Source organism: Schistocerca cancellata, chromosome 8 (genome assembly GCF_023864275.1).
Source record: "Schistocerca cancellata isolate TAMUIC-IGC-003103 chromosome 8, iqSchCanc2.1, whole genome shotgun sequence".
NCBI classification, from domain to species: Eukaryota; Metazoa; Arthropoda; class Insecta; order Orthoptera; family Acrididae; genus Schistocerca; species Schistocerca cancellata.
The window spans coordinates 507,372,110-507,444,198 of record NC_064633.1 but is presented as its reverse complement, the minus strand read 5'-3'; the positions used below and the strand labels follow the sequence as shown (position 1 = coordinate 507,444,198).

At 42.4% G+C, this 72,089-nt stretch overlaps 1 protein-coding gene across 1 annotated transcript; it reads right to left on the bottom strand.

Moving 5' to 3' along the window:
• Nucleotides 1-15,652: 15,652 nt before the first annotated feature.
• On the bottom strand, nucleotides 15,653-69,208 carry LOC126094796 (uncharacterized). The gene is made up of 6 exons (XM_049909363.1): nucleotides 69,097-69,208; nucleotides 42,719-42,826; nucleotides 25,057-25,193; nucleotides 22,744-22,808; nucleotides 21,747-21,830; nucleotides 15,653-17,697 (listed from the first exon to the last, which is right to left on the bottom strand). Exons 2-6 carry the CDS (start codon nucleotides 42,824-42,826, stop codon nucleotides 17,576-17,578), a joined length of 516 nt encoding a protein of 171 aa, XP_049765320.1. The 5' UTR covers nucleotides 69,097-69,208; the 3' UTR covers nucleotides 15,653-17,575.
• Between the last annotated feature and the right edge of the window lie 2,881 nt (nucleotides 69,209-72,089).

Below are 72,089 nucleotides of genomic sequence, written 5' to 3'. Positions count from 1 at the left end.
GAGGGTGACCATGAACAGAAGAAAGGAAAAGAGTACATAGGGAGAAGAAAATTAGTCATGAAAAAATAGGAAAAACACAACAAGAAAACCACAGGAATCGAAGTTGTTACGTGATTCTAGCTGGCCAAGATAAAATTTTTTTAAAAAAATAGTAGTATAATGCAATTTAGTACCATTGCACAGTTATTTTTGTGCTCTCAGTCTGTTTCTTTGTTGTTGCGAGGAGAATAATTATGCAGTTTCTGGCATACTGGGGCCACTAAGTACAACTTACAGATGGTATTTCCATGATGTATCAAAGCGTATGTGACGTATATGTCTCAATTTACTGTCATTGATGCATCGTACAAAGTATGTGTGTTGTGGATGGACTACATGAGCAAAAAGGCAACTTCTGTAATTAGTTCAATAGCCCTAGGACATAGTGACAATTGTTATGATATTCTAAAAATAATTTAGCTTGAAATAGAGTTAAATAGTTTTTCGTTATACTTCTCCACAAATTTAATTTTATCCTTCAGAGCGTAATTACACCGCTCCCAATTTGAGAACCACTGGTTTAGAGGATGGCTGTTACAGAATTCCAGGAAACACTTGTCACCGATAACTCCAGAAATATTAAAGCTTATAGTAAAATCTCGGAGACCAATATTTTGCAAGAGTTCGTCTCATATGTCCACACAAGAAACGAAACCAAACTTTGAATCTAGTGAAATTATAGTGATTGAATACGGTATGCCTTCGGCAACGAACTTAAATGCATGTATTTGACTCATACGCATCTAAGTTTGTAACCTTGTACGCTCAGGGCAAGTTTGAACAAAATTCTTTTAGTTATTTATGAGCTTCATCGTAAAACACTAAACCAACGCCGAGGCATCGATCGACTTGGGAGCGGTCCTTGTCAGTCTCCCTAACACCTGCGACCTAATATCGAAGACATTTTATTTTCATACAAATTCATGTGACATTGTCTTCGAAATAGCTGTCAAATAACATCTACAAGGAATAATACTTACTGTTAGCGATTCACGGTTTCTGGTCCACCTCTGGCTGTCAGGAGGCGTCGCCACCAATTTATATGCCATTAGCAGGTAGAGGGGAGGCCGTTATCCCCTGCGTGAGACCCAATCGTACGAGGAGAACACTAAACTATCTGTTAATACCACGGCAACAAAAGCGCTATAGGCTTCGAACAAGTGATAGGTGTACCTCACATATATATTTTATATAACGAATAGAAAAGTAAACACTCATCATTCTAAAGAAAATATCTGTATTAGTACGCAGTTTTACGTCTTATGTGAAGCAATTGACGAAAATAACCAGACGTCACTATAAAGAAAATATCTGTACTTATCTGTAGTTTTTCGTCTTCATTGATGCAACAGACCAAAATACTAATTGATCACAACTGAATATATTACATTCGTACTGATACAGAAGTACCATTACTTCGCTGTTGAATTAAAAGTTATATGAATTTTGCAGTCAGTATTACAATTTTAATTACAATATTCATCCTCTGCTGTTTCATGGCTGCCCATCCGCTCTTCCCTTGGGGTAAACAGAAAAACACGTAATCAATAAATATCTAAAAGTTACTAGCGGGAAATGGCTTGGCGGGCGAAGTTAAATTAGTTAAAGGTTTCAAATTTCATTACACACTTTTTCAAATGCAAAATACATCAGCCTGAAAACATGCTACAATATTTTTTTTCCTCTGTCAGCCACAATTAAAATCAGTAGCCAAACAGCTATTAGACACAAGTACATGTATATACAACATGAACTAAGAGTTAATAGTTTGGATCCTTAACGCTAAAATCTGAAAACATGTAGTTATATAAAATAATTAAAGTCTTTAAAAATTGTAGGCCATGAAACCAGTCTGAAAATGCCAGATATGCTCCGTTGTCTTGACTGTGGTCTCCACATAAAAAAAAAATTAAAAAGATGGCTACTGTCCAAACACTGTCCTGCCTTCAGTGACATTTAGTCTCCTTAATGATCCTTACGTAGGATACGCATTTGAACATTTAGACGGAAGTTCGAAAATGAACTAATGTTAATACAATGCATTAACATGTAGACCACAAAGAATTTATCAGTTAAACCCCTGTAACATGACTGTTTACAACTACAATGACCAGTGCGTCCACACTCCTTCAAAAACAACTGACATCGTGCTCAACGGCAAACGTATTCAGCAAACACGGCGGGCGCGACGAAGATCTACACATAACAACCATGCGGATGAAACTTCCTGGCAGATTAAAACTGTGTGCCGACCGAGACTCGAACTCGGGACCTTTGCCTTTCGCGGGCAAGTGCTCTACCAACTGAGCTTCCCAAGCACGACTCACGCCCCGTCCTCACAGCTTTACTTCTGCCAGTACCTCGTTTCCTACCTTCCAAACTTTACAGAAGCTCTCCTGCGAGGCTGTGGCTAAGCCATGTCTCCGCAATACCCTTTCTTTCAGGAGTGCTAGTTCTGCAAGGTTCGCAGGAGAGCTTCTGTAAGGTTTGGAAGGTAGGAGACGAGGTACTGGCAGAAGTAAAGCTGTGAGGACGGGACGTGAGTCGTGCTTGGGTAGCTCCGTTGGAAGAGCAATTGACGCGAAAGGCAAAGGTCCCGAGTTCGAGTCTCGGTCCGGCACACAGTTTTAATCTGCCAGGAAGTTTCATATCAGCGCACACCCCGCTGCAGAGTGAAAATCTCATTCTGGAACCATGCAGATATCACTACTGTGTCATACGATAGGTCCAGAAAGGAAACCAAATCTGTGAATGACCGGTAGCAGCGAACTCCAAGACCATAATACAAGATTATCGATATCAAGGACACATCAAACTTCCAACGACAGTTGCCAATCTCCATTGTTCGGAACGGAGTTCGCGAGACAGACCTCAGTTAAAGAGACGAACGTACAGTCTCAGCTCAGTACCTTGTAATTTGTAGCCAGAGAACATACTACATGCTACACAGTCCTCAAGGAACAAGCCACAACCCCCTTTCTATTTTGTCAGCAGGTAGAAATTTTTCCACTATGTGCAAAAAGCCTTCGAGATAAGATACAAGTGAGGAAGGAATATATAGGACTGGAAGTCGGTATAGAGCCTGTTAAATGTAGACGCTAGTGTTGTCTTAAAAAGCGAAGAACCGACTCGGAAAACCATGTTTATGTCTTATCTATTGAATAGCTCCTGCACTGTTCGTTGATAAATAAGTAGAGAGATAAGAACATTTTGTAGCAGGCAATAGTGGAAATCGTCACATAACTGACTCATGTAGGGATGATGCTGTTTTAAACCGACAAGACAACGTTATGTAACCTTGACGGGAGGGAATGTGGAAAGCTCCTTCTCTTAATGATGGCAGCTGCTGGTCGTCTGCCTTCCCACCGACGACTATCGTGACAAACATCCAACAGTGCCGATAAGTGAGGAGGTTTCCTACATCCCAAAGACATTCACAGCATTCCTTTGTTCCAGCGGGAACGTCTTCTGACAGCTGGTGATTATAAACAGGCCTTTGTATTCTCTGCATCTGAGGACATCTAAGGAACTGGTCACGCAATGTGTGCAATTCTATGACAGGAAATGTCACAACGAATATCTATTTCTGGGTTACAAGCGTATTAGAGCATACTGATACAATTATAAATTTATCAATGCAATGAGCTTGTTTATCACATGGAACGGAGCACAAAAGAAAGGCTGGCGATAATCTAAATTCCAAAGCAGATGTGTGAAAGTTTTTCTTTTTTTTTTTCTTCTTTCTTTTTTTTTTTTTTTTTTTTTTAATGAAGGTTTATATTCCCGCTAAGTGTTTACATCTACAAGATCTTTCGAGTGAGGTTTGGATAAAACACCGAAGAAGGTGGCGCAGCGGTTGAGATCCTAGACTAGGAGTGTGAAGAAACTGAAATCTCCAAGTAGTCAGTCCTTTGGTTTTGTAACAGCACTGGTCCATCAAAAGACTAGACGCCATAACGATGTTACCTGCTACAAGGATCATTTTGTAGTCCGTAGAGCGACGCCAAGCTGTGCCGAATGAGGAGCGTGTGCGCCAGTAGCTGCTCTAAGTTTGTTGACAGGCACAATAAAGTTTCTACCATACCTCCAAAGCAGTCATTACATACCAGACCGCTACAGTTTCCTTCAAACATCTTCAGACACTACGCCGGCACTATCCACTCATAAGTAATCCGCAATGAAAAAGAGGATCATGGATATGTCCCGTGACATCGAGGTCATCAGTAACAGAGGACAAGCTCTGATTGTTCCAAGAATAGGAACCAAGCCGACATTTGACTAGAGCGATTTAGGGAAACCTAGAGCTGAACCGTTGTCCTCCCGACTACGAGTCCAGCATATTAGCCGCTGGGCCACCTTGCTCGGTATTATGGAAAAGCTTTCAAAAAATAATTCGAGCTCTTATCAGTTTCACACTGCAACGATGTTCCATCCGCAACTACTTCAAATGGCCCTGTTTCCCGATGAAAAGGCTATTTAATCCTAAGGCATTGTCGTTGGTAATTCTTTCTGTTTTAACATCTTTTCTTTCAGCAAATGAGGAGGATATGAAAGTATTTTAATATTTTCGCCGTTGACATGATGTTCCACTAAAGTTATACTCAGTTTTGAGTGTCTGTCTGGCGCTACCATCTAGAGAGATGCATTCGGAACTTGGGAAAAAATACTATCTACCGAGTGGCACTTTTATAGAAGGCTACGAGTGATAGAATGGAGCAGTGTGTGTTTATAGTGAGTGAATCTGTTTCACTAAAATCAAATCAAAACACCATCTTTTGCATTCCAAGAATGTCTGAGGTAACTAAATGTGTCTTCTTGGACATGATAGACGTTGTTTTGAAACATTACTATACACCTCAGTGATTTTACTGGTTGGTACATTATTTGTGTGTAGTGGGACACATATACCCCAGGAAACTTCACAGAATGTACAAAACATTGGGATGTAGTACGTGAAAACCATCTTCAAATTTTATGTCGACAATTGTGTGCGATATGTCATGTTTTTCGTTGTCAGAAAAATGAATGTTTGTTGGCATTGGTTTGTTATACTCTTTTACATAATTGCCATATAGATGAAGTCATTCTAAAATTAAAAATTTAGCCCCGAGAATCCTAGTCTCACATGAAAAAATGAATCTACTTAGGGTTCATGCGACACATGTGTTTCAGTTCACCGATTTTGAAAATCGGTGAGCTTCAATTTTTCTTGTAGTCGAAGTATATTATTTACCACAAAGCAAGACAGGTTCTGACCTTTATTTTTCAAAAATATACTAAATAAATTTTTAACCATGATAAGATTAACACATGCATATACTAAATATATTTAATACTGTAGGAGCGATGTTTGTAGGGAATGTTGCTTATCAGTCTACATGATTCAACAGTAGGAATAGTGATTAAATGATCAGAGGGGACACCTGTCTTGCATAAAGGTGAAATTGTGTCTTTCCTTCAAGAAACGTTATCAGTGTGACCTGTGAATGTTTGCCTGTGAATGTACAGGAGTACTAACTTGGTTCAAATGGCTCTGAGCATTATGGGACTTAACAGCTGAGGTCATCAGTCCCCTAAAACTTAGAACTACTTAAACCTAATTAACCTAAGGACATCACACACATCTATGCCCGAGGCAGGATTCGAACCTGCGACCGTAGTGGTCGCGAGGTTCCTGACTGAAGCGCCTAGAACCCCTCGGCCACAACGGCCGGCAATGGCGAAATAGGTACGAACTTTAACTCAATAGTCGACATTATGTATTGCAGAGACATTAGCATTTCATACTTATTTTGACGACGCACTGTTAAACAAAGGAACGTTGAGACTCTGTACGAGTAATAAAATTAAATCTAAAAACATAATTAATAACGGCGAACTCCGCTTTAACAAACTGTATTGCGTGTCGTCATCGAGCAATAACTGCTCAACCCTGGAGACGTGTGTGGTGAAATTAGAAGTCGGGCATATAAAACAAACTTAAAAATCCATTCAAGCTACAGTGGAGTCGGCACAACACGACGTGGGCAGTTATACTACTAACTTTCTAATCACCTAAGATGTTCCAGATACATCCCGTCAAGTATAGTTCATTGATCCTCACGTCAGCCTACGTGACCAACGCGTGCAACTATGGCCATACCTCTTGATGAGAATAAGATTAAAATTGCGTGACTCAGCTGGGTCACCCATTTTCCATGAGGCTCATAGTTCCACATCATACTCATCAAAAAGAATACACACAGACTCCTTGGATGAAAACTTAAAACTACTCTTATGCGCCCATTCATCCAAACGTCGAAGAGTTAGTTGCCACTGGCATGTTGTCGTTGCAAGGCTTGAAGAAGAGGAAAACACAGAGAGTTAATCCACAAACAAAGAACACTGGACTGGACTTTTCACCAGTGACGTAACGCCATTAATACCTATGGCAAAGACTGCCACTCTTAAAACACTACCTTAAGGGGCACCATACTCCTGCTCAAACTGATAACACAGGGCGTCACCTGGCGAGTGAAAGGACCGAATAAAATTGGGAAGACATCCACGAAAACCTCATTTGTGAAACTGCTCGGGGATAAGATGCCACCAAGTAGTAAAGTAGGCCTTCATGATGTCAAAAACAATACATAGACGGTGACGCCGGTTCAGGAAAGCCTGTTGTATGCCCACCTCCAGGACGGCCAGGTTATCAAAGGTGGAGCCACACTGAAAGTGACTAAGGAGTTGCCTGGATTCCAATATCCTGGCAAGACGATGGTGCCAGGTGGCAACCTATATGAGCTATGCACTGGGACTGCAACGTCCAATCAATCGCCACTTTGCATTTTCAGTAATTAATTAGAGCAGTAATGACAACCAGCAGCATGGATGTGAACAAATTTGCTGTTCATCACGCTATGCTAACAGAGATGAGTAAGGAATGAGTAATGAGAATGTACTGCATTGCGTTAAGTGCAAATAATTTTCGTGGATAGAGTTTCATGCGGAATTGTACTCAGAGAGCAGGTGGCGGAAATCCAGCGGTGCGTCAGCCCAAAGGTCGAATTTTGCAACCTCCAGCACTCCAGGAGGTGGTGGTACCGCCAGGGCAGTCTCCAATGGCAGGGCTTTGATGCCACCCGACAGGCAGGTAGCATTTCCGGAAGAACACTGCGACGCAAGCAGAGTGTCTCCCCAAAGTTAATAACGTAGGTAGACGGTTTTTCCCCCTTGGCTGTGTCGCCTTGTCCTCACAAAAGCGTCGCAGGCGGTATTGCCAGCAAGGAATGTACCTCCGCGAATCCCCCACTCCATATTTTTTGAGCGTGTGACATAGGAGTGGAATTTGTCCATTTAGACATTGGTGCCAAGGAAACATCTGAAAACTTCTTCGGACGAGCGGCGATTCGCATAGGCCACCGCGTTTTCCCAGACGTAAGAGGTGTTTCCCATGCACTCATAGTCGAACGGGAGTAGCAGTCATTGGTGAAAAATTTGTTAAAATGTTACAATTGGAGAGCCACGCCAGCGGAACAGAACACTGCTCTAGGTTTTTTGGTAGAAAGTAGACAATTGCGTGTCAGTGTCTTTTCATGAAGGACTCAGTACTCTGCACCTGGAGGTACAGAGTGACTGCGGAGTAACTGTGTACCTTATCCGGAATTCTGGATAATTTCGCGGGATTGTGTCACGTATGCGTGCTGCTGTTGCTACAGAGACATCACACCTGATTTGCATAACAACAAGAGGAGAACAGCCCGCTGGGGACCCTGTCGTTGAGCAGAAGAGCAGAATATGTAATACACGCAGCTCCGGACGTAATACGACCAGCCTTGCGGTTCATAGAAGTTAAACAATTGGCCATCAACCTACTGAGAATCGCAGCACATTCTTGCATTATTTCTGTGATTAGATACAGATGGAAAGTATGTGACCTAGAATCATGTGCTCTCATTCAGTTAAGAGGAAACGCCAATCCACATCGCTAGGTTTTATAGTTGTAGATTCTTGTTCTTTCTCCTTATTAAGTTATTAAACTGCTCACCTTCAAGAGGTATCACCTCGTTAATGTGATCTATGAGCATAGGTAAATTCTCAAATGAAATACACCTAATTGTCTTTCCCGATATTTCAGACTCCCTACATTAACACACCAATCCTATCCTACAACCTAGTCAAAAATTTTAGTGAGGTTAACTTGATGTTAATAATTTAGATCTGTCACTACTTTCTATGCGGCAAGCGACCCCACCCAGTCCACTTCTTCTTGCACAGGCAGATGTCACAAAGTGCACAAGAATTGGGGTAATTTACAATAGAATTGCGAGTTCAGTAAACAGTTCATTTGCATATCGCCTCACGGTAGCAAAGGAAACTCGGAGGTCGCATCCCAACAGTTGACCATCCCCTCCAGGGTCTTTTCCAGGCTGCTAGTGAAGGCAACACTGCAATAGCTACTCCGGTACGTATGGCCTTCGCCAGGTTTTAAAAGAGGAATTAAAATTGCCTCACACAACGAGTCGGGAAAGTGACCTACCACCCAAACAGCATTAAAATGTATGAGGAGGATATCTTTGTTTCGCCTTCTGAGGTGCCGCATTGTACTGTAATGGTCTTTGTCATGACCAGAGGATGTGTCAAAAACCACAGACAATGCAGAATCAAGCTCTCACTCAGGAAAGGGCTGTTGTAGTCTTCATCAGTGGTGGACTGGAAGTCCAAACTGCTCTTGTCATCAACTGCTTTACGACGAAACCTGGATACTGACTGACAGTTGCAGTAACAGCTACAAAACAAACCGCCATAACCTGGGCAGTGTCTCGCAGATCGATTTGGAGAGTGCCGTTCCCCATTACAGTAACCGTGGGACACCTCCCTCCTATCCAGAAATTCTCATGACGGTTTCCCATACAACAGAACTTTTCGTGGAACGATTAATGGTGTTCTGGTACTGCTGCCACTACCTCCTCTTGGTCTACGATGTTCAAAATGGGCTACGTGACTGTAACGTGTCCACTCTGATCTACTGATCACCCATCGCAGCTGGTTCCTACCGGGTTCCACTCCATCTGGCAGGTGAATCCAGATCAGGAAGTGATCACTTCCGTGCAAGTCATCGGCCACTTCCCATTGAACAGTGTGAACAAGGGCTGGAGAGTAAAGCGAGAGACTGATGGCAGAGGTCGATTTAATTGCAGCGCAGAAGTGTCTGCTCTGTCCCGTACTTAGAAAATAAGCACATGACGATACGAGAAGTCTCTCAATTTCTCTAACCTTGGGGTAGGTAGTTGCAGACCCCAAAGCGCAGTGTGTGCATTAAAATCTCCACAGGGGATGAAGGGGTGGGGGAACTGTTAATAAAGTCGTCGAGAGCCTCTTCGCCAAGCGCATCTTGTGGGGACAGCTAAAGGGAACGTATTGTCAACAGATGACGCATGTGCATTGATATAGCAACCTTGTAAATTCGTTGTAAGGAGAGAGTAGACCCGCTGGAAGTTCGAGTCCTCCCTCGGGCATGGGTATGTGTGTTGTTCTGAGCATAAGTTAGTTTAATTAAGTAGTGTGTAAGTCTAGGGACCGATGACCTAAGCAGTTTGGTCCCTTATAGATTCAAACACATTTGAACATTTGAGAGAGGTGAGGAGTGGTAGTCGGTTCTGACGAAAATACCTACTTCTCCTCGAGCACTCTCTGCACTCACGTTGTCCTTTTTGTGGAGAACAATGAGCTCAGGGATGTACGATTGATGGAAATTAGTCTCCTGGACACAGACGCAGTGGTCTACCTCCAAGTGTGCCCTCAAACCCTGAAAGTTCCACTGAACTATGGGACCCGTGTATTACAGGGGCAGCGCCTTCATCCTGTCTCATTGCCAGTGTGGGGACACTGCAGCAGGTGGATGTCCAGTCTAGGGGCGAGACGATTGGTCCACACATACCTCATTCTCCATCAGCTCTGGGGAAGATTCAGATGAAGCATCAGAGAGAATCATGTCGACATGGTACGACGGTTCACTACCTGATTTCAGCTATTATTGCTACTGGACATTAGCTTTCCTCTGTTTTGCGAGGTTTGCTGGAGCTGGAGTAGAAGCAGTGATGGCCATGCTGGGCTTCTGAAGAGCCTCAGCCGTTGGAAGTGCCTGGGGCTCTCCCATGTTGGCCACTGTACCTTTTTCTGCTGTTGTAGGGGGACTGCAGACTCTGAAGAACTTGCTACCTTGTAAGTCCACTGGCACTTACAGGTGTTAGTGCTCCCATTCGCTACCTCCATTTGTGGAGAGGCACAAGCTTTTGAAGTAAGTTTCTGAAGCAGTGACGCGAAACATGCAGAAAATGCGGGAGGCTGTACCGAAGTACAGATCTTTAGGCCTCACCATAAGGTACACGCTTTGTTGTTTTAATTTCCTGTACTTTGTGTTCCTCTAGAAAGATTCCGTAGTCCTTCCTCGAAACAGCGTGGTTTCCAGAGTAATTGTTACATTTGGCAGGTGACGAGCAACCAACTCCTTCATGAGCGACCTTACCATAGTTGCTGTACGTCGCTTCTCCTTTACGCTCTGCCATGATAGATGGCATTTAAAACAGCTCATTGGGTTTGAGACATGCGGTCATACGTTTAGGTGAAGAAAGCCTACCTTGACGTGCTCTGGAAGTTTGGGCGTATTGAAGGTAAGAATAGAAGAGTCGGGTTTCACCAGGTCTCCATCCACCATTTTCATAACGTTCTGAACATCAATAATTCCCTCTGGAGAGCAGGCGCTCTTCAGTTTTTCGATAGGAATATCAACTAGGTCACTATATCACACAAAATCTTTGGTTAAGTTCAAGGTGCTGTAGGACTCTGCCTCGATGGCATATTTCTCCAGCCACTTAGCACTCTGTAAGTTAATAGCTTGTTGCGAACTGAATGTTTCAACCAACAGCGGGCCATTTCGCAAAATCTGTACAGATTTTAGAGTCCTGGCAAAACTTCCTAAGCCTTTCTGGATGTAGAAAGGGAAGACTTTATCTAAATTTCCTTCTATACTTTTTATTATTAAAAACATATTCTGATTACCAGCCTGTGTTCTGTTACTCTTTACTGCGTTTTCCTTATTTACTCCCGCACCTGGAGGGCTGGCTACATGAGTCCTCTTACTAGTTTGGGTGTTACTGCCTTCCAGTGGCCCACGATCTCCACTGGGAGGAGGAAAAGAAAATTTCGGAGGATCTATCCTAGTCCCACGAGCAGCTGGGAAATAATGGCCCACTCAGACACAGCCCCGCGTGCCTGAGTAAGCCTTATACAACTGTGGTGCGGCAGGTTCCCCAGAGGTTGCCCGCTAACGACTGTTCCACCTCAACTGCCTTGCATCTGATCAGCACGAAGTGCATCTTGAGATTGGGGTTCCTTTTTTATAGAGGTTTATTCCATCCTCGCGATCCGGGCGTCAATACAGAGGCTTAAAGACAATCAATTTTCCCACGCGATATTGATGAGTGGAGCAGGGTTGGAGGGCTCGGTTAGTGCTATGAAATGTACCACGCCATTACGTGGCTTGTGGAGTATGACGTAGATGGAGATGTAGGTAACACCAAGGTCCCAAGAAATTGTTACAGGTAGTCCCATATATCGCCACTTTATATTAACTTAGAGATAAGCCTCAATTTTCAGATGTACAAAACTTTTAAACATTTTATCACTTACCTGAAGTTAAGACTTCACATGACACAGCACTTGAACTCGTGTACAGAAAGGCTAAATAGGTCAACTGTCTTGCATCTGATCAGCGCGCAGCGCATCTTGAGATTGAGGTTCTTTTTTTATAGAGGTTTATTCCATCCTCGCGATCCGGGCGTCAATGGAGAGGCTTAAAGACAATCAATTTTCGCACGCGATATTGATGAGTGGAGTAGGGTTGGAGGGCTCGGTTAGTGCTATGAAAAGTACCACGCCATTACGTGGCTTGCGGAGTATGATGTAGATGGAGATGTAGTTAACACCAAGGTCCCAAGAAATTGTTACATGTAGTCCCATATATCGCCACTTTATATTAACTTAGAGATAAGCCTCAATTTTCAGATGTACAAAACTTTTAAACATTTTATCACTTACCTGAAGTTAAGACTTCACATGACACAGCACTTGAACTCGCGTACAGAAAGGCTAAATAGGTCAACTGTCTTGCATCTGATCAGCGCGCAGCGCATCTTGAGATTGAGGTTCTTTTTTTATAGAGGTTTATTCCATCCTCGCGATCCGGGCGTCAATGGAGAGGCTTAAAGACAATCAATTTTCGCACGCGATATTGATGAGTGGAGTAGGGTTGGAGGGCTCGGTTAGTGCTATGAAATGTACCACGCCATTACGTGGCTTGTGGAGTATGACGTAGATGGAGATGTAGGTAACACCAAGGTCCCAAGAAATTGTTACAGGTAGTCCCATATATCGCCACTTTATATTAACTTAGAGATAAGCCTCAATTTTCAGATGTACAAAACTTTTAAACATTTTATCACTTACCTGAAGTTAAGACTTCACATGACACAGCACTTGAACTCGTGTACAGAAAGGCTAAATAGGTCAACTGTCTTGCATCTGATCAGCGCGCAGCGCATCTTGAGATTGAGGTTCTTTTTTTATAGAGGTTTATTCCATCCTCGCGATCCGGGCGTCAATGGAGAGGCTTAAAGACAATCAATTTTCGCACGCGATATTGATGAGTGGAGTAGGGTTGGAGGGCTCGGTTAGTGCTATGAAATGTACCACGCCATTACGTGACTTGTGGAGTATGACGTAGATGGAGATGTAGGTAACACCAAGGTCCCAAGAAATTGTTACAGGTAGTCCCATATATCGCCACTTTATATTAACTTAGAGATAAGCCTCAATTTTCAGATGTACAAAACTTTTAAACATTTTATCACTTACCTGAAGTTAAGACTTCACATGACACAGCACTTGAACTCGTGTACAGAAAGGATAAATAGGTATTAAAAATACTTGGAGACCAAAAAATTACATACAGACAGGATACGTTTACTCTCACAGTGTAGATGACCTGCTCTCCAGAAGTCGGCAGAAGAACTGCACTATCAGGTACGACAATTTACCAGAAGGAAATTGCATTGCTACCAGCGGTTAATTCAAAACCCACATGTAACAGGTTGCCAGCTCTGGCCTCAGTATCTACAATGTGAATTAAAAGTCATGCACATGAAAATTAATGTCTCTGTAAATGGGAATTGCGAGTAATTTGTTCAATCAGCCACCACAAGATAGTTACCAACAATAAACGGAGAGAATGAAACGTCTGCGGCATTGAGCAGTTCATTACCAGGTAAGAATCCTGTTTCGTCAAGGGGAACGAGCTGCCATTGCTGAACAGTATTTTCACTGTCATTCGTAAGTATTTGTTGTAGACATATTTCGTGGAAGACAGCTACATTTTGCAGTCGTGAACAGTTTAACAGAACTGAAATTAATCGATCATTCCTGGGAGTGCTGATCAGTTGTAGAGAAGAAAAGAGCCAGACGACCAGCCATTTTCAGCCAGTTCACTTCTCGCTGAAGTTGTTTGTATGTTGCTGGAGACAGACATGTAACTGAAGGTAACAGAAATCTCTCTTGTTATCGATGGATTTAGATTTTTTGGTAACGTGAGATGGTTCCTTTTTATGCTCCATTGTCTTGCACACTGAAACGATCTCCATGTGTGTCACATTTTCCTAAGTCAACAGAAATGGGTATGTGCTTCTCAGACGTGTTGGAGACCTCTGCAATCTCCAAACGAGTCATATTTCACTGTGTTGACATAAATGCTCGTGTGCTTCCTAATGTCGTGGCTACACCCTCGACCCAGTATTGCCAATAACCTAAGCACATGCATTTTGCACTGCCCCAGAATATATATTAACATATTATGAAAAATATTGTAGACAACAATTTATTTAAAATTTCGTACAAAAATCAAACTATAGCCATAGAAGAGTGCGGCTTTGCCTGTAAGTTCCATCAATAATGCCAATAAGCGAGCTGTGTGTGTTTTGTACAGAGACAGTGAAATCTTTACCTGTTTTGATAAATAACACAGACATTAAACGCTATTTTATTTTGGTGAATTCTCTGATTTTTAGTTCGTCGTCAGAGAGAGAACATTATTTTGTGTGGAAACTTTTCTGTCGTTGTTTTTGACATACGCAAAGCAAACAGCCGCCGTATTTATCTAAAACCTTATGAAGCTAACGTGTGGTGTTTGGTGCTTTTGGATGTTGTACTAGCATTATTGCGGTTTAACTGATTGTTTTAAAGATATCTCGGAAACACATAATTTTTTTAAAGATTTGTTGTGCTAAACTGTCGGAAAATACGGTGTTTGTGGATGAGCGTGCTATACACCTCGGTGCTGTGTGGTAGCGGGGCGTGTTGTACCTTGGGGCACTTATCAGATGTTCGCCCATAGCCAGCCCTGTAACAGGCGTTTAATATATTTTCTGATCACATTTTGAATACACAGCAACCAGCTTTCACTTTATGCGTGCTGCAGTCTTTCTTTTAAAATACAAAATTGACCCGGAATAATGTACTTTTCAGAACTGTAAGAAGCTGTTCCGAGGTACAAACTGCTTTTTGAAGGTGTTACAATCGTGAGAATCTTATCAATGCTGTATTCAATAGTTACGTGTCCCGTTATTAATCGACTGCACACCAGTAATCACTAAGTAAAATGAAATTAAGAAGAAATATTTTCAAAAACCAGTTACAAGTTAAAAACATTTTGATACAGAAGCTATTAGAGAGCAACAAAAATTTCCATTTTCACGACAGAGAAAATTGTTATAATATTATAAAAAAACTCATTCATTTGTCAATACCACGTGCTCCGTTACAGAACACCTTCTTCTGCTTACCGACGAAGTGTGGCTGAATCGTTGACGCATTATGATAATAAATTTTAAAGTATACAGAATTTTACTCACCACAGAACTTTGTAACTAAAGAATTAACAGCATCCTCCAAGAAATTTTAGTTTATTACGCTGAACATAAATATGTATCAGTCGCAATATTTACAAGCACTGATCAAAATGCCTCTTTAGAGCTATGGCGCTCTCTAGTTGGTATTCTTTCATGAGATTTTAAAATCAGTTACTGGACTGAAACATCGACAGGAAAAGCGACGGGTTGCTAGGTACACTATATTCCCGGCACAACAATCTCTCCTAGTAGAAAGGCGATACAATCTCAATAATTTTTAACCCCTTCAGACCCTATGGCTACAATTACGTACATTAAATTACGTTAAGTGAACACGACGGAGTGAAAAGTGAAAAGCTGGCGTTGCAGTTTGCTTGTGTGTACGTGTTTACACATTTACTTGAATTCTGAGAAACTTTGGCTCGAATGGCTCTGAGCACTATAGGACTTAACTTCTCAGGTCATCAGTCCCCTAGAACTTAGAACTACTTAAACCTAACTAACCTAAGGACATCACACACATCCATGCCCGAGGCAGGATTCGAACCTGCGACCGTAGTGGTCGCGCGGACTGTAGCACCTAGAACCGCTCGGCCACTGCGGCCGGCTTTTGAGAAACTTTCTCCTTCTTAAAGAAATCAGTGCCAAAGGTCACAGATCGTCGCACAAACCATTGTAAGTGTCACATATTGCACCGGTGCAGAAGAAATTCTCTTGGTTTAGGATATCTATAAAAAAGCTACAGTTAATGAGTGAATATAAACGGAAGATAGTAAACTGTTAGCAGACTTGCAATACGCAAAAATTAAACCGATTTTTTCAATTTGCAAAAAGAAGAGTGCTGGAAATCTGACTTAAAGAGAATTTTTATTCCAATGGAAAATTTACACATTTTACGCAAAAATAGTAAAAAAGTGTTTCTCTGATATGAAGATAGCCAGAACGTTAATTCACAGAGAAAATGCATCTAACAGCTTTTATTAAACTTGTCGACAAGGTTTGCTTGCTTGAGTGTCCAGTACGGTAACAAATAAGAATGTATTATGATTTGTTAAATTACCATTTCATGTTGTCTTCCAGAGCAGAGAAATCTGAAAATACCAAATCAGTGTGAACACTAATTTCTTTGGTTCTATATACTTCTCAGCCCCTGTATTTTGAAACAAGAGTTCAACACAGTGGATAAATTATGAAATCACATTTTTTTATCAGTGGTTGTCAAGTAGTGAATCCAACATTTTCTTTTCTTAACGTTCGTCGCTATACTTTTCAGTCATTTACTTTTAACGGTACTTCTACGTTTTAATAAAAGCATTTGAAATGATTTCTATAAGCTTATTTTTATGTAGGAACAATCCTAGACAAGGTAAAAACAATCCAAAAATTCCTTTCTAGGAATTACTTGTACATTAATTTTATTAACTACGGCTAATACAGATTTCACTTGGTTATTTTCAGCTATAGTATTGTTTCTGCCTAGATATGACAGTTTCAGTTATCGAGTGATTACGGTTGAAGTACTTTTGCTGGGTTAATTCATTGTGATCCACTTTCTTCATCATTCTAAGACAGGTGAACAGCAAACTCGTTGTTTGTACAAGTGAAACATTCTGTTTGTGTATTTTTTTTTCAAGTGGTGTTTTATTGAACCGTATATTTACGTGGTCTGCTGTATGAAGTACTAGTTTCCACACTGATAGTCTAGGACGTTTCGCATTTATCCCTTTGGGCCTCCTTCGACAGCGTGATGGAAAATGTTTAAAGGGTTTCTACTTTACCTTATTCAGTTACATTTTGCAAATATCCCACTACCATTTTCTGTTCTCTTTATTGAACTACGTCATGATCTTAATTCGTATTCATTCCTAAGTATGCCTCCCAGTCCTATACTCAGTACCTAAATCTTTCTCTAACGATTACATAATGTAAATGACGTATAGGCCTACTCGTGTATGCTGGTCTATTCTTGTGTACCTTCTTTTCTTTTAGGTGTACTTCGTGACAAATAGATAAAATGAGTTTGAGAACTCCACCAGTCTCCACTCTTTCTGGTTTCCATATACTGATTGATATTCTCAGTCAGTCAACTGAATTTGAGGAGATCTGAAGTTCGCCTAAAAGATCGTAGTGACATATGCTGTTGCAGGCGTATTCTGGACGTCGCCATAGTTGACCTTATTTCACATTATATCCTGATCTCTTACAAAAATGTACTTGTCATCAATCTGTTGCCGTAAGTTTCGTGATATGTGTCGATATTATGAGAAAGTAAACAGAGTTTTATTTATTATCAATATAGTTTTCCAGCTTGTGGGTTCTGACAGTCATTTCGAAACAGCGTATTTCCTATTCCTTGCATAAGAGATTTACTCAGTACTTATTCACTTATTTTATTTACTGCTGTCAAATAATGAAACTTTCAATATCATTAATAATCTATAAAACAATCTGTGTAACATATGTGTAAAGATTGGGTTTAGCTGAGTCCTGTATGTGTTCAGTTATCACTCAATAGAAGGAAGCTCATTGGAAGGTAACACAGATTACAAATCTTAGAAACAGCTTACTCGAACTTCCATTTGTCAACAAGTAAAGCATTAGCAGATTGCTTCCTTGAATTTGGATTTTTCCACTTCAGGATGTTCGTCAACGACTTTCCAGATTCGTTGGAGCACTTCAGCGCTGGGCTTCTTGTCAGTTGTGAAGATCTGGGCCATTTCTGCAAAAGAAAAGTTATTTATACGAAATGGGAGCTATCCATCTCACATTTCTATAAAACTAAGGACATGTACTTTGCTTGTGTATGTACTACGTTCTCAACAAAGTAGTGAATATAAAACAGTTGATCCGAAATGCAGTTTCAGATTTTCTGTCAGAGCGTCATCTAAACAGCTAAGAGATCACTAGAGATTTACTGGAAACTATACAGAGCGCCAGAACACGTTGCTCTACTACAGAATAGTACAACAACGTACAAACGCTGCACAGTTGTGAAAATGGTCTAGTCAGACTATTAGCAAACACGTTCTGCAACTTTATACTTAAAAGCTTAATTGTGTGCAAATCGTAAGGCTTCCGAATTACATCTTCACGTGATTAAGTTGGCCAGTGGTTTTTCAATGAACTGTTATTGGAACATCTGAGTCCCCAACTTTTTCACTTTTACGGAAGGTGCCTGATTTAGTCTCTGCAGATAAGGGAACTGTCAGAATTCGCGATATTTCGCGCCAGAAAATCGTCATTTCTAAAATGAACAAATGTTCCATAATGTCAAGTTGGTATTTGGTGCGTAAATCTAGCAGCAATAGTGCCAGTAACTTTCCATCTGAAACTTCATGGCAGATTAGAACTGTGTGCCGGACCGAGACTCGAACTCGGGACCTTTGCCTTTTGCGGCAAGTGCTCTACCAACTGAGCTACCCAAGCACGACTCAGGACCCGTCTTCAGAGCTTTACTTCCGCCACTACCTCGTCTCCTACCTTCCAAACTTCACACAAGCTCTCCTGCGAAACTTGCAGAACTCGCACTCCCGGAAGAAAGGATATTGTGGAGACATGGCTCTGTCACAGTTTGAGGGATGTTTTCAGAATGGGATTTTCACTCTGCAGCGGAGTGTGCGTTGATATGAAACTTCCTAGCAGATTCAAACTGCGTGCTGGACCGAGATGTGAACTCGGAATCTTTGCCTTTCGCGGGCAAGTGCTCTACCAACCCTAGCTACCCAAGTACGACTCACGCCCGTCCTTCACAGAAGCTCACCTGCGAAACTTGCTGAACTAGCACTCCTGGATGAAAGGATATTACGGAGACATGGTTTTGCCACAGCCTAGAGGTGCTTCCACAGTGAAGAAGAGCTTCTGTGAAATTTGGAAGTTAGAAGACGTTATGCTGACGGAAGTAAAGCTGCGAAGACGGGTCGTGAGTCGGGGGCTTGGGTAGCTCAGTTGGTAGAGAACTTGCTCGCGAAAGGCAAAGGTCCCGAGTCCGAGTCTCGGTCTGGCGCACAATTTTAATCTGCCAGGACGTTTCATATCAGCGCACACTCCGCTGCAGAGTAAAAATCTCATTCTGGAGCTTTCCATTAATTACAAATTTCCCGTTGGTGGAATATGATGTTGTGGAATAGTGAAAGGACTATCCTGGATAGTCTGGTCTGGCGTTCTGTGACGAAATTTCGTTACGACAAGTAGTTTCTTTCTGGTGTATCGCCCAACCTCTGCTTTGCCAATTACAACAGACATTGTAGTGTAGTGTTTCTGTCAGAACGTATTTTCTGTCAAAATTTATTGTTGTGGTTATAATGTACTGTACGAAGTCCTGTATTTGTATATTGAGCTTTGGATTTTCTTACGTTGCAGTGCTCCTACGAACAGACGAAAATGTTGAAGATGAGAGCCGGTGTATCTCTTCCATCATGCAGATTTGTGATGTATGTCTGTATTGGAAACCGTGTGAGGTGTATGGTGTAATGGTTTACAGAGAAGAGGCAAATTTAACAGGAGCAGGAGGTGCATGAGATCCTCTTCTTTACATCCTGACTGAGATTTCCCCAAATCATTTAGCACAAATGTCAGGATAGTTCGTTTTCAACGGACGTGACTCTATTTCTTACTGGTGTTTGCCTATTCTAAGCTGTTGCTTCGTGCCTGATGAGCGTCGATGATACGTACATCTTCGATTAGCCCTCTTTACTTTCTTCTGGAGGGGAGAAAGCAAACAGGGCACAGGATACGTCCTGCCCGTGAGTGACGGCTCGCCTGGGCCTAAGAGCCTTGTTGGACTTGGGGGAGGGGTCTGAAGCTTGTTGTCGGTCAGCAGGTAACAGGGATATGCTCGAGCTCCATCCAGCTGTCGTAAGTAGTTACTAGCTATTGGAATATGGAGTTTAGTTCACGTAGAGATGCCGTAAGTGACACCTGAGAAATTGCTTTATATTCTCGAATGACTTTAGACGGAATATTTTTTTGAAAATATCTGTGTACATCGTCAAAGAGCGAAGAATATTTCTAGCGAACAATTCAACTTCTACGACTCAATCGCCATACTGAAAGATCAAAAGAAAGAACACGCCTGAAGCGGATGTTTTACGTAAGTCCTTAGGACGGTCGGTTTTCTCTGATTCTTGGCGGTTCTCGAGTGTAGCTTCTGACGTTAAAGAGTACGTCTACAGTGAGAGGTTTCTGATCAAGAGGTGCCAAGGAAGACTTGCTTTGTCGGTCACTCTCAACTTGGTTCGAGATGTCGGTCGGCTCTGAGTTCACGCTAGACCGGTCACAACCAGCGGCTTCCTGCAGTTCGCCGACCTCGCTCGCACGTAGCGTGATGGCCGTGCGTGCGCCGACAGTCAATGGCAGCCCCTACCGGGTAATTAGTTGCGCTGACGCACTGTGGGAAAAAACCGGCTGCCATTATTCAGCTCTGCCTCCGCCTCCGCCCACCCCCTGCTAATAAATGGACGTAATCCAGAAGTGTGACCTGGAGACTACTACAAACAGCCTGACAATCACTCGAAGGACGACGTCCGGAAAGCTTCAAGGTCCCGCTTAGGAAACTTCATCTACTGTCTTTCGTGGCAGAAGCTTAAAACATTTTTCAACTTCACACGTTGTGATCACGCTGATAAGGATGGGGAAATAATACATAGCCCGTAAAGAGTCATACCAGCAGCCACGAGGAACATGCTTACGTCCGTGAATGAAATGTGAACTAACCTTTATATATGAAACGATGAGAGATACACTCTTCTAAAACAATTAACATTTATTTGCAATAGGTGTAGATAGATATATAGTTATTAACAGAAATTGAATATGTTACTTTGAAATCTTTGTCTGTGTAGGAAGATAGCTAATCTTTTGCTCTCTTGCTCTTCTGCATACTTTTGGCGTTTCCCCAGGTCAGTCAATTTCTTCACCAGATTTGATTCCTTTTGAACTCGACCATACATTTTCTAGGTACCACTTTTCGCATTTGAAGAAAACGTAGCAACAAAATTACTTAACGAAATGTTAGTAAAAACGACATTTTATTGATACGACGTACCATTTCTCCGTCTTCTTCATCAGTTTGGGCTACTGAGGACCACGGAGCTTGTATCTAGCGTTCGGTGAAGATTTTCTTCTCTTCTTCTTTCAGTGCTCCACTTTCTGGTTGTGAGTCAGATTTATCTCGTATGTCTACTGTTACAAGTAGTATGCGAAACCATTTCATACATGCTGGCCACTGATGAATCGTGTATACGGTTAGAGTTAACCCCCTCAGCGTCAGCTAATGCCTGAAGGCATGTAAGAAATAACATCGAAAGGATGGCGGTAGTGATCCATTTTATTACGTAAGTGGACGGCCGAAGTCCCTCAGTCCTTGTATGAGAAGAGAGGACATACGAAAATCACCATTGTAGCTGTCCTTCAAATTAGACGAATTTCGTGGATATAAAGTAATTACAGTATGCCTTTGCAACATTGCTACATGTGCACCCGTCATCCTCATACAACGAATAATCTAAAATTCACTCCGCTAAATACATTACTTTAAGCAATGCTCTTGATGGAAGTTCCATTAATTAAGTTCATTGTTTGTAATTTGAAGTATTTGCTATAAAAATTTACGTCAGGCAGACAATGTAGAGCAATGTGCATTTAAAACCAAGTGGACTGTAAACAGATAAAAATCATTCTCTATTTGTTACTTACACTTGCCCTAAATACAGAGCAAATGGAAAGGCAGAGTTTTGGAGATATCGGAATGCATATAACATGTAGGCTCACCATTTCCCAAATAGCAGAAGTGATCAATGAATATATCCTTGTCTCCGTACACCACATTGTAGTCCCCAGTAAACTCCTTGTCCCCTGAAATGAAAACGGCGAAAAGCATATATGTACTCTGATCTACTTGACGTCTAATTGTAACACATAATTAGCAATTGCTCATAGTGTTATTTTACTTTTTATTTAAATTACAATTAATTTTTGGGTTAGTTATATTGATACTGACGTGTAAGATATCTTGGAGAAAGTTACATTCATTGTTTTTCAGAATAATCCGGAAAATAAGTTAGGCGTAGATTTGTTCTCTAGACCAAGTAAGCTCACCTTTGCAATGTATTCTGCTTGTGTCGTTTCTGTTTCTAATGTCAGTCTTCGTACCGATGGTGACCCGTTAGTTCCTATGTGGTTGTGAATGAGTAATATTGTAACTTGAGTGATATTGTAACTTAAGTAATATTGTGGCTTTTAGACTATATGAATATGCGAGGAACCTGGTGGAACATATTATCCTTCACTTTATTACGTGTGATCTAGTATTACGATATCCACGTTTGGCATGTCTGAGACTTTGGAGAAATTATACTTCAGGGAAATGGTCTTGAAATATTTCACGATAGAGCTCCACTGGTGGAATGCAGTAAGAGTGACACTTATAGAATGGAAGCACTGAACTACCACTGTCAATATTTAGTAATACCATGTACCGATTTACATTGCAGGGTATTTTTGTTGAACGATACGCGAAAATTCAGGTGTACTGAAACAGTTTAGACTTTGTAAAATTTCATAAATTTCGAGGAAGCTTTGCTGCTGGTATTCGAGAAGATGTAGACTATTTGTTAATCGTATCTTCAGTATATGTGTAATAACTGACATTTCCCAGCGTAAATAATATATGTTTTGATGTTCTTTACGTCAAACTTAAGTGCAAGAGAAACAAAATTTTCCGCGTAATCTTTAATGTAATATGAATAATATTTTAACACATACTTACATTTACCATCATATACCTTTATCATTCGGTTTCCTTTGAATACTGCATTACCTGACACAGGGAAACTGAAAAAAAGGTAAATAAGGCATTATTTTTTCTATTTCAATGAAGCAATACGTATTTGAAAAACATTTAAAAATATGAATGAGCATAGGGCTTCGATCTCTACAGCATTGGTCGAAGAGCGAATTTTATCCAGAGTGGATGTTGTCGAACTCCGTGACTGTGCCTTCATAGGATGTAAAAAAAAGTTCCCGCTACCAGTCGCAATAAAAGACTGGTTCATTTACTCAAAACACAGTTGTGCGCTCCAAATATACAGACTGAAAATGTTCTTCATTATCGATAAGCGAGTCTGTCATGCGTGAAAGTCTTTGTTGAAGCTGTTCTTAGCCAACTCACATCAAGACTTACAGAAACATCACCCTTTGTTATCATACGTTAAATTTCCTCACTTGTTCCTACTGCATTTTACGCTATTACAAATACTGGAAGGTTCTCATTTGAATCTCAGTTCCTGTTCATTCGTGTGAAAGTTTACTCTTCAGTTATTTTTCGTCCTAACCAGCGTGACCACTCCATCTAGCATTTAGTTGTCTACACCTTCATCATACTCCGCAAGCCACCAAATTGTGTGTGGCGGAGAGTACTTCTCGTACCACCCCCTGATCCCTCCTATCCTGATCTAATCGCGAAGAAGAATGATTGCCGCTAAGTCTCTGTATTGCCCCTAATTTCTCGAATTTTCTCTTCGTGGTCGTTACACGAGGGGAGAAAGTAATGTATTGTACGATGGTTCCTTGAAAGTACTTTTGTAGAAATTTCACTAGTAAAAATTTCCATAAAGAGCAACGCCTCTCTTGTATCGAGTGACAGGAGTTTGTTAAGCAACACGGTAACGGTCTCGCACCGACTTAACAATCCTGTGACGAAACGAGCCGCACTCCGTTGGATCTTTTGTCAGTTGTACCTGGGAAGGATTACATATTGATGAACGATACTCTAGAATCGCTTAAGCAAGCGCCTTACAAGGTACTTCCTTCGTGGGTGGGTTACATTTTCTTAAGATTCTTTCTATGAATCTGTCTTCCACCTGCTTTTCCTATTATTTGCTTTATGTGGTCGCTCTGGATAGTTAGACCTAGTTATTGTCTACGAGTTCCTTAATTCCAAGTAGAGGATAATGCGATCATTCATTAACAGTGGTTTTGTTTGCATTGTAAACAGTGTCAAAAGCTACGCTGATGAAAAAAAAATCGCAATAACAAGAAGGGATTTTGCGACTTAAACGAAAGATGGTAAACGTGTTTCTACATCTGAAGGATGATGTCTGTTAAAATTTCGCGCCAGTGGTAGAAGACTGGCGGTAGTAGCGCAAATTAGGCTTGCTCTAAGTGGACCTGTTACGATTATGAGTGTTAATTAGTTCTGAGATCGGACGTGATGAGCTGATGATAGTTAAAAATGTCTTGAAGGATACAAACCGCAATTATCAATGGGACTTAACATGTGAGGTCATTAGCCCCTAGAGCTTAGAACCACTTAAACCTAACTAACCTAAGGACACCACACACATCCATGCCCGAGTCAGGATTCGAACCTGCGACCGTGGCGGTCGCGCGGTTCCAGACTGAAGCGCCTAGAACCACTCGGCCACACCGGCCGGCCGGCAGCAAAACAACCACTCAAATGAAATGTAGGCTGTCAGTAACTATACAAACGTTAGTGGAAAAGATAAATTTGTTAATATAGAATTTAAACCTTAAGAAATCTTTTCTAGAAGTATTCATCTGGAGTGTAGTGCCGTGTACGCAATTGAAACATCGACGATACATAGTCCAGATGAAAAGAGAATAGAAGTTTATCAAATATGCTGCTACAGAAGAATGCTGAAGATTATATAGGTAGATAAGGTGACTGCCGAAGATATTAGGAAAAAAGATGTCATGGCATAAATTTTTCAACAGTTTGCAGATGCTGTAAAAAATATTTAAAGCCATTTTAAATAAATTTACATGTCTCAGTATCGATGTAGTATTCTAGACAATGATGGAACCAAACCAGGTGGCCCTCTGTGTACTGCCATTTGCCAAGACCCTCTTTTCGATATAAAGAAAGGATTTCTGGTAGTCTGGATTTTTCGTAATTATTTCGATACTTGCGATTGCTGACGCGCTGCAATGCTGAAAGTTCTTAAATGAAAAACCTGTTTCGTATTGCGAGAAGAGTCCCACATGTTACAGAAACGATGAAGTAGGTGCCGCGTTTTGGCCATGCCGCTCCTGCGTGGCGTGGTGTCCACTGTGCACTTACTCAGGTTGCCTGCTGAAACTGCCGTTGATGTTGAGTTCGTACGGATTCTCGCCGGGAGTCTGCGTGAGGGCGAAGCATCCGAGCCTCTGGTAGTCTGGCGCCTCGTACTGGAACAGCACGTACCAGTCCTTCCTCTCCTGCGGAGGAACGGAGCCGTCACAGATAGATCTATAGTTCTCAGACACACTCTCACAATGCGTGTGGTTGTAGAGCGGCCCTTACATGACTAAAATGCATAATACACGGAATTTGTTCGCAACTGAGAGTATGGACAACCATGAGCTATATAATGGAATGACGGCAGTGAAAATTTGTGTCTGACCGGATTAGAACCCGTGTTGCCCTATTATCGCGAGCGGCCGCCTTACCGTTAGGCTTTCCGAACAAAACTTCCATATGTTGTCAACCACGTGGCTGCAACGTGTATGGGTACATCCAGTATATACTTCCCGTGCAGGGGGAGACATTTTAACTGAAAGTCGTCTGACCGGCGTCGGAGGAAAAATACGACATTGCAGTGCTTGTGTTTTCAGAAGTACGGTGCAATGTTCCTTCGGATATGCGTGCATTGTAGTTGCATCGCATTTCTGAACAACACAGGCACTCTAATATCGTATGGATTACATGAAGTGCATAACACTGTTCGTCCAAGTATAAGGGGCACTCAAATGAAAGTAAGACACATGGAATAAAATAAATAAATTCATTATTCTTTCAAAAGTAGCCTGCAAATGTTAATACAATTATCCCACTGTGGGACAAGAAGGTCATTGCTTTCATAGAAAAACGTTTGCGGTTGCCCAATGAACCAGTGTTGTATCCTGGCGTGCACCTTTTCGTCTGAAGCAAATCGACGGCCACGAATTCTTCTTCAGGGCTCCAAATATATGGAAATCGCATGGGGAGAGACCAGAGCTGCGTGGAGGATATGTAAGGACTTCTCAGTGGAACTCCTGCAACGTAGGTGAAACAAAACAGGCAGCTTTTAGGTCCGCTCCTATGTAGAAAACACGGTTTTCAATTTGAAATACGTCTTTCTAATTTGCTCTCTTCCACAAACATTCTTAAAGGAAGTATTGAAATTTTCCACCTCAACTGTTTCTGACATGAATTTAATGTATTATATCATACACGATTAGCCAATTTTTGCCTTACAGGCCATTTTCAAGGACACTCCTTACTCGTGGGGCAGCATCTTGATCATTTTCTTCATGCTGGGCAACACAGCTTTACATTTGTTGAAGGACATTTTGATGTTTTCCTTTGTTTCTTGCACAAGATATGAAAGGCTTATTTCAGTAGTGGTTGTTGTTGTTGTTGTAGTCTTCAGTCCTGAGACTGGTTTGATGCTGCTCTCCATGCTACTCTATCCTGTAAAAGTTTCTTCATCTCCCAGTACTTACTGCAACCTACATCCTTCTGAATCTGCTTAGTGTATTCATCTCTTGGTCTCCCTCTACGATTTTTACCCCCCACGTTGCCCTCCAATGCTAAATTTGTGATCCCTTGATGCCTCAGAACATGTCCCACCAACCGGTCACTACCTGAATAATTTCTTTTATCTCATCATACATTTCATCAATTTATTTATCATCTGCAGAGCTAGTTGGCATATAAACTTGTACTACTGTAGTAGGTGTGGGCTTCGTGTCTATCGTGACCACAATAATGCGTTCACTATGCTGTTTGTAGTAGATTACCCGCACTCCTATTTTTTTTATTCATTATTAAACGTACTCCTCCATTACCCCTATTTGATTTTGTATTATAACCATGTATTCACCTGACCAAAAGTCTTGTTCCTCCTGCCACCGAACTTCACTAATTCCCACCATATCTAACTTTAACCTATCCATTTTCCTTTTTAAATTTTCTAACCTACCTGCCCGATTAAGGGATCTGACATTCAACACTCCGATCCGTAGAACGCCAGTTTTCTTTCTCCTGATAACGACGTCCTCTTGAGTAGTCCCCGCCTGGAGATCTGAATGGAGCACTATTTTACCTACGGAATATTTTACCTAAGAGAACGCCATCATCATTTAACGATACAGTAAAGCTGCATGCCCTCGGGAAAAATTACGGCTGTACTTTCCCCTTGCTTACAGCCGTTCTCCGTACCAGCAACAAGGCCGTTATGGTTATGGTTGCAAGGCCAGATCAGTCAATCATCCAGACTGTTGCCCCTGCAAGTACTGAAAAGGCTGTTGCCCCTCTTCAGGAACCACACGTTTGTCTAGCCTCTCAACAGATACCCCTCCGTTGTGGTTGCACCTACGGTACGGCCATCTGTATCGCTGAGGCACACAAACCTCCCCACCAACGACAAGGTCCATGGTTCATCCTTAGTGTATACATATCTTGGTCACCCTCTAAAATTTTTACCCTGCACACTGCCCTCCAGAGCTAAATTTGTGATTTCCTGATGCCTCAGAATGTGTCCTACCAACCGGTCCCTTCTTCTTTTCAAGTTGTGCCACAAACTCCTCTTCTCCACAATTCTATTCAATTCCTCCTCATTAGTTTTGTGATCTACCCATCTAATCTTCAGCATTCTTCTGTGGCACCACATTTCGAAAGCTTCTATTCTATTCTTGTCCAAACTATTTATTGTCTATGTTTCACTTCCATTCATGGCTACACTCCATACAAATACTTTCAGAAACGACTTCCTGACACTTGAATCTATATTCGATGTTAACAAATTTCTCTTCTTCAGAATTGCTTTCCTTGCCATTGCCAGTCTGCGTTTTACATCCTCTCTACTTCGACCATCACCACTTATTTTGCTCCCCAAATTGCGAAACTCCTTTACTACTTTGTCTCATTTGCTAATCTAATTCCCTCAGCATCACCCGCCTTAATTCGACTACAGTCCATTATCCTCGTTTTACTTTTGTTGATGTTCATCTTATATCCTCCTTTCCAGATACTGTCCATTCCGCTCAACTACTCTTCCAAGTCCTTTGCTGTCTCTGATAGAATTACAATGTCATCGGCGAACCTCAAAGTTTTTATTTCTTCTCCCTGGATTTTAATACCTACTCCGAATTTTTCTTTTGTTTCCTTTAGTACTTGCTCAATATACAGATTGAATAACATCGGGGAGAGGCTACAACCCTGTCTCACTCCCTTCCCAACCACTGCTTCCCTTTCATGTCCCTCGACTCTTATAACTGCCCTCTGCTTTCTGAACAAATTGTAAATAGCCTTTCGCTCCCTTTATTTTATCCCCGCCACCTTTAGAATGTGAAAGAGAGTACTCCAGTCAACATTGTGAAAAGCTTTCTCTAAGTCTACAAATGCTAGAAACGTCGGTTTGCCATTCCTTAATATTTCTTCTAAGATAAGTCGTAAGGTCAGTATTGCCTCACGTGTTACAACATTTCTACGGAATCCAAACTGATCTTCCCCGAGGTCGGCTACTACCAGTTTTCCATTCGTCTGTAAAGTATTCGCGTTAGTATTTTGCAGCAGTGACTTATTGAACTGATAGTACGATAATTTTCACATCTGTCAATACCTGCTTTCTTTGAGATTGGAATTACTCGTCTTCTATTCTTCGTGAAGTCTGAGGGTATTTCACCTGTCCCATACATCTTACTCACCAGTAGTAGAGTTTTGTGAGGACTGGCTCTCCCAAGGCTGTCTGTAGTTCTAATGGAATGTTGTCTACTCCCGGGGACTTGTTTCGACTCAGGTATTTCCTTGCTCTGTCAAACTCTTCACGCAGTATCGCACCTCCCATTTCATCTTCATATACATCGTCTTCCATTTCCATAATATTGTCCTCAAGTACATCGCCCTTGTATAGACCGTCTATATACTCCTTACACCTTTGTGCTTTCCCTTCTTTGCTTAGAAATGGGTTTCTATCTGAGCTGTTGATATTCATACAAGTGGCTCTCTTTTCTCCAAAGGTCTCTTTAATTCTCCTGTAGGGAGTATCTATCTTGCCCCTAGTGCAGAAAGCCTCTACATCCTTACATTTTTCCGCTAGCCATCCCCGTTTAGCTATTTTGCACTTCCTGTCGATGTCATTTGTGAGATGTTTGTATTCCTTTTTGCCTACTTCATTTACTGCATTTTATATTTTCTCCTTTCATCAATTAATTTCAATATTTCTTCTGTTACCCAAGGATTTCTACTAGCCCTCGTCTTTGTACCTACTTGATCCTCTGCTGCCTTCACTACTTCATCGCTCAGAGCTACCCATTCTTCTTCTACTGTATTTCTTTCCCCCATTTCTGTCCACTGTTCCCTTATGCTGTCCCTGAAACTCGGTACAACCTCTGGTCCTTTCAGTTTATCCAGGTCCCATCTCCTTAAATTCCCACCTTTTTGCAGTTTCTTCAGTTTTAATCTACAGTTCATAACCAATAGCTTGTGGTCAGAGTCCACATTTGCCCTGGAAATGTCTTACAATTTAAAACCTGGTTCCTAAATCTCTGTCTTGCCATTATGTAATCTATCTGATACCTTCTAGTATCTCCAGGATTTTTCCATGTATACAACCTTCTTTTATGATTCTTGAACCAAGTGTTAGCTATGATTAAGTTATGCTCTGTGCAAAATATTACCAGACGGCTTCCTCTTTCATTTCTTACCCCCAATCCACACTCACCTACTATGTTTCCTTCTCTCCCTTTTCCTACTCTCGAATTCCAGTCACCCATGACTATTAAGTTTTCGTCTCCCTTCACCACCTGAAAAATTTCTTTTATCTCATCATGCATTTTATCAATCTCTTCATCATCTGCAGAGCTAGTTGGCATATAAACTTGTACTACTGTAGTATGCATGGGCATCGTGTCTATCTTGACCACAATAATGCGTTCACTATGCTGCTGGTAGTAGCTTACTCGCACTCCTATTTTTTTATTCATTATTAAACCTACTCCTGCATTACCCCTATTTGATTTTGTATTTATAAACCCGTATTCACCTAAGTCTTGTTCCTCCTGCCAACGTATTTCACTAATTCCCACTATATCTCACTTCAACCTATCCATTTCCCTTTTTAAATATTCTAACCTACCTGCCCGATTAAGGGATCTGACATTCCACACTCCGATCCGTAGAACGCCAGGTTTCTTTCTCGTGATAACGACGTCCTCTTGAGTAGTCCCTGCCCGGAGATCCGAATGGGGGACCATTTTACCTCCGGAATATTTTACCCAAGAGGACGCCATCATCATTTAACCATACAGTAAAGCTGCATACCCTCGGGAAAAATTACGGATGTAGTTTCCCCTTGCTTTCAGCCATTCACAGTACCAGCACAGCAAGGCCGTTTTGTTTAGTGTTACAAGGCCAGATCAGTCAATCATCCAGACTGTTGCCCCTGCAAGTACTGAAAAGGCTGTTGCCCCTCTTCAGGAACCACACGTTTGTCTGGCCTCTTAACAGATACCCCTCCATTGTGGTTGCACCTACGTTACGGCCATCTGTATCGCTGAGGCACGCATGCCTCCCCACCAACAGTAAGGTCCAATGTTCATGGGGGGGGGGGGGAGGGTACAAGTGGTGCAAGTCCATTTTTGTTCATTCTGAGATACAGACTCCTCAAGTTAAAAGAGAGCTGAAAAATATGCAGTTGAGATACCAGAAATATTCAAATATATGTATTCAAGTATATATATTCAAGTATATATATTTCTGGTATATGTATCTCAACTCAGATCTTTTAACAATAGGACTCTGTATCGCAGAATGAACAAAAATGGTCTTGTACCACTATTGAAATAAGCCCTTTATATGGTTATTTGAATTCTTCTCAAGAACAGCTGAGGTGGAAAACTTCAAAATGTATGGCTGTGGAACCCAACATGCAGAAAATTATCCATATATTAAGGTTATAACGTGTCTGTTTCTGGTGAGCAACTGCCGCTTATTTTCTGCTGCCTGGATTGAAATGTTTCTCTGCCGGAGGACTCTGAGGCGAGAGTGCCTTCTGAGCATTTGAAGCGGCGGCGCGGTCACCACACGGTTTTGAGGGGAAGCAAAGCGTTCTGCTTCGTACCGATTCCTTTTGAGCTACTTTGTAGTGAAAGCGTATTTTCGTTGCGTGTGATTTGGTCTGCTTTTGAACGCGTCTGCATTAAATTACACTGACAAGGTTGGAGAGTGGTAACTAAAGCAAACTTATGGTTTTGTATTCGTCCAGTGGTGCTGAGAATTGTAATAATATTTCCTATATACCGTCCGCAGAATACAGTGTAATGTGTTTCTTTATTTTAAGATCTGGCAAGCTGTATTGGAACGCTATGGTTGCTTAGGTAATGTCATCAAATGAGTAACAGAGTGACACTCGAGGTTACAATCAATGAGGGGCAGATTGCATTTTGTTTACGTGTGTTACGCACGATTCGTGATTGAATGTAGGAAGTCTGTATCCATTTTACCAAATGGTTTTGTTTCTTATGTGTTTTTGGTATCTGTGCTATGGACCAGGCCTTTCTGTTGTTGTGCTGGGAGCAAAACGTGAATCGTGCAACTGTAATCTGATTGTACTTTGTAAAATCGTTTTGTTTGTAGCATCCAGTAATAACTGTTAGATTAGTAGAAGGTCGCAGATCTTGATTTCTGTTTCGTTCCTTCCATGAAGTCAGCTAAATGATTTTCCGGTATGGTAGAGCTGATTAACTATGAGGATTTGTGTAAACGCCGGCTGTAAGAATAATTAGGGAAACGATTTTATGCCTTTAGTTCACTTATTACATCGACAATAATGCTTACTCATGTCGTACGAATTCTAAGTTATCTTAGTAACTATTTCGGATTGCAGTAGATAAGTTTGCTCCGCAAGTTTTAGAGCACAGGCTTTCACGTCGTCTGGTTTTGTTCCGTGACAGCCTTACGTTACTCACAAGCTGTAGTAGATCATTTCAGATGCATTGAGAATTTCCTTAGCGTTGCGTATGCGTATCTGTGATGTCATTTCCGAAGTTTTATTCATCTGTAAAATACACATCTTTAACTAGGGCAATTTCTAGTCCAAATTTAATATTAATTGCTATTATCAAAGTCACATCAAATAATTTATTTCTTATCAAGTAAATTTCTTTTCTATTACATGATTTCCGGTAAGGAGAAATGACAGTTGCATGAAATTCTTTATGTGGAGTATCGGAAGATGAAAGACATTCAGGCATTTACCTGAAGAACATGTTTCGAAGTATGCGTTTTCATTCAAAATTATGAATTCTTATAATTTCTTTACTTGACTCTATCGCTCTACAAGGGTCATCAAAAATGACAGACAGAACACGTATCACATTGACGTAAGGTATACGCCATGAGGACGCATGTCTCAAACAGTCATATTTTTATGTTAATGTTGTGTCGAAATTTTATTTGCTATTAGCTTGCAATGGCGGTAGTGTCAGTGTATTCATATTGTCAATTGCTATTAGAAACGGAAACCAAAAATTAACTGTAGGGTGTAACTTCGAAAAAAATCGATTTCCATACATTATGAAACAGTCGTACATAGAAATATGAGTAATATATAAGTACAGCTGCTTTGCGTGTCCACAACGCGCATTTGTCAACACCTCTATGACAGTCCTGACAAAACTCTACCATCTGGTGAGCAAGATGTACGAGACAGGCGAAATACCCTCAGACTTCAAGAAGAATATAATAATTCTAATTCCAAAGAACGCAGGTGTTGACAGATGCGAAAATTATCGAACTATCAGTTTAATAAATCACAGCTGCAAAATACTAATACGAATTATTTACAGGCGAATGGAAAAACTGATAGAAGCCGACCTCGGGGAAGATCAGTTTGGATTCCGTAGAAATATTGGAACACGTGAGGCAATACTGACCTTAAGACTTATCTTAGAAGAAAGATTAAGGAAAGGCAAACCGACGTTTCTAGCATTTGTGGACTTAGAGAAAGCTTTTGACAATGTTGACTGGAATAATCTGTTTCAAATTCTAAAGGTGGCGGGGGTAAAATACAGGGAGCGAAAGGCAATTTACTATTTGTACAGAAAGCAGAGGGCAGTTATAAGAGTCGCGGGACATGAAAGGGAAGCAGTGGTTGGGAAGGGAGTAAGACAGGGTTGTAGCCTATCCCCGATGTTATTCAATCTGTATATTGAGCAAGCACTAAAGGAAACAAAAGAAAAATTCGGAGTAGGTATTAAAATCCAGGGAGAAGAAATAAAAACTTTGAGGTTCGCCGATGACATTGTAATTCTGTCAGAGACAGCAAAGGACTAGGAAGAACAGTTGAATGGAATGGACAGTATCTGGAAAGGAGGATATAAGATGAACATCAACAAAAGTAAAACGAGGATAATGGACTGTAGTCGAATTAAGGCGGGTGATGCTGAGGGAATTAGAATAGGAAATGAGACACTTAAAGTAGTAAAGGAGTTTCGCTATCTGTGGAGCAAAATAAGTAATGATGGTCGAAGTAGAGAGGATATAAAATGTAGACTGGCAATAGCAAGGAAAGCGTTTCTGAAGAAGAGAATTATGTTAACATCGAGTATAGATTTAAGTGTCAGGAAGTCGTTTCTGAAAGTATTTGTATGGAGTGTAGCCATGAATGGAAGTGAAACATGGACGATAAATAGTTTAGACAAGAAGAGAACAGAAGCTTTCGAAATGTGGTGCTACAGAAGAATGCTGAAGATTAGGTGGGTAGATGACGTAACTAATGAGGAGGTATTGAATAAGATTGGGGAGAAGAGAAGTTTGTGGCACAACTTGACTAGAAGAAATGATCGGATGGTAGGGCATGTCCTGAGGCATCAAGGGATCACAAGTTTAGAATTGGAGGGCAGCGTGGATGGAAAAAATCGTAGAGGGAGACCAAGAGATGAATACACTAAGCAGATTAAGTAGGATGTAGGTTGCAGTAGGTACTGGGAGATGAAGGAGCTTGCCCTGGATAGATTCGCATGGAGAGCTGCATCCAACCAGTCTCAGAACTGAAGACCACAACAACAACAACTATGGCAACGTCTCTTCGTAGCTGCGTAGACGGCTATTGTTTTCGCCTACAGCCGTTTGCACTTCTCAGTTGAAAGCTGTCAAAAGCGCTGACAGGTATCAGGGATTTTCTTAAGTTAATTTGAAGACAGGATTGTCTTAGTAGTGAAGAAGGAATGTATTACAACTGCATGCTTGATGCGGAATTTGTCCATGCATCTCAGAGTTTATAACGTCATATATCTAGGCTTATGTGTCTTACAATAATGTATTTGTGGAGGTATATTCAGCGGCATGTGTGAATACTGTCTGTGAAATATGTTGTGATTAGGTTAGTAGCAGTTAAGAAATAAATTTAAACGTTATGCATGATGCCCCGGTTTTTGACAAATCTCAAAGTTTTGACGTGTGATCTCCTGCACTATGATGGATAGATTGTTGCCTGGCAGTAAGGGATATGTGTACCTAATTTGGTTGTAACCGGCCTAGCAGTTCAGCAGGAGATATTCAACATACATACGCATACATATGTACATACACCCATTTTTGTAATATATATGGGTTACCGAAAGCAGTTAATATATATAAATTCCAATTAGAATTTTATTGAATGAGGCAGATATTCTTTGCAAAATTCAAGCTAAACTTTAAATATAATGGGGGCAATTGATGCATGTGATTTTCTTGCAGATGCAAAGTATATAATTTCTCACAAGTGTACTACAAGGAGAGAACTGTAAACGAGAGAACATTCATTTGGATGATCATGCTGTTTAAACATGGAAGGATACGGTACATTTCAACTACATTGTTACAAGTAATCGTTACGATGCGCACCACGCGTGGTTTGTGGCTTTCTCATCTTGAAAGCCGGTTGAAAAGTTTGGACACTTTGGTATTGTAGGTAAAAGGATGACTGCCTTCCCATGACGCCTGATATATTCACTAGAAATCGGCCTTGGGGCCGAAGCATGTCGTGATAAACAAACACAAAATTGCATGTATATCGTACAGTTCTTCCAAAGATTTGTAAAGGGCCATATATGTGTGTCACTTTGAAGCGTAGTGGAGCATTCACTAAGATATTAACTGGCCTGCCATAATAACTAGCATCTTAATTTTAGATGTCGCCTGGCAGGTTAAGCACAATCCATCACTGGGCTGTTTTTCTCAGCGTAGTGCTGTGTGAAGCATAGAGAGAACCATTTGGTGTGTTCCTGGATTAAGATGAGAAGTTTGGTTTATTTTGCACATTTCCACTCAGTAACGTCTTACGGAATAATTTTCGGGAATAACACATCACTTAGGAAGCACTGATTGCACAAAGGCGAGGAGTAAGCACAGTATGTGGTGTTCATCCACAGACGCCATGTTGGAACCTCTTCAAGGAGCTAGGCGTTTTAGCTGGGTCCTCACAATACAGCCATTAGTTAATGAAATTCGTCATAAAAAATCCATCACAATTTGAGAAGAACAATGATGTCTGTATCCACAACATCAGAGAGCAGAATGACCATTACCCATTGTTAAAGAAGTTGAATATGCAGCAATAAGAATTATTGATCATTTACCCAATAACATTAAATGACTCACAGGTAGGGAAGCAAGTTTAAATCTAATTTAAAATCATTTTCCCAGGACAAATCCTTCTATTCCATTGACGAATGTCTACTTAAAAACCGGTGGTTAGTAAAAACAAAAAACAAAAAATTAAAAAGTGTAGTTGCAATACTAGAATAATAATGTGTTCATCAATGTTAACACTAATCATGTATACATAGCGTGTAAACTTACTCGTTCCACATCATTCTGATAAAAGTATCGTTCACATGATCTATGGAACATGTAACTAACTGACTAACGACCGGAAGACAGTGACAGATCAGTTGATAACGAGAGCATTGTACATGGGCAGTCCTCTTGTTTGAACTAATGACTTAAAAACTTATGTAACGAAAATGTAGTTCGTTTGAAAGTATATATCTGCTGTTCTGACAGACGCTGCAATCCCAGCGCCTACAATCGCGCGCACTCCGTTAAAGGAGGCATGTGGAGAGATGTCCACTCATCAATAGGCTACGCCATTTTTCTATCTTTTATAGCTGCTCTAGTGCTGTGTTACTGAACTGTGACTCAGCTATTTCTGTATATACCAACCCTTAAGAGATGTACTAGCAAACTAAAAAGAAAACAAATTACATATCTTTCATTATATATATATATATATATATATATATATATATATATATATATATATATATATATATATCACCTCAAAAGCATTATATATATATATATATATATAACACAGGATTTGCTGTACATAAATCAGTCACGGATAACATCATAGGCTTCAGTTCCATATCAGAACATTCTCTTTCAAATCAGGTAATAAAGCATACACAGTTATCAATGCTCATGCACCAACAAATGACCATAATAGAAAAAAGCCACAATAAGTTGAAGTCTTCTGAGAAGACATGGAAGAAGTAACCAAAAACATTCCAGAAAGACACGTGAAAATTTTAATGGGAGATTTTAACGCGCAATTAGGTAAAGAAAGAAACTACAAACAAATCACAGGTCCGCAGTCAGCACACGTTCGTACAAACAAAAATGGAGAACACCTCATAAAATATTGTAAAAATTTCAACCTCAAAGTTATGTCGACGCAATTTCAAAAGGTCAAGACGAAAACTTACAACATGGAAAGCACCCAACACCGTATGGGGAGAATTCCAGATTGATCATGTGGCCATTTCCACCAAATGTACGCGGGAAAAACATGTAAGGGATTTTTCGAGTCTGATCATCATTTACTACAACTTAAGATTAGGATAATCCCAAGACAGAAGACAACAGCACCAAACGAAACAGTCAGACCTGATCCGGAATACTTGAAGATAAATAAGGACAAAGTTGTTGAAGAGATTAATAGGCATTCAGCAGACACTTGGACAGACTTTGCGAAAACAGTTCAGAAGGCTGTGCGATGGGGGCAACCTTCTAGGAAACGAAAACATAGATGGTGGAACGCGAATTGTGATCTAGCCATTGCAAGAAGAACACAGGCATGGAAGAAATTCAGCAGTAACCGAACATGAGAAACATGGAAGGAATTTCACGAGATTCAGAAACAGTCAACAAAGGAAATCAGAATAGAAAAACGGGCATATGACGACAACAGGTTGAAAGAAATTGACGAAGATTTCAAGAGAAATAAAACTAGAAATTTGTACAGACCATTCAAAGAAAATATGAAGGGTTATCAAACTCCTAGCCTCTGCTTCCGAACAACAGATGGATCCCTCAAAACGAACACGAAAGATAATTGCAAAATCCTCAAAAAATATTTTGATGAGCTTCTGAATTGCAAGAAACACATAGAAAAATTAACCTTCCAAAAGGCCACAGCCAACCCAGATTCTAATCCACCCACAATAGAAGAGACAGAGAGAATCATCAAACAAATGAAAACTAACAGAGCAGCAGGAGAAGATGGTATTATTGCTGAGATCTGGGAGCTCAAAGATGAAATATCTCAGAAATTTGGGTCACAGAGAAGTTGGCAGAGGAATGGACATGGGCTTTGATCCATCCCCAACATAAAAAGGATGATAAATCAGATCCAAATAATTACAGAGGTATTTCTATAGCACCAGTCACATTCAAAATTCTCTAAAAGTTGTTATTAAACAGACTAGAAGCACAAGCAGATCCGCAAATAGGGGAATAGCAGGCAGGATTCAGGAGAGGGAGATCAGGCATAGAACAGGTCTGGAACATGAGAACACTTTTGAAAGTCAGACAGACAAGAAACACTGTAGTTACCTTTGTTGACTTTAAAAATGCATACGACTCCATAGGCCGACAAACGCTCTTCGACGTACTGGAAGAATATGGCATCGACAGAAAAACCAGGGCAATTATTCAACAGACGGTCACAGACACCACCTCGAAGATTAAGTTCATGGAAGAAATTTCAGAGCCCTTCCAGATACACACAGTGTCCGACAAGGAGATGGGCTTTCACCAATCCTGTATAACATAGTCTTAGACAAAATTGTCAAACAATGGGAAGAACAAGTTAAAGGAATAAGCTAGGAAGAACACGTGAAACAAGAACAATCATAAAATGTCTGGCATTTGCAGATGACATAGCCATACTTAGTAGTAACACACAGGAGGCAAAGGAAGCAATGGAACACCTACATGAAATAGCTGCCAAAACAGGCCTACAGATATCGTATGAGAAGGCTCAATACATGGAACGACAAACCAACTATGTACACATCATGCAAACGATGTATGGATCCATAAAAAGAGTCAAAAAATTTAAATATTTAGGGGAATACATACAAATAGGAGGATCAAACAAGGCATCGAACATAGAACGAACAGAAAGACTCCAGAAAGCATACAAACTCACATGGTCGCATTATAATAAAAAAAGCATATCGAGACAGCCCAAAATTAGACACTACAAAACCGTTGTATTACCGGAATCACTATATGCGTCAGAAACAACCACAATTGGAGTATCAGGCATTATAGAGACAGAAGAAATAGGACACAAAATTCTCAGGAAAATATTCTTACCAATACACAAATATGTTATATGGAAGAAAAGATCTGCAAATGAGCTATACCAACACACTGACAGACTCACAGACATGATCAGAAAACGCAGACTAAATTTCTACGGACACATACAGAGAATGGACAACACCAGACTTACAAAGAGAATCTTTGATGTAGTAAAACATTCAAGCCTTAAAAGAAATTGGTATCATGAAATAGAGGAAGACATAAGGTATCTGGAGATCAACAAACAAATGATAAAAGACAGAAAGGAATTCACGAATAAAATTAGGAATGCAAAATTTGTGGTAAATGACAAGAGGAAGACGGGAGCATTATGGACGGAACAAAGGAAACAAGAGCATAGTTAAAGGCTGAAGAGATTTTGGGAAGAGAAAAGGAAGAAAGGAAAGAAGTGAAAATTGTGTCATCATGAGTTCAAACACTGTCCGTAAGGGCAAAAATGATATGAATGAAGGAATGATCATACATAATTTAAGTGCTACCTACGTAACGTAACGTGAGTTGCAGTTTTATCTGAGTTCCGAACTGCACCTGTCTTTGGGCACCACCATGAAAGAGGGGTATATTTCGAGCTTTCGCTCCAAGTACAGCCAGTCTTTGAAATTAAGGGTGGTATTGTCCTTCGTCTTCCTACATTTCGCCAGCCCATAATATGATTCACCCCGAGGCTGACATCTACCACTGCTTCTGACAACGGAAAGTCCCTATCACACCCCTCTCAGATTTAGAACTAAGAGGGACCAGTGGACAGCCCGTTAAAAACCGAACACAGACCAAGCATGAAAACAAGAAGAAGTTGTATGGAACTGTGAAAAAAAAAGCAAAACTGAAAGAGTGAAAAGAAGTACATCGGTTAAAGGCGAAGAGCCACGTCCACATGGTTTAGTGGTCCCGGTGTTGGACTCAAGGAGGGCAAGTCGTGTTCAAAAGATCCAACGAGCCAATATCTTTTTTTTTCACAAAACTGAGAAATGTCTGTCCGGTCACTGACGTGTCTGTTCGCTGTATCCAAAGTTGTGTCGTGGTGCAACGTCCGTTTGCAACAGCGAGGTGTGAAGAAGGGGACCTATAATGAAAGCTGATTCTGCACAACTACTCAGTTAGCAGCCGAAAGGAAGTGGCTTTCGGATGGTAACCGCAAACCTTTGATGACAACGCGACAAGTCAACCGAATCCTTCACCAGAAGACACGTCTGGTGTCACACACACGGCATTAGTGAGAGTACATGTGTCATATGATAGGGATCTTTTATCGACGCACTTAACTTCTACGCCTGGTGAGTGAGTGAGATATAGCTCCTTGCCCGATTTAGGTATTCGTATGAATGTGAATGTGATCGCTACCAAAGAAATATTGGAAGCATAATTAGTTTGTGAGAAAAGCTGCACACGAATCAACGCAACAGTTTCACAATCATACAGCTTTCTCTGTGCTCTATCAGAACAAACGTTTATAACTTTTTTGAATTTGCGTTCCGTTTTGGAAGTTTTGGCTCTTGAATTCCTTTGTTGTAATATTGTTCATACTCGCTTATTTGTTGTTTTCTTTTCTGTGAAAAATCTATGTTGTATCTCGTCTGCTTGTACTATTCATAACATTTACTTGCGATGGTAATCTATTCATCCCAAATGACTCATATTCTATAACCAAATTTATAGTGTGTCAGTTACCAAGACTACAGAGAAAGAACAAACATTTCAATGACGGGACGGACAGTTCATAATTTTGTGAAAAAATTGGCAGGAAGAAGTTTTCTACAGACTTCGTCCGCTTTGCTGCCCAATACTGTAAAAACTTAACCACTGCCCTCTTCGCTCAACGTATTTATTCAGCCTGAAACGCTTACTGTTTTTGCTGTGCTTCTTTTTCACAGCTCAATTCACTTTCTTCCTGTTTTCATTCTTGATCTGTGTTCAGTTTTTGACAGGCTATTACTTATCCATCTTACCACTACATCTGAAGGGGCTGCAATTGGGTGTTTCCCTTGTAAGTATGACTTATTAAAACGATGTTTCGGCTCTACTTAACTTACGTGGTATTAGGATCATTACATTCTTCTTAAGGAATTATGCAGTATTAACTCTAAAAATGACTCAGGTCATCCGAGTAAGGCCAAAACAACAGAAAGCCGGTTTGCAATGGAGTATAAAATAAATAATAATCTAGAACATCAATACTATATATTTCAGTTTTTAATTGGTAGAAGTGGACAAAGTATACCTGTACTAGGTTTGTAGTTGTGGATGTTGTAGTTTAGCGTCAGTACGCCGGGAGCAGAGACATACATTGCTGGACTGGCAATACCGTGTACAGTTTCGGTGTTGTCACTGAAGTCAGCACTTTAAAATCGCAATTTTGCGGCGACCGCAAAGGACGAGTAAACAGCTGTTTATTTACTGATAAAATAGCCGTAAGAAAATACAACTACGTCACCTTTACAGTTTTGATTCAATGGTCAATACATGAGACGTGTTTGGCTGTGATTTTTCGTACTGAAGACCAAAGGTACAAGGAAAGGAACGAGTCTCAATGCAAGCATAACTAGAAACATCTCACAAACTTTTGCTTTTGTTCCGTGTGGAAGCCTTAATAATGATATTATATTTTATGTTATATGACATACTGACATTTTTTAAATAGTTTATGTGTATAAAATCAGGAGCTCAATAAATCTAGTATTAGCAGACGTGGCTTAATGATGTGTTTTTAACCAATTTTGATCAACTTTGGCTTTCCTTCAAATAGAACGCTCGTTACGAAAGTGCGCCTATAACTAGAATGCTCTATTTTTCGTTGACAGCAAGTGTCTTTATGTATTTGAGTGTTCAGTCTGTTATAAGCGTGTGCGTATGTAGCTTGATGTTTTTCTCATAACATGATTCTATCATGTATGTGTTAAACTCAAGTAGCACGTAAAAAGTTTTATGAACTGCAGAACTTGTTTACGCCACATCGTAAAGCTTAAGACGTCATTTCGTTTCAGAAAATCGTAGTACATCTACATCTACATCTACATCCATACTCCACAAGCCACCTGACGGTGTGTGGTGGAGAGGACCTTGAGTACCTCTATCGGTTCTCCCTTCTATTCCAGTCTCGTATTGTTCGTGGAAAGAAGGATTGTCGGTATGCCTCTGTGTGGGCTCTAATCTCTCTGATTTTAAAATTCTCATGGTCTTCTCGCGAGATATACGTAGGAGGGAGCAATATACTGCTTGACTCTTCGGTGAAGGTATGTTCTCGAAACTTCAACAAAAGCCTGTACCGAGCTACTGAGCGTCTCTCGTGCAGAGTCTTAAACTGGAGTTTATCTATCATCTCCGTAACGCTTTTGCGATTACTAAATGATCCTGTAACGAAGCGCGCTGCTCTCTGTTGGAACTTCTCTATCTCTTCTATCAACCCTATCTGGTGTGGATTCCACACTGCTGAGCAGTATTCAAGCAGTGGGCGAACAACTGTACTGTAACCTACTTCCTTTGTTTTCAGAATGAATTTTCTTAGGATTCTTCCAATGAATCTCAGCCTGGCATCTGCTTTACCGACGATCATTTTTATATGATCATTCCATTTTAAATCCCTCCTAATGTGTACTCCCAGATAATTTATGGAATTAACTGCTTCCAGTTGCTGACCTGCTATATTGTAGCTAAATGATAAAGGATCTCTCTTTCCATGTATTCGCAGCACATTACACTTGTCTACATTGAGATTCAATTACCATTCCCTGCACCATGCGTCAATTCGCTGCAGACCCTCCTGCATTTCAGTACAATTTTCCATTGTTACAACCTCTCGATATACCACAGCATCATCCGCAAAAAGCCTCAGTGAACTTCCGATGTCATCCACAAGGCACACCTGAAATCACTCTTACTTCGGTAGACTTCTCTCCATTGAGAATGACATGCTGCGTTCTGTCATCTAGGTACTCTTCAATCCAATCACACAATTGGTCTGATACTCCATATGCTCTTACTTTGTTCATTAGTAGTAGCGTAAACAAACTTTTGGTCGCTGCCGTTTTACTACACCAATCGTCAGGCTTCGGAAAAGATGTGCCTTTACTAGTCTAGTAACGTATGTCTGTCGGGAGAAACTCACCATGGTAAATGGGAGCTGCTCTTCGGAGGCGGGTGGCAGAGAACAGCTGGGTTCCCCCACCACTGCGGCGACACACAGTAACGGCACCAACACGAGTAGGGCAGCCATCTGCAGGCAAACAACAGGCGCACAGCGCAGATATTCACTGACTAACGACCGAGCACCAACCACGTGAAAACTGTATCATCGCAGTTATTCAATAAACAGTATATTGTACCTAATGCTTTTATGTATTTTGATTATAAACTAGGCGATTACCAATCGTAGTCGGTTACGTATTATATAGGGAAACGAATAAATTAGTCTAAAGTGTAAATGAAGTCCCATGCTTCTTGACAGAGCGTATGGGAACGACGCGGGAGACCCGCACCGCTGTACTATGCAAGGTCCTAACGGAGGTGGTTTGCCGTTGCCTTCCTCCGTGCGTAATGGGGATGAATGATGATGACGAAGACAACACAACAACACCTAGTCATCTCGGGGCAGGTGAAAATTCCTGACAAAAAAACATAAGAGCAATAGGTATACAAATTATAAAATGAAATCAACTATACATTTACTGTAATACTAAACTTGAACAGATAAAGTATTTTAGTTCCTGCTGCAAATTCAAGTCGCATTTATTCTTGTATTTGGAGGAGAATCGAAAATTCTTGAAGAAGCAACATAAGCTTGATGGTGGAAGAAACAAAGGAAGATCTCAAATCCATTACACAATACTTGTTATCTTACCACTGCAAATCATTGATTGTTATCCTGACTCGAGATCCAACGGGTAACTGAAGTCATTTTAAAATAATTGAGATCAACCTGAATGATTGATATGCTAAATATCACAACTATTTTGTCCTCCCTTTCCTCCTCTACTTTCGTCCTCACTCTTACGAGTGTTAGTGATGTCTTAGTCTCATTTGAACTCACTGTGGTTGAAGTTGCTCCAAACTTTGTAGCTTTGCACGTCGTTACTTGCAACCGCCAACATTCCACCTCCTCCAAGACTGTCACTAATCTGGATTATCATCGATCTGTTGGTGACCACAAAAATCCTGAATTCTGCATTTAGTTCGGTTTTGACCACTTGTACATGTGAATACATCACACTAATGTATAACCTCTTAGGGTGGTATATGTTTCTTAGCCGAGATATATCACCTAAGATACGATGATAGTGAATGATGTAATTAAAACCTTTAATGATGTAATTAATGTCACAAATATTGAAATGTACCTAGTACACTACATCAGTGTTTATATGAATCGATAATTTTTTTTCCTTACTATTTAATTCAACCACGAAATAACGCAAATTTGAGAGTAAACCTTCGAACGAACGCCATACAAATATTATCCTAATACCAGGTGGAAATAGGCTGGAATGGGAAATAGTTTGACACCTAATTAAGGGAGTTTAGTCCAGTTTATCATATAATAGAATCACAGCTCTATACTCGACAGTAATTTTAAGGTGCAGAGCTTTAGAGGCTGTCTAGGATTATGACGCATACTTGTGCAAAGGCACTCTCCTGATCAGGGAGGTTCAATTACTGGTGGTGGTACTAAGCTTCAAGCCGAACACTCTTTGCCAAACAAAGGGCAGGTGAAGTTTCTAATCAGCAGACATTAGCACAGAGTATGCGTTAAAGGTCCTTTTGCAATGTGTCAGGGAAAGAGTGCATGTGGCAAAATAGATGGTGATCCGTCAGGTTGATCGGAAACCTAGAATTGGGGAACTCTCGATACTGTTAGAATGAAGTTAGCTGTGTACACCACCGGATTCCGCCTTACAATTTGTTTAAAATCATGACCAAACACATGAATATTACCTCTTAGTAATACCAAAAGAGCCGGCCGCGGTGGTCTCGCGGTTAAGGCCCTCAGTCCGGAACCGCGCGACTGCTACGGTCGCAGGTTCGAATCCTGCCTCGGGCATGGATGTGTGTGATGTCCTTAGGTTAGTTAGGTTTAAGTAGTTCTAAGTTCTAGGGGACTGATGACCACAGTAGTTAAGTCCCATAGTGCTCAGAGCCATTTGAACCATTTTAATACCAAAAGCACCCGGTTAACGGTAGCAAGTGCGGATCGCACTGTCAACCAATCACTCACGAATTAAATGAGACTCTACGACCGACAGTTTCAGGTATCAAGACCTGTGCTATTTTCGGAGACTATCGGGGACTCGTCGATGAAATACCGTCTCTTGCACACTTCCGCGTTGGTTGATCGTAACAGAAAGAGCAACGCAGAGTGGTTTCACCTTTGCACTTCCCAGTCATAGCGTCAGCTCTGAAAGTAGTGTAAATATAATAAAATGTTAACAGAACCTTATTGTATATGATATTTTGCCGGCCAGAGTGGCCGAGCGGTTAAAGGCGCTACAGTGTGGAACCGCACGACCGCTACGGTCGCAGGTTCGAATCCTGCCTCGGGCATGGATGTGTGTGATGTCCTTAGGTTAGTTAGGTTTAAGTAGTTCTAAGTTCTAGGGGACTGATGACCACAGTAGTTAAGTCCCATAGTGCTCAGAGCCATTTGAACCATTTTAATACCAAAAGCACCCGGTTAACGGTAGCAAGTGCGGATCGCACTGTCAACCAATCACTCACGAATTAAATGAGACTCTACGACCGACAGTTTCAGGTATCAAGACCTGTGCTATTTTCGGAGACTATCGGGGACTCGTCGATGAAATACCGTCTCTTGCACACTTCCGCGTTGGTTGATCGTAACAGAAAGAGCAACGCAGAGTGGTTTCACCTTTGCACTTCCCAGTCATAGCGTCAGCTCTGAAAGTAGTGTAAATATAATAAAATGTTAACAGAACCTTATTGTATATGATATTTTGCCGGCCAGAGTGGCCGAGCGGTTAAAGGCGCTACAGTGTGGAACCGCACGACCGCTACGGTCGCAGGTTCGAATCCTGCCTCGGGCATGGATGTGTGTGATGTCCTTAGGTTAGTTAGGTTTAAGTAGTTCTAAGTTCTAGGGGACTTATGACCACGGCAGTTGAGTCCCATAGTGCTCAGAGCCATTTGAACCATATGATATTTTGTTATGTAATCGTGAGCAAGTTGAATCTTGAAAGGAAACACGCAGAGGACGAGGTGCCGAATTGACACAGCATTGTAAAGAAAAGTGTTGGTCATTTGTGTGGTACTTTGCCTTTTCTATATGGCCAGCTTCCGCAGCAACAGTGCAGACGCCGAGCGTTAGGCAAGAGACTGTGTGCTGTAGTGACTTCACTAGTGGCTATATTACACCATCTCTCACTATTTTCTAGTTCGAATTGGATCTTAGTATTTCCTCGTGACCCTGAAAAAGAGGATAACTAAACAACCTCCAGATTATTAGTAGCAAATCTTGTAGCAAGCACGGAAGCAGAAGGGATGGAGCTTTGATAGTATACCTACTCAGGTACGTATAATCTGAGGACACAATTCTTCAACATAAACGTTACCTCGCTATGACGCGTGAAAGTTTGTTCGTAAAATTTGTGACGAGCTGATGAGTTGTGACTTAGGGGATAAGCGGAATACATTCAGGTTTTAATCCTTAGACAGTTCACGAACTTTTTCGGTAATTTACGGCTTCCACGAACCTCTGCCAATGATCTGTATACGTGAAAAATGTAACTGCTCCATGGCTGGGAGTCCACGTTTGACTGTAGGTTTCCGCATAATAGCCTGGGTAAACAAGGTGAAACGTCGTAGTAAGGCAAGGGCATTCAATCGCCGTCAGGAGTGTTGAAATGTGTGTGAATTCCTAAGGGACAAAACTGCTGAGGTCATTGGTACCTAGACTTAAACTAATTTATACTAAGAACAACACACACACTCATGCCCGAGGGAGGATTCGGACCTCCGGCGGGAGCGGCCGTGCAGTCCGCGATATGGCGCTTTAAACCTCGCGGTCACACCGTGCAGCACGTCAACAGAAGCATTTCTGTTCTGTGTGTCGTGTCTGTTCTTTCGGAGATGTCCGAATCACCTAATAGTACCATATTATCACACATATAGTAATATACACGCTTTGACGGTATTTCATGACATTTTCAGCAGGATGCACGCTAGGTCGCCATGTTGCGGGGATAATGTTAATGATGGTAGGAATTACAATGGTGGACAGTAAAGTACTGTGCAACAAGTGTGAAATTTGGTTTGGAGGGAAGCGTGCTCGGATAGCCGAAGCAGTTGAGGCGCCCGATCGCGCAATGTGGGAAATCAGGGTTCGATTCCGAGTGCCACACAAATGTTCACTTGTCGGCGCTGAGTTATCACTGTGCCCTCATGTAGCTGACGTCTGAATTTCTCCTTCGCCACAAATATGAACAAGACTAATGGCAACTACAGTGTTCAGGGCAACCTTCGAAATGAAGAAAGAATTTTATGTAACAATTATTGTAAAGGAGCTTCTAATAGAATTCTTTGACACGGTAAAATTGACAATACTCCACCAAGCAATAACCTCTAGCCTTATTACAAGACAGTAGTGGCTCCAACATTTGCACTACTGAATCTTGTACATTTTAACTCCTTATACATTGACAGAAGCGGAACACTTAGACCCGGCAGCACCCAACTGCCTGTGGGAAACGCTGATTTAAGTTTCATCCTCATGCGAGCTTATTTTCAATACAGAAAAACGCCGTTCCAACACAGGAAGAATGATGTGAGTACATGGATGGCTGCTGAATGTGTCTAACGATACTGGAAATCTCCAGGCGGAGACTGCAACACAGCATGCTCAGAGAACGTGGTCGTGCAGCTAGTCACCATCTTCCGGACTTTGAGAAAGAATCATAGGCGAGTCACGGGAGAATCCCACTGCCAGATCACACAGACAGCTGGTTGTAATGCATCGACTGCATAAGGAGTGTCATGGGCCCTTTCACAAGGACCGCACCAAAAGTTCGGAGGACTGTTCGACTGGCTCTGACGAGCTGCTGAACGACAACCACCGAAATACTGGACGAGTTTTCAGACAGAGTGTCACCACGAACCTTTGGGAAAAAAATTGGTGGAAGCTGGGTGAAGATGTCGATTTGCCGTTCCAAATTTACTGCTGATCCCATACCTAAGACAACAGAGACTGGCATTGTGAAAAGGCACGGGTAACCGGCATTTTGCGTTGTCTCGCCTCTGTTTGTGATGGTCATATCGACGACATCTTATCTGTAGATGACTTGGTGAATGGTCAAAGGAAGTAGTGTTTCTGTAGGTCCACACGCCTTAAACTCATGGAACCATTGTGTGTGGGGTTACTGGATACGACAACAAGACTGATTTGATACCATTGTAGAATGCATGCTGAATGATCGTAATGGTAAATTCTAATGTCACATCCTATGCTGTATGCTGTATTCCAGCAGTATAAAGCTACACCCAGCACTGCTCTACATACTAGAAATGCAGTGCGAAATTTGCAGTTTCATTGTCTGACTGGCTCGGTTCTTTGATTCGATCAGCTTATAATATGTCTGTGATGCGACTAGAAGCTGTATTATGCTGACCTCCAGCCACCAGACTGTTTGAGCAGATATAGTATATGTTTCACTCTTGTCAAGAATTTCTCGAGACGCCATTTGGAGGCTGTTCGTTCTCACAACGAATACAAGAGTGTATTATGGCCTGTGGGGGTGCTACCTCCTAGTGATGTTAAGTATGGAAATCAGTTCTAGATAAAATTGAAAGATGACGAGTTACTCTCTCACCTATATTTCAAAATGGTTCAAATGGCTCTGAGCACTATGGGACTCAACATCTTAGGTCATAAGTCCCCTAGAACTTAGAACTACTTAAACCTAACTAACCTAAGGACATCACACACACCCATGCCCAAGGCTGGATTCGAACCTGCGACCGTAGCACGCTATTTTTCACATATGGAAAATTAATAAAGATTTTGTAACAATCTGATGCACCTTGAGCGAGACTCTAGAAAGTTAACAGCCTGAGCAGATGCTGATGGAGCCTGGGAGGGCACTAAAAGGTTGAGGTATTTTTATGGTTCCTACCTAGTAGAAACGGCATGTTGGGAGGTGAAATCAATCAGCGGTGAGCCTACCCCTTAGTAAATATTGCTGAACAGGCCCACAGCCTTACATGGCGGACACAGTAGCACCTCTTTGAAGCAAGCCTCCAGCAGAACAATGCAGTGATAGCTACTGCGGCGCCAGCAGTAGCCTGGGCTGAGAGCTACGGTCTGAAGAAATGTGCCAACACAGTGGAGTTGTAAACTGGGCATTGTGTGCAGAGCCACACGTAATAAAAATTCACAAGTTTTTGTGTTCACCAAAAGTGCAGATAGGCCTGTGAACCACTTCCATCGGCCACCTCGGTCGTATAGGAAAAATCAATCAATAACTTGTTTAGCATACTTTATGTCTATTTTGAAGACAAATAAATGTTGATGAAGGTTTCTCGGGTCTCCAGCCGGGTGGTAGCGTTGATATCTCGCGACGTTTCGGGAAGTGTCATACCACCCATCTTCAGGCGAAGTGTCGAGATTCGCGGAGAGCGGGCTGTTTATATGCGCGGTCACCCACTCCACTAGATCTCTGGTGGCTGTGGTGGACCAGCGGCGTGCGCGTGGTGGTGGGGGTGGTGGTCGCCCCCGGCGGCCGCGTTCGGTTCTCGGTGTAAGCATTCTGTTTGCGTCCGCGGCAGAGGACATTGACGGTCGTGCTCCCGACGGATTGCCGCTATCGCCGGGTTCCATGCTGCGCTGATTGGTATCCCTCGTCTCTGTTGACCAGATTCCCGTGAATCCTTATTTCTATGGATTGTTTGATTACGCTTTCCCAAAAGCCAGATGCTCGGCACAGTACCTTCGTGTTTTCGAAGTTGAAGGTGTGGTCTTCATTGATGCTGTGTTCCGCTATGGATGATTTTTCTGTGTGGCCTAGTCGCACACATCTGATATGTTCTTTGCAGCGTTTAGATATGCAGCGCTGTGTTTGCCCAATGTATTGCTTTCCGCATTCGCATGGTATACTGTATACTCCTGGTGTGTTAAGGTTCAGCGCGTCTTTGGCAGAACCTAGGAGCTCCCTCGTCTTCGGTGGTGGTCGGAGAATGGTTTTGATCTTGTATTTTCCCAGAAGTCGTGCAATTTTGGCCGAGAGCGGACCGATGTACGGAAGGAAAGCGAGTCGTTTATATTTTTCTTCTCCTTCATTATTTTCATCTGGGGTTCTCACTGCTTCTTTCTTTCTTTTAAGCGCCCTGTTAATCTGCGTTCTACTGTAGCCATTTTGTTAGAAGACTTCTCTCAGGTGTTGCATCTCAGATGGTAGGCTGTCTTTGTCGCAAACGGCGCGCGCCCTATGTACCAGGGTGGTCAGTACTGTTTGTCTTTGTGCTGGATGGTGGCAGCTTGTTGCTTGAAGGTATAGATCCGTATGTGTCTTCTTCCTATGTACTGCATGGCCTAGTGATGCATCGCCTTCCTCTTAATTAAAATATCAAGGAAGGGGAGGCATCCATTTTCTTCCATTTCCATTGTAAATTTTATGTTCGGATGGATGCTGTTGAGGTGTTCAAGAAACTCATCTAGTGCCTTTTTGCCATGTCCCCACACGACAAAAGTGTCGTCGACATAGCGGAAGAAGTGCTTCGGTTTCTGTCTGGCAGTTTGAAGGGCCACCTCCTCGAAATGTTCCATATAGAGGTTTGCAATCGCAGGAGCCAATGGGGAGCCCATCGCCACACCGTCAATCTGCTCGAAGAATTCCCCGTTGCACTCAAAGTACGTGGTTGTTAGTGCGTGTTCGAAGAGGCTGACTGTTTATGGTTCAAAGTGCTGGGTTAAAAGGGCCAAGGAGTCTTGAAGAGGCACTTTCGTGAAAAGCGACGTCACGTCGAAGCTCACGAGTTGGTCCTCCCTTTGCAGTCGCATGTCCCTGAGTATTTTTACGAATTCGGCTGAGTTTCTCACATGGTGGCTGCAGTGTCCCACAGGGGGTTTGAGCAGTGTCGCTAGGTATTTAGCAAGTTCGTAACTGAGAGAGTTGATGGAGTCCACAATCGGTCTCAGAGGTACCCCTTCCTTATGGATCTTGGGGGAGTCCACAGAGGCGTGGTATCGCTGGAGCTCTGAGGTTCAGTCGCTTCTTCATTTGCTCTGGTAAGTCCGATTTCTTCAGCAGAGCTATCGTCTTTCTACTCATCGTCGGGGCCGGCCGGTGTGGCTGTGCGGTTCTAGGCACTTCAGTCTGTAGCCGCGTGACCGCTACGGTCGCAGGTTCGAATCCTGCCTCGGGCGCGGATGTGTGTGAAGTCCTTAGGTCAGTTAGGTTTACGTAGTTCTAAGTTCTAGGGGACCGATGACCACAGATGTTAAGTCCCATAGTGCTCAGAGCCATCTGAACCATTTGAACCATCGTAGGGGTTGGATCCTTCTTCAGCCTCTTGTAGGCCTCGCCTTGTAGCAGAAGGTTTATTTTCAGTCGGTACTCGGCGTTACTTAACAGCACTGTAGCGTTCCCTTTGTCTGCTGGTAGGATCGTTATATCAGGGTCATCTCTAAGGGACCGGAGAGCTGCTCGTTCTTCCGCAGATATGTTATTTTTAGGCAATCGAGATCTGTCGATTATTCTGCAAGTTTCCCGTCTTACTTCTACGGCTTTCTCCTTTGGAAGCCCTCGTACTACTTCTTCCACGCCACTGATAATGTCTCGTTTCGGGATTGTTCTGGGGACGGGGGCGAAATTCAGTCCTTTTTTGAGAACTGCGATTGTGGCAGCGTCCAGTTCTTTTCCAGTCAAATTGACCACGGCTCTGGTATCATTCATCTCCTTTTTTGTCGTCTGGGTCCCGGCTAATCTGCCGAATTTTCCGAGTTGTTTGGATGTAGAGCCCCGTTTTTGCACCTCACTGTTGGAGTAAGTGCTGCAGTCGACCCATTCCCACAGATAGGCTGGTAATGTCCCTGACAATTGTGGGTGGCATGTGAGGAGGGTGTGCGCATTCCTATCAAGCTCCTTCCGAGTGAAATGAATGCGCTCCCTTAGTAAGGCCATGCCTGCTCTTCGTAATATCCGGTCGGTCTTCCTAGATTTTACTAGATGTCGAATCACCGCAAACCTTGGTAGCATGTTCTCGTCTCGACAGCGTTGCAGGAAAGCCAGTGTGCTGAGAAGTTTCACTTTCCTGGTGCGTTCTTTCTGTAGCCGTTTGAAGCTGCAGACTATTTCCTCCCCGTAGAGGTGTCGTATATGTGACTGTAGGCTTTCCCGGCGTAAACTATTGATGAAGGTTTCTCGGGTCTCCAGCCGGGTGGTAGCGTTGATATCTCGCGACGTTTCGGGAAGTGTCATACTACCCATCTTCCGGCGAAGTGTCGAGATTCGCGGAGAGCGGGCTATTTATATGCGCGGTCACCCCCCTCCACTAGACCTCGGGTGGCTGCGGTGGACCAGCGGCGTGCGCGCGGTGCTGGGGATGGTGGTCGCCCCCGACGGCCGCGTTCGGTTCTCGGTGTAAGCATTGCCGCTATCGCCGGGTTCCATGCTGCACTGAGTTGGTATCCCTCGTCTCTGTTGACCAGATTCTCGTGAATCCTTATTTCTATGGATTCTTTGATCACGCTTTCCCAAAAGCCAGATTCTTGGAACACACACCAGGAGTATACAGTATACCATGCGAATGCGGAAAGAAATACATTGGGTAAGCACAGCGCTGCATATCTAAACGCTGCAAAGAACATATCAGATGTGTGCGACTAGGCCACACAGAAAAATCAGCCATAGCGGAACACAGCAACAATGAAGAACACATCTTCAACTACGAAAACACGAAGGTACAGTGCCGAGCATCTGGCGATAGCGGCAATCCGTCGGGAGCACGCCCGTCAATGTCCTCTGCCGCGGACGCAAACAGAATGCTTACACCGAGAACCGAACGCGGCCGCCGTGGGCGACCACCATCCCCACCACCGCGCGCACGCCGCTGGTCCACCGCAGCCACCCGAGGTCTAGTGGAGGGTGGTGACCGCGCATGTAAATAGCCCGCTCTCCGCGAATCTCGACACTTCGCCGGAAGATGGGTAGTATGACACTTCCCGAAACGTCGCGAGATATCAACTCTACCACCCGGCTGGAGACCCGAGAAACCTTCATCAATAGTTTAGGCCGGGAAAGCCTACAATCACAAAATAAATGTTGTTACAACACTAAAATTATGCCATCACAATCAACCATTTATATAGTCCCACTAGGATTGCCTTTCAAAATCAAGCCGAATTCATGCATATTGTAAAAGTGGACTTGTGCAAATGTGTATGTTCTATACCTCCAGCTAAACCACAGGCTCGATTTCAACCAAACATGGAACACACGTCACTTACTGTTTGTAAAGCAACAGTGTGGCACTAAGAGCCACATATCACCTGGAAGGGGTAGGGGCGAGTGTGAAACAGAAATCATTCTATATTCATCCACTATTTGTGAATGAGAGCATTATGTTAAACCCTTAGAGACTTTTTTCATTGATACATCTCACGTAATGAAAGAAAAAACACTCATCACTTAGTACTTTCTCGCTGTTCCTGCAGTAATACTGCTGCATCAGGCTTGATCTTTAATTTATTACTGCTTTACTGCTTTGTAACACATTTTGCAGACATTATTCATATATAACACAGAATGTACCTGCAAAAATGACACGTAGTGCATGATGTATGTCGTCATAAACACTGAGATGCATGAAAAACTGCCACATCGTGCATGGAATTTTAATTTATTACTTCTTTACCAGAAACACTGTTAGCACCACATTTCTCAGCCAGTATCCACATACATAACTGGGTGTACCAGCAAAATTATATCATTGCACGACACACAGGTCAGAAGATATGCCATCTTAAGCATTGAACTATGTGAAAACGCAAGTACAGGATGCAATTCGCTACAGGTACAGGTGACATACACGTGTAAATATGTAAGAAATACGTTAAAAATACGTGAAATATATGTGACATGTGTATACAAGGACAAAACGATGGGCAAAAAGCTGCTGGGTCAATTTCAACAAAATTTGGTGCACATATAACTTACTATCTGGAAATAAATATTGTGGGGATGTGATACAGTAAACTCCAATTGGTGGGAGTGATAAAGTAAAGAGAGAAGGGGGAGGAGAATATGGGAAAACAGAGAGGGGAAAGGACGAGCTGGTCATAGAGGGTAGAAGGACGTGGGTAGAGAGGGGAGGAAGGGATGGACAGAAAGGGAAGAGAAGGAAACTGATGGAGAAATGAAAGACGAGGTGATGGACAGAAACAGGAGAAGATGGACAAAGCGAGGGGGAGGAAGAGATGGACAGATGCAGTAGGGTAGGAGGAGATGGACAGAGAGGGGGAGGACAAAATCAACAGAGGCAGGAAAGTGAAGAAGAGGACAGAAGGAAGAGGGTGTGGGCAGAGAGAGACTGCAGGAGCAAGGAGACAGTGAGATGAGGAGATGAACAGACAAAGGGAAGAGGAGGAGATGGACAGAGAGTGGGGAGAGGAGGAGATGAACAGAGAAAAGATATAGGTGATGGTGAGAGAGAGGAGGGATGATGTGATTGGCCATGACAGGTGAGTTAACGGACACAGGCGACGGATTGAGGAAGGATATGGAAAATGAGAGGGGAAGTAGGATGGAATTACGGAGGTGAAAAAGAAGACTGAGGGGAGAGGAAGGAACTGGATTAGGGGGAGAAGTAGGTGGGCAGTGAGGGAAAGAGAATAGAGGAGCAGATAGATAGAGAGAGGAGGCAGGAGCAGATGAATAGAGAAAGGGGGCGGGGAGCCAATGGACAGAGAGAAGTGCAGGAAGAGACGGACAGAGAGCAAGGAGTGGACACGGAGAGGGGGAGGAGAAGATGGACAGAGGGGACAGGAGGAGTTAGAGAGAGAAGGAGAGGGGAGATGGACTAATACAAGACCAGAATCAATGCATAACCAGGTAATGCCAGGTGCTCAGCTGGTAATATGGATTACATGTCGAACATCTCCACAAAGTTGGATGAATACCTGACTGGTGCTACGAGTTCGAAAAGGAGGAATGTAGGAACATCGTTGTTTCCATTCAACAAAGAGCCTGTTATTGAGGGATCAATTGCTGTGATTGGACAAGGAAAAAAATTGTCTTTTCGAAATTCACATTGACGGCTACTGTCTTAACTACTTACGGAAATCACGGATTACATAGACAGGGATTTGAACGCGTTGCTGCCTCTGTATCACAAGGTCCCGGGTTCGATGTCTGGCCGTGTTGGGGATTTTCTCTGCCCCGGGGACTGGGTGTTTGTGTTGTCCTCACCATTTCATGATCACGATCATCATTCGCGGCAGTGGACTGTGTAAACAAACTGGACTGTGTAAAAATTGGAACTTTCTTCGGGAGCTATAGACCGCGCAGTTGAGCGCCCCACAAAGCAAACATCATCATCATCATCTGGGATTTGAAGCCCACTCTTTTGGAAAGCAAGTATAGCGTCTTAATCACGGCATCACCTTGCTTTCGGTAGCTGAGTGTGAGGTACCAAATGACAATTAACTGTGGCCATTGATACAGCACGTAGTGTGTCCTTTTGCTGCAACGTTCCACCGTAAGCGCAATTTCTTTTATACAACATGAAAGTTAGCTGTTTACCAATGATGTAATAACACTGTCGATTGCTGTACGGCCTAGTGCTGCAGTGGGTCAAGTAGCCTCCTGAATTCATACTACCAAGAGAAGAAAGTATCCCTATCACAATTTATTTATACGTAAGGCATCAATGATCATTATTAGCTTTCATAAATGAGTTGTGCAAGTGCCCGTTTAAACCTTACGGTGAGGAAACAGTTTATTACTTCGTATTTTTCAAAATACTGCCTGCGAAGAGGTAAAGTTCTTGAAAAACGATGCACGATGTGCCACGATAAACAATTATTTAGTATTATACGTTAACTCTGTAGCGCCTAACGTTTAAGTAAGGAAAATCTCTTTTTCTTAGACAGGATTAACTCTAAGCTACAAGACACAACTTAATTGGTCATAGTTTCTCAAATATGTTGAACATTGTCTCTCGGATTTAAAGAAATGTAAGTGCACACAAATCGGGTTTCTCTTGTACACTCGATAAAATAAAATCCCAATTAAAATGACTAAAGGAACAGCTTGAATATTTAATAACAAAATTAGAGTTATTGCACTAGTTGGAAGGGCTAGCTACTTGCAGAATTCCAAGAACTACTTCTGACCGTAAATCCAAAAACAATCAAGCTTATGGTAGAGTATCGGAAAGAAACGTTTGGAAACAGTTCTGCACTTGATGTCTAAGGAAGCAACTAAAAAAAATCTTTGAATCTGGAGACATTCTAATGCCTGAATGCGATATGTCACACGGAAGGAAGTTACTCGCAGACAACTTACTCATACCTGTATAAGTTCGTAATTTTCAACGACCAGTATTAATTTGAATTATGTCCTTTTGGTAGGATGTTTCATTACAAAATATGAAAACAACTTCAAAACAGACCTGTCGACCCACTTGGCCACGGTGATCGTCAGTTTACTTAACCATCGCAGTCTGATACCAAAAAACGTTTTATTGAGTTTCATATTCACATGGCGTTGCCAACGAAATAACGGTCAGCTCACAACTACGAGACAAAAAAAAAAAAAATTTCTGTTAGCGATTCACAGTTGCCGGTCCACCTGTGGCTACCACGAATCGTCGGAACCCATTTATATATCAGCAGTAAGTAGGGAGGCGGTTCTCGCTGTCGAGTTACGAGGACGCTAAATTGCGTATTAGTACCCTCTGCTACAAACGGGTTGCAGCCGTTTGAACAAGTGATATATGTACCATACTGTCTATTTTATTTTACATACTATGTATCTTATAATTTGTTCTAAAGAAGATATGTTTTTCATCACTTTTTTTTATTTGATTGGATGAATTAACCAAAATATCAGTTGACTTCGACCGAAGGTATTATATCCAGTTTATAGAGTAGCTTTCCAGAGCATAATATCAAAAAGTTTCAGGTATGCCAATCAGAAAAAGTCGCCGTGAGCATTGTGGAAATAGTCACACCCATGATTCTGATTGAATATACTCATTTGGTAAAAACACCACGCCCTGCTGCGTGAAGAAGTCCTTAACTGCCTGCTGCACATTCTCCTACGACAGGAATGGTCGACCTTTCAAGGCCTATTTTTAGGGACCGAAGGCGTAATAATCGCGTAGGAAAAGATCAGGACTATAGGGTTTGTGGTATAGTGTCTCCCACCTGATCGGGCCCACCTTCTTTGTACTTTCTGGCCTCCCAGACTGACCGCCGTCCCGTGTCGAAGCGCGACCAACAGGGAACTAGGAGCTCCATTCCACAACACTGGTTTTCGACAGACATGCTGTCCCAAACACATTTTCCATTTTCCATCCGATCTCTACCGGTGTTTATCCTTCGGAGCCAAGGAAGGAATAGTAGTACGTTGGTTCTGTTTGGACGCATTTGGTAATAGTGTCGCCGTAGTCCGTCTTTCAGCGTTTACTACACGTTTGTCGGAAGGCCAAGAACGCCACACTAATCCCTTGCATTTGATTCTGTTTGGACGCATTTGGTAATAGTGTCGCCGTAGTCCGTCTTTCAGCGTTTACTACACGTTTGTCGGAAGGCCAAGAACGCCACACTAATCCCTTGAATTTATGTCAGTGCTTATACAGGGTGTTACAAAAAGGTACGGCCAACCTTTCAGGAAACATTCCTCACACACAAATAAAGAAAAGATGTTATGTGGACATGTGTCCGGAAACGCTTAATTTCCATGTTAGAGCTCATTTTAGTTTCGTCAGTATGTACGGTACTTTCCTGATTCACCGTCATGATATCATACGGGATACTCTACCTGTGCTGCTAGAACATGTGCCTTTACAAGTACGACACAACATGTTGTTGATTCACGATGGAGCTCCTGCACATTTCAGTCGAAGTGTTCGTACGCTTCTCAACAACAGATTCGGTGACCGATGGATTGGTAGAGGCGGACCAATTCCATGGCCTCCACGCTCTCCTGATCTCAACCATCTTGACTTTCATTTATGGGAGTATTTGAAAGCTCTTGTCTACGCAACCCCAGTACAAAATGTAGAGACTCTTCGTGCTCGTATTGTGGACGACTGTGATACAATACATTCTCCAGGGCTGCATCAGCGCATCAGGCATTCCATGCGACGGAGGGTGGATGCATGTATCCTCGCTAACGGAGGACATTTTGGACATTTCCTGTAACAAAGTGTTTGAAGTCACGCTGGTACGTTCTGTTGCTGTGTGTTTCCATTCCATGATTAATGTGATTTGAAGAGAAGTAATAAAATGAGCTGTAACATGGAAAGTAAGCGTTTCCGGACACATGTCCACATAACATATTTTCTTTCTTTGTGTGTGAGGAATGTTTCCTGAAAGTCTGGCCGCACCTTTTTGTAACACCCTATATACCCGTATCGGCATCGCGCTACGTTGCTTATACACAGCAACAATATCTTCAAACGGAAACTTTTTGATGACCTATTCTCGATGTAACAATTATTTTGCTGTGAAAATAACGATTACATAGATGTATCAGAAAAATTTCAATTTTAATTATGTTCTTTATCGCTGTAGATAAAATGTTCACGTAGTTAATTTCTGACGAGTTACTTTGGTTCCAAAATTTCAAATTCATTCTATTATAGTTTCCCTTATGGTTGGCTTCATGATTAAACGTAAGTAATATTTCATATTTAAATCTCGAGCTGTCCAATTTATCTATAGCTAAAATCCAAGTAGAAACATCGAATTCAATCTGTCTAATAAGCGTGATGCAATTTTTCACTCTATATTTTATCATTAGTTTAAGCGTTTGTAACTTGATTACGGGTTTACGATTCAGTTTACGAGCGCGTAATCTTTTCGTGTTTTAGTAAGGTTACATTGCTATGATTCATGTTCATGGTAATAGTTTCATAGTAATTGTGAATAGTACCGAGACTGTGAATTTACTTTCAGCCTCTCATGCGTTACTCAAAATTATGTTTTGTCTTCCAAGGCAACAAAATGGTGCTAAACGTCTATTGTAATACGCGCCTGCTTTCACATCGCACATGCTATCAGCCTTTTTCGATTAACATGTTACTGATGTCCACAGCATACGAACGAGTAACCAGTTTTTAATAATAGGATTCTGTACATGCGAAACACACCATAAAAAGATAAAGGTGTGGAAATAATACATTAAACCAACAGTCGGTAGTGAGCTTGTTAGATCTAGCCACCATTGCGGATCTTACCGAGCGTAGAACCTATTCCAGAAAAAAAACTGCACCTATTGAAACTGTTTCTATTGAAATGTACCTGCATTGTTGGCTGGGAGGTGAGAAGAGAGGCAAGTACATAATAGTGCAGGCAGTGGCGTAAGTTATTGCATAAATGACCCATGTAGGGAAACTGCTTTAAGTACGGCTGCTCGTGACCGTAACGTGAGAGAATGTGGAAAGCTTCTCGCCTTAATGATAGCAGATGGAGACCGAATGTCTTTCCACAAACATCCCGGCAGCGCAGATAAGACGAGACGATTTCCTACATCTCAACGACATTTAGAGCCGTCCTTTATTCCAGCGGGAACGTCTCTTGACAACTGATGAATACAAAGACATGTTCATAAATCGACGCGCTGGTTTTCTTTGTATCAGAGAACTTCTAAAAAACTGCTAACGTATTGTGTAAAGTTACATGAGTGCAAATGTCTCTATGAATATAGCTATCTGTTTCACCATAATATTAGAGCATACTGATACAAACATATAATCATCAATTTGCAAATGCAATGATATTATTAGGACACAGAAAGGTGTAAGAAACTAATGCTGATTATAAACTGATTTTTGTACATGGTGCACTAGATGTCGACTTTTAAGTAGTGAAGGTTAATGTTCCGTCACGGTTACTGCATATACTTTCGAGTGTAGTTTACATACATCAAAAAAAAATGTTTGCATCGTCCCGGTTCCCAGAACGTTGACTGTGGATATTGTGTCCACAGTCCCTTTGACTGTTCAGAGATTTCACTAAACCGGCACAAAGATGTAAACAACCATGCGTGAGCAACGCCTATTAGAAGGAGGGGTCCGCCGGCCGGTGTGGCCGAGCGGTTCTAGGCGACCCCTACGGTCGCAGGTTTGAATCCTGCCTCGGGCATGGATGTGTGTGATGTCCTTAGGTTAGTCAGGTTTAAGTAGTTCTAAGTTCTAGGGGACTGATGACCTCAGGAGTTAAGTCCCATAGTGCTCAGAGCCATATTAAGAAGGAGTGGTCCGACAGCCGATCAGTTCCAGTCATTCCACCAGAAAGCAGGTATATGCCTAGAGTCGTCTGTAGTTCAACCATGCCTAGATGGTCAATACCGCGGCTCGATCGCGTCCGCTTTGTTACTTTGTGCCAGGAAGGGCTCTCAACAAGGGAAGTGTCCAGGCGTCTCGGAGTGAACCAAAGCGATATTGTTCGGACACGGAGGAGATACAGAAATACAGGAACAGTCGATGAGATGCCTCGCTCAGGACGCCCAAGGTCTACTACTGCAGTGGATGACCGCAACCTACCGATTATGGCACGGAGGAACCCTGACAGCAACGCCACCATGTTGAATAATGCTTTTCGTGCAGCCACAGAACGTCGTGTTACGACTCAAACTGTGCGTGATAGGCTGCATGACTTCCGACGTTCATAGCGAGGTCCGTTTTTGCAACCATGACTCCATGCAGCGCGGTGCAGATGCTCCCAACAACATGCCGAAGGGACCACTCAGGACTGGCATCAACTTCTCTTCACCGATGTGTGTCGCATACGCCTTCAACCAGACCATCGTCGGAGACGTGTTTGGAGGCAACCTAGTCAGTCTGAACGCCTTAGATTCACTGTCCAGCGAGTGCAGCAAGGTGGAGGTCCCGTTATGTTTTGGGATGGCATTATGTGGGGCCGACGTACGACGCTGGTGGTCATAGAAGGCGCCGTAACGGCTGTACGACACGTGAATGCCATCGCCCGACCGATATCGGCAGCATAGTGGATAGGCAATCGTCTTCATGGATGACAGTTCGCGCCCCCATCGTGCACATCTTGTGCATGACTTCCTTCAGGTTAACGACATCGCTCGATAAGAGTGGCCAGGATGTTCTCCAGACATGAACCCTATCGAACATGCCTGAAACAGATTGAAAATTGCTACTTATGGACGACGTGACCTACGAACCACTCCAAAATATCTACGACGATTCGCCGCTGAGGAGTGGGACAATCTGGACCTACCGTGTCTTTATGAACTTGTGGATAGTATACCACTACGAATATAGGCATCCTTTCAGGAAATGTGGAGGACATAAAAGTGTTTTTAACATACTAGTACTCAAGAACCGACAAAAAGGAAATCTTCTAGCGGCGCGGGCATTGTACGTTCGGCCTTACGAGCGATATATTTCATTATGCTACACAGAGACAACGTTGTGGGCACGAAATTTATCGGGGATGTTCGTCATTAAGCTACATGTTACTATTCTAGAAATTCTTATTCGACAGCTACAGTATGATCGACCAGTGCGTGAACGGCGATTCGCCCTGTGGTACTTCCTATTAATAGAAAGACTTCTGTGTCTGGTAATGCTTTGTGTAAGAGAAAAACTCGAAATTTACCATGATTCAGAGTCCACATTAAACTGCAGTTCTCGTTGTAAGTGAGTCAGTGACCTGACATACGAAGACGGGGTTCTGCATGGATGATCTATAAACAGGAGCAGAAAGGCAAGTAAATTACTCAGATTCAGGATTTCCAACTAAGATCACAGTCCGCCGTACTGTCCCCAGAACAGGCCTTTCCTCGGCATCAAAGTGAAAATCGTGAACTAAGGCATTGCTGCTACTCTTCTCCCATTAAAAATGTTGATATTAAAAGGTGCAGCTGAATGCAGGAAGTATGTAGCACACTTTTGCTTGAACGGTAACAGATTTCATGAAATAATTTCTTAATATCTCAGACTACTGGTGTTTCCAACAATTTATTTCGGTATGTAAGATATATATAGGGTTCGCCGTGATATTTGTAGCACAATCTTTGAGTACTAACCAAAGTTGTGGTCCCAGATTAGAGCCCAGAACTGCTAAGAATCTGAATGAAAATTGTCAGCAATGGCGACCTAAGAGTTCTCTTATAGGCTATATTCTCATTCTGACGAAAATTTTATCGAAAAGGTCGTAGGAGCGGATGGAGATACCTGCCGCCTTCTTAATCTTTGCAGCAGGAAACTGCCTCTAAAAGGAAAAAAAAAAAACAGCCATGATGAAAGACGTGAGGATACAGAAGGCGATGGAAAGCACTGAATTAAAGACATACATTGTGTGTCAATAGGAAATGTGACTTCTAACTTAAAAGTGTCATGATGGTCTCTAATGGCAAAATATTTTGGATTAGTTCCGCCGTCGGGATTCCCGGACTGGACTGCCAAGTATGAGGAGACCATACGAAAATCATTGGAAAACCGCCAAAGATCGCTAACGGACGGTTATTTGAATGCGAGACACTTGAATACGGTAGGAAAGCTAGAATAGGCCTACCTAAGAAAATGTGGTGAAAATGGTTCAAATGGCTCGGAACACTATGGGACTTAACTTCTGAGGTCATCAGTCCACTAGAACTTAGACCTACTTAAACCTAACTAACCTAAGGATATCACACATATCGATGCCCGAGGTAGGATTCGAACCTGCGACTGTAGCGGTCGCGTAGTTCCAGGCTGTAGTGCCTAGAACCGCTCGGCTACACCGGCCGGCAGCAAATCTGGAAAAGCTCTATGTAGAGCAGGAGACAGTGAAGTGAAAGGGAAAGAAGATAAGGAATTCTGCTCAGGATCATATAGGGTAATATCAACATCAGAAGAAAATGGTGTTATACTCGTGTGAGTAGGATTTGTTACGAATAGCAGAATAGGCCAGAGAATAAGTTACTATGGAATGTTCAGTGATGGGATTATTCTGAAGTGATTCAACATACCAAGGCCATCTACATCTACATCGTATTCCGCAAGCCACCTAATGGTGTCTAGCGAAGGCTACTTTCGGTACCACTACCTGATCACTCCTACCCTGTTCCACTCACGAATAGTACGTGGGAAGGATGATTGTCGGTAAACCTGTGCATTGGCTCTAATTTCTCGAGTTTCCTCCTCGTAGTCAGTAGGCGAGTTGTATGTGGGGAGAAGTAATATGTTGTCAAACTCCAGCTGAAAAGTGCTGTCCAGAAATTTCAATAGTAACAGTCTCCGTGATCCACAACGCGTCTCTTGTACCGTCTGCCAGTGCAGTTTGTTTAGCATCTCCGTTTTGCCAGCTAAACGATCCCGTGGCGAAATGCGCCGCTCTTCGTTGGATCTTCTCTATCACCTCTATCAGTCCTACCTGATAGGGATCACAAATAGATAAACAATATTTAAGAATCGGACGAACAAGCACCTTATAAGCCACTTCTTTCGTGGATGAGTTACATATCCTTAGGATTCTTCCGATGAATCATAGTCTGGGGTCTGCTTTTTCCACTGCATGTTTTATATGGGCATTCCACTTAAGGTCGCTCTATATACACTCCTGGAAATGGAAAAAAGAACACATTGACACCGGTGTGTCAGACCCACCATACTTGCTCCGGACACTGCGAGAGGGCTGTACAAGCAATGATCACACGCACGGCACAGCGGACACACCAGGAACCGCGGTGTTGGCCGTCGAATGGCGCTAGCTGCGCAGCATTTGTGCACCGCCGCCGTCAGTGTCAGCCAGTTTGCCGTGGCATACGGAGCTCCATCGCAGTCTTTAACACTGGTAGCATGCCGCGACAGTGTGGACGTGAACCGTATGTGCAGTTGACGGACTTTGAGCGAGGGCGTATAGTGGGCATGCGGGAGGCCGGGTGGACGTACCGCCGAATTGCTCAACACGTGGGGCGTGAGGTCTCCACAGTACATCGATGTTGTCGCCAGTGGTCGGCGGAAGGTGCACGTGCCCGTCGACCTGGGACCGCACCGCAGCGACGCACGGATGCACGCCAACACCGTAGGATCCTACGCAGTGGCGTAGGGGACCGCACCGCCACTTCCCAGCAAATTAGGGACACTGTTGCTCCTGGGGTATCGGCGAGGACCATTCGCAACCGTCTCCATGAAGCTGGGCTACGGTCCCGCACACCGTTAGGTCGTCTTCCGCTCACGCCACAACATCGTGCAGCCCGCCTCCAGTGGTGTCGCGACAGGCGTGAATGGAGGGACGAATGGAGACGTGTCGTCTTCAGCGATGAGAGTCGCTTCTGCCTTGGTGCCAATGATGGTCGTATGCGTGTTTGGCGCCGTACAGGTGAGCGCCACAATCAGCACTGCATACGACCGAGGCACACAGGGCCAACACCCGGCATCATGGTGTGGGGAGCGATCTCCTACACTGGCCGTACACCACTGGTGATCGTCGAGGGGACACTGAATAGTGCACGGTACATCCAAACCGTCATCGAACCCATCATTCTACCATTCCTAGACTGGCAAGGGAACTTGCTGTTCCAACAGGACAATGCACGTCCGCATGTATCCCGTGCCACCCAACGTGCTCTAGAAGGTGTAAGTCAACTACCGTGGCCAGCAAGATCTCCGGATCTGTCCCCCATTGAGTATGTTTGGGACTGGATGAAGCGTCGTCTCACGCGGTCTGCACGTCCAGCACGAACGCTGGTCCAACTGAGGCGCCAGGTGGAAATGGCATGGCAAGCCGTTCCACAGAACTACATCCAGCATCTCTACGATCGTCTCCATGGGAAAATAGCAGCCTGCATTGCTGCGAAATGTGGATATACACTGTACTAGTGCCGACATTGTGCATGTCTATGTGCCTGTGGTTCTGTCAGTGTGATCATGTGATGTATCTGACCCCAGGAATGTGTCAATAAAGTTTCCCCTTCCTGCGACAATGAATTCACGGTGTTCTTATTTCAATTTCCAGGAGTTACGCCGAGATATTTTAGGGGAGACGCTGTCTCCAGCTGTTTCTCATCAATAGTGTACCCGTACAATAGTGGACTTTTTCTCCTATGTATGCGCAATGTATTACATTTATTTACGTTCGGGGACAACTGTCAGTGCTTGCACCAATCATCAATTCCCTGCAGGTCGTTCTGCAAATTCTTACTATCTTCTGGCGTTGCTACTTTGGTATAAACATCTGCATCATCTGCGAATAGCCTTAAGGAGCATCCGACTCCGTCTGCTAGATCATTTATGTATATTGTGAACAGCAACGGTCGTATCACACTTCCCTGTGGTACTCCGGATATTACTTTACATCTGCCGGCCGGAGTGGCCGTGCGGTTCTAAGCGCTGCAGTCTGGAACCGCGCGACAGCTACGGTCGCAGGTTCGAATCCTGCCTCGGGCATGGATGTGTGTGATGTCCTTAGGTCAGTTCAGTTTAATTAGTTCTACGTTCTAGCCGACTGATGACCTCAGAAGTTAAGTCGCATAGTGCTCAGAGCTATTTGAACCATTTGAACTTTACATCTGTCGATTTTGTTCCGTTAAGAGCGACGTGTTTAGTTCTATCTGCGTGAAAGCCTTGAATCTAATCGCAAGTCTGCCCCGATACTCGGTAAGCTTGTATTTTTTTTTCATTAAACGGCAATGCGGGACGGTGTCAAATGCCTTACTGAAATCAAGGAACACGGCATCAACCTTAGCGCTCTTGCCCATTGCGCTGTGGATCTCACGGAGGATGGAGCGAGCTGAGTTTCGCAAGATCTCTGTTTGTTGAGTCCATGTTGATTTTAATAGAGTAGATGTTCGTTTTCCCAAAAAACGTAATAATTCCTGAGTATAAAACATGTTCCATAATTCTACAACAGATTGACGTCAACGATGTAAGGCTATAATTGGGTGGATCTACCCTACGGCCATCTTAAAAACGGAAAAGGCCTGCGATTTTTTCCAGTCGCTAGGTGCCTTTCGTTGCTCAAGCGATCTACGAAAAATTACTGCTAGAAGGGGAGCAAGTTCTTTGGCATAATCTTTATAGAATCTGTGGGATCCTGCCCACTCATCTCTTATAGAATGCCTAGGAAGCTGTTTTCTCGGATAGCTAGACAACATACAAGCAAACTCATGTTAATGAAGCTTATTACAGTATTTGAGTTGACAATACTTAACTTTGTATTTACAGCGAGTTGTCGAAAGCAATTGGCAACATGCAAATAATTAATGTCCGTCGCAATATGCAATGTCCCTGCAAGTAATGGGTATGGATCACAACTCGGCTCTGCTAGTGGTCTCTTCTAGTCCGGGTCTACTAGTGACGGCACGCCTAGGCGGCGCGTCGCTTTTATTCTCTTCGTGTAGGTGGCGCTCCTGTCGTGGTGACGCCCTAGTCAGCGTGCTATTGGCTGACGTCGTCTCACAGCCCTCTCTGCTGTTTCGTTCTTGATCCTCGTGACGGGGCTTTTCGTTACGCCGGGACAGAATCTTATACCTATCTCATTTGCTCCTGACGCCTTTCCACTACTAAGTTATTGTAGTTGCTTTTCAGTTCCACAAACAGTTATCTCAGTATCTGCCATTTCGACGTTCGCACGACGATTGAAAGGAGGGGCAGTGTTACGATCTTCCGCCGTGAAACATCTTCGGAAGACCGAATTCAGTATTTCAGCCTTCGCTCTCTTATCTTCCGTTTTGGTGCCGTTGTGGTAGCTGAGAGAATTTGGCCCACTTACTGATTTTACACACGACCAAAATCTCTTAGGGTTTTGACTCAGGCCGGTTGACAATGTGTAATTTTGAAAATCATTGAATGCTTTCCTCATTGATCTCCTTACGCTCATTTTCGGTTCGTTCAGCTTTTGTTTGTGAGCTTGAATTTGAGATGAAGTGCTCTTTGTTTACATAGTACTTTCCTAACATGGCTATTAAGCCGTGGTGGATCTTTCCCATCCTTTAAAACCTATCCCGGAACATACTCGAACTATGCGTTTGAATTTTTTCCATTTCTTCTTCGTACTCATTTACGAACATTTCATGCTGACTGCTGAGGTCTTCTGAAATTTGTATCCTGTCACCCTTGCTGAGCAAATACATCTTCCTGCCTTTCTTAACATTCCTTGTAGGACCCGCCGCTATAGATGCTGTCACCGCCTTATGATTACTGATACCTTTCTCTATGTTAACTCATTCGATAAGTTAACATCTGTTTGTTGCCAGGAGTTCTAAGGCGTTACCGTCTCGAGTTGTTTCTCTAACTATACGCTCAAGTTAATTTTCGGACAAGACGTCCAAGACAATGCCACACGAATACCTGTATCTGGCACCAGTTTTGATGGCATAACACTCCCAACCTGGTAAGCTGAAGTCACCCAATATTACAACGGCAAGATCAGGAAAATTACTAATGACATTCTACAGATTCTGACCCAGGTAGTCTATAGAGGCATCCGATCACCATTTTTGACGGTTCTTTGATACTTTTATCCAGATTAATTGACATTCCAAATCCGTGATAACCCCGCTAGATTTTGCCGAATTTTTAACTGCAAAAAACACGCCGCCACGATTGCCGACAAACCTATCCTTATGATAAAGACTCCAGTTTGAACTTAGGATTTCATTGTCAATGACGTCTGGTTTCAACCAGCTTTCTATTCGCAATACTACCTGTGCATTATTATTTTCAGTAAGCGGTACTGATTCCGTGACCTTTCCCTGGATTCTCCTGCAGTTTGCTAAAATCATATTAATCTTTTCTATCTCTGATCTGCGCAGAATAAGACTCTCTGAGATCACTGTGACTGATTTAAGAGGAAAATCGTCTTTGCTCCCAAGGGAGGGGTTCTCTAACCTAAAAGAGCCCCACGTGCACGCCACACGTACTGCGATACCCTAGTAGCCGCTCCCTGCATGTAGTGCGCGGCTGACCTATTGAGGGGAACCCTACAGTTCTGCACCGATAGCGGAGGTCGAGAAATAGCTTCCGATACCGTCGCTGAGTCATCTGAGCATCTGGTGTAGAGCTTCCACTCTGCTCCAAACCAGAGGAACTCGATCAACCCTGGGTATGATGCTACAAATAGAAAGCTTAGCCTGCACCCCGCGTGCGTTACTAGTTGCCTTCACCAAATCAGCCAGCCGCCGAAACGAGCGAAGGATGGCCTCAGAACCCAAGCGGCAGGCATCATTCGTGCCGACATGTGCCACTAGATGCAGCCGGTTGCACCCAGTGCGCTCGATAGCCGCGGGAGGGGCCTCCTCCACATCACAGATGAGACGTCCCGGCAAACATACGGAATGCACACTGGAATTCTTACCCGCCTTGCTTGCTATCTCCCTGAGGGGCTCCATCACCAACCTAACATTGGAGCTCCCAATGATAAGCATACCCACCCTCTGTACTTGTCCAGACTGGGCAGGAAAATCGACCGCTGGCCCATCAGAAGAGGCATCCCGTGCCGGCTCAGAGTTATCATCAACACTGGGAAGGACCTCGTACCTGTTGCTGAGACGTAGGGAGCCAGCCGCACGGCCTGCTCCCTCTTTCGCCTTCCGTCCAGTGAAACGCGAACCCACCACTGTCTGCCACCCGCTCTGGAGTGAGGACGGACTGGTTTGATGTTGCTTATCAGAGGCCGCAGCGACATCCGGGTCACCAGGGGATTCCAGTGGCACCAAGAGTGTCGCAGGTCTTGTCACTGACGCCCCGACGTCACCGCAACTTTCAGTATTCGCTACAAGCTCGTCGATGGTAGCCAACGCAGCTTCCAGCTGTTTACGGAGAGCAGCTAACACTCCTTGTGTTTGCTCACAACAAGCACAGTCCCTAGCCATATCGTACTGTGTATAAAATAGATATGAGGTCTCAAGTGGAGCTACTGAGTTTGAAATGCATACAAAATATACCAAAGTAGAGTAAAGTAACACTAAAATTGTTGTGCAGATTTCTCACTGTACTCTGAGACCGCAAGCTATTAAACAGAAATAAATATCTCTACTGCAGTTGATGCATTTACAGATACCTGTTATTAGAAATCCTGTTTACCGAAAAGTTACCGCACGAGATAAATATTAAAACTAGAATACACTGATCTAAACTCTATGCTGTCTACTAGCAGAAAATTGAAACTTTGTGGGGTGACGAAGATTCTGGCGACGGGAAAATTTACACCAGCAAGCCGCCTTACACACGGATATTCACACGATTTACAAAAAAAACTACGATTAATTTTCTAACCACTAGCCTACACAGTAAAACACACACGTATAGATCACTTCTTTGCAGAAGCACGTGAAAAAAAACAGAGACTAAATTATTTACTGTTTATCAGACAAGTGCTGCTGCTCTGCTGTGCGTCCTCTCGGCTCGGCGGCTGCCGCTCCACTGAGCAGTCTACGGTCACTTACACAGCTGATTCACGTGACGGGTGACGTGGCGGTCTGGCGGCCGGAAAATTTACACTAGGATGCCGCTCTGCACAAGGATGTTCACAAGACTTACGCAATAACCAAAACCTGCGATTAATTTTCTAACCACTAATCTACACAGTAGCATGCACACGTGTAATTCACTTCTTTGCAGAAGCACGTGGGAAAAGTAAAAACAAAGACTAAATTAATTTACTGTTTATTAAGGGTGATTAAAATCTGATGATCATGGTGGCTTGGAAAACTCTTGTAGGGAAAGAAAAAGAGTTGCTATAGGATGTGGACTGTCTATTAGAAATGAAGAAGGGGAAGGACTAACCGATGTCTACAACAAATTTCAACAAGTAACAGCAATCACACTTTTCTGAATTCACAGTAAATGGCGTCATACGTAGAAATGGTCGAGAGACTGGGGAAGATCCCAGTCGGAATACATCATAGTGAGGAGGAGATTACGAAATGAGATGTTGGACTGTAAGGAGTATCCATTAGCCATTATCAGACGTAAAAGCAATCACAACATAGTAGAATTTGAAGAGACTCATCAGGAAGAACCAGTGTGTAAGGATATGAGATATTTAAATGTTCAGGAAGGATTATGTGCGTTTTCAAATTTGAAAATTGTAGCCTGTGCCTTTAACGACCGTAGACATTCAGAAGAAATTTCACATACCTATTTCATCTTGTTTAATTTCAAGCCACCAAACACTCTGCTAATTTTTTTCCTCTAATGTTGGATCCTCTATGTTTGCTGAGTCGGTGTCTATTTGTTCTCCTGTCGAGTCAGAACGCAGTTCACCTAGCAGAACCCTCACTCTATTTCCTCCTATCAGTCCTCCGCTTAGCAATGGAAATAACCTTTCCTTTCTAATTTTGACGCATTTGGTTTTAATCATCATATTTGTTATAACTGTCATTGTCGTGACCATTTCATTTTCGATTTCTTCACAATTTTCGTCAGACATCTAGCTTTAGCTTCCCTGGCCAGACTGCTTATTTCATTGCTGAGTTACTTATACTGTTGCGTATCGTCCTTTTTCTGTATCTTTTTGGTTTTGGCATCTTTGTAAGTATATACAATATTGTCAAACTCACGCATTTAGAAATATTAAAATCTCCGTCTTTCACTACAGTGTTTTGCCTCTTCGTTTTCCTCTAGCACCATGCCAATTATTAACTGATGCCATAACAAAAGTACTAATTAACCTTCCCACCCTGTTCAGTTTAATTAACCTGACTGTGGTCACGTGTACCTACTCGATATATAAAGCATCAGTTTCGAAGATTTTTAAACCAAGGTCATGGAAAAGAGTACAAATAATCGCCAAAATGGCAAAACGGACGATTTGAATTTGAAGTAAATAGTTACGATTATTCTTGGACTCGCGGAAGATCCGTTTACACTGGCGCTGATGAAATCACGGGAAATTAAAATTTACTATCGTTACATTTCAAAATCAAAAATTTCGGATCACCTAATCCAACAGTTAACAGAATAACAAATTAATCTCTGACTGCAGTAATAATGGTGCTACGACTCCTTACTGTAACTCATACTGTCATGAATTCTGGTAGATCAATTCCGTTTCCAAATGACCTAATATTTTTCTCGGTACTCATTCATCGACATATTAGTACCTCTAAGCAAGACGCCACTAATCGTAACAATGGAATATACTGTCGTCACTATAAGCAAACAAATTGAGCAGCTTAATTTCATAAACAGGATGATATTCAAATTAGTCATATTGTACTCATTTCAGTACTTTCTACAAACTTTAACTTAGAAACTTGAATTAATGTTATTCTTACTCTAATGTGGATTGAGGGGTTAACTACTCGGAAAGAATATGAATATTCAAAATGAAATCAGTTTAATTTTTTTTCTGTGCATGATAATACATATCATTTATTTTTCACTCGTCATTTATAGATCGGAATTCGGAATAAACGACAATATTACTTGGATCCTGTTCCAGGTAATAGTTACTTGGAAAAATAATCACGTCTGTCCACATTTACATACCACGCAAATTTATGCATGGGGTCTCACTCGAATGAGGCCCCGCGAACATGTACAGTAATTCCGCTGAAATTGCAGCATGTAATCTGCGACGCTTGACGTGGTAACACCGCACTCTGCAACATCGTTCGACGCAACTATGTGTTTCCGCGCGTCGCTGTGGCTGGTGCTCAGTGTTTAGTGTTCAGTGAGAAGGTATCGCTATTCTGTAGAAGAGCGCGTGTTTCTTGCAGAACAATATTGGGTTATTTGTTCCATTAAGACATGTCAGCGAATGTTTGTTGAACGGTTTTATGGCCAGCATATACAGTCCAAATGGTGCACACAAAAGTTGTTGAACAAGATGGAGAGCAGTGAAACAGTTTTGGATCTTCACGGTGGAGGACGGCCGCCATTACCGGAAGAAATAGTGACTCACGTGAAACGACGATTGTTGGTATCTCCTGGCAAGTCTGTTCGACGTTTATCTCATGAATGTGGAATGTCACGGAGTACATGTCATAGAGCTGCGAAGAAAGCCGGCATGTATCCATGTAGGTTTCCAGTTGTTCAGGAAATGAATGTCAATGACAAAGAGAAAGGCATTACGTTTTGGAATTGGTTTCAGCAATTTATTACTCAGAGACCAGAAATATTGTAGTACACGTGGTTCAGTGATGACTCGTAGTTCCACCTCTCTTTTGAGGCTGTGTACTGACGATTAAACAGCGATCTCTTGGCCTTTGCTAGCACCACAAGTGTCAGCTTCCTGAAAAATATATGAACTCTTAGCTTACTCGTTTGTGGTGTATCGAAAATCTACAAGCACTGGTCGAGCAACTCCTGCATTCACAAAAGCTTGGCGTGTTGTGCGCAATATCACA

What these genes read in the sequence shown, in the direction of transcription:
- LOC126094796 (XM_049909363.1), bottom strand. Translation starts at nt 42,826, where the DNA reads ATGGCTGCCCTACTCGTGTTGGTGCCGTTACTGTGTGTCGCCGCAGTG. An exon ending in AGTTTCAGCAGGCAACCTGA is followed by an intron (nt 22,809 to 25,056) that starts GTAAGTGCACAG and finishes CCTTTTTTTCAG; the next exon opens with TTTCCCTGTGTCAGGTAATG. An exon ending in AAAGGTATATGATGGTAAAT is followed by an intron (nt 21,831 to 22,743) that starts GTAAGTATGTGT and finishes TTTTCATTTCAG; the next exon opens with GGGACAAGGAGTTTACTGGG.